Raw genomic sequence first — 72,089 nt, forward strand, 5'->3', positions numbered from 1 at the left:
CAACTTGCAAAAAGCAAGGAAAATCTTAGATCGAGCAAGTAATTTACGGATCTCTTTCTCCTTTTCAACATTTCTATATGGTAACTGCAAAACCAGGATCATTTTTCAGTGCACGCAGTAGTCCCTTCTCTCCTCATCTCAGCTGGATTTCCAGGGAAAGAAAATCCCGGCAGAAAGGCCAAAAGGGGTCATGCCATGTCTGGGAGCACACACCATAAGGTGCACCCAGCGTCTCAATGTAGGCACAGCCTAAGGTAATGTAATGGTCCTTCTGTCCTCACTTCACACACAGGGTGCCCAGGTGATTACCCTTGCAGCCAACTTCAAAAGCTAGTTCTAATTACTGTGCTCTAATTATTATGGTTCACGTCTGTGGCAGCGTGAAGAAAATTAACTCAAAGCTTAAACAAATAAAATAAAATAAATCTTGAGCTGCTTCTGTACTTATGGAGTTCTTCACAGTACACTGTAAGTCATGTCTTAATGATAAAAAGGGAAAGGGGGAATTAAACTGCTCTCTCTTCACATTTTCTTGAGCTAGCACCTAAAAGACCTGGTATCAGGCAAGATAACTACTGAGCTACGCAGAGGTTAAACCTACAATACAAATGTGTGCCTGCATTGCTCTGGGGCGTGAAGAGGTGTGAACCCTGAGCAACAGAGTAGTGTCACAGGTTGCACAGTATGAAGTATGTCTGGTGGAGCTGTATTGCCAATCAGAGCAGTCTGCCTTAATATCCAGAATCAGTGAAGCCTCCCCAGACACTGTCCTGTTATTTACATTTTACCAGATCTTTATCTTTTTTTTTTCCTTTCAGAATCTTGATTTGGTGTTCCAAAAGTTTCATTTTCCCTCAATCTAAAACACTCAGAAGAGCACAGCTGTGTTGTGCCGCATGGTCCTGTTAAGTCTGTTGATGTGCAGCAACACAGAAAACAAGTTCATTTCAAATGGTCTATTGAGTTGATAGCCTGGACCCCAGGAAAGAATGCTTAAATGTCTTCAGAGAGCCTTGAGACTTCTTTATAGGAGGAAGGGTGCCTGTTGAGAAAAACAGTATGTAAGCATGAAATGAAAACTTACATGACTGTGCAGGAGCAGAATTGCACAAGGGGAAGAAGCACAGCTTAAAAGTCCTCTTTAATCCTCGTACTGCCTTTTTTTTTTCCAAGTAAGATATAATTATTTTACCTGCAGTATATTATTTATGATGTGAATGCCTCAGGACTTTCTAAATTATTTTCAGACAAAGCCCTATTCTACCTCAAATGAAAAGGCCAATAGAAACATCCAAAAAAGAGATGAAGAATGTGAGTAAGTCTTATTTGGAGAAATAAAACTATTTTGTGGTTGTCATTCATAAATTATCTTTGCCTTCCATTCCAATTAGCCATTTTATTCTCCCATCATTATCTCCACTCCCACTGTCCAAGGATCTCAAACAATTTACCCTGACTTTTCTACTTCAGTGTTTCTGCCTCCTTTACTCCTCGGCATCGGTTAAAGACTAAAAGCTCAGAAGCACGGAGAAGAGCCTTTGTTGAAAAATCTAGGCTGCAGACTAGGCAAAACAAGCACATTTTTCCCTAGTACTTGAATATATTTCTTCACAGGAAGACAGTAAACTAGACACAGGCAAAGTGCCTTTGCAATGCTTTCTTTGCAGAGATGGCAGTAATGACTATGATGGTTTTCTTTACTTTATGTGGCCCTTCAGGTTTTTTTGTTTTTGTTTTTGTTTTTCCCAAGCAGACCAATGTGTCATTACTTAAAAGTGGAAGCAGAAAAACCCATTCAGAGGATCCCACAGAGTTTCTGTCTAGCTCTGCAGTCTAGCAAAGCTCTTCAGCACGCATTGAATTCAAGATGCGAGCTCAAGAGCTTGTTGCAATCAGGGGTCACTTCCCAGCAGCCTATAAGTTTACAGAGAAAGAGGAGCAGCAAGATTTTGGTGTTTTACTTTAAACAAAAAGGAGAGCAGGGCTCTTGTGCTGTGGAAGTGTTGCAGGTCAGGGTGTATAGTCAGGAACGGCTGAGGTGGCAAGAGTGCTGAAGTGGTGCTACGCATTATCTCAGCCTCACATTTGCACCCTCTCCTTTGCAGTAATGTCACCATTCCTTTGATCCTGCACTGAACTGATTCAGAAACCAAACCAGGCAATATCAAATAGGACTTAGCAGAAAGTAGACCAATTCACCTCCTCTTTCTTTGATTCCCTGATAAAATAAAGGGATACAGGGAATGTAAAAGCTACCAAAACAGCCTGCTGAGTTCCTGCTTCCCTCAACCCCACAACTACAAAGTCTATCTGAATGCTGCATATAAAACGCTTTTAATTTCTTGGAAAATTTGAACATTGAAAAGAAGGCCCATTTCATGCATAAGTTCTCACTCTGTTTGCTTTTCATATCTTGCAACAAAGAGAAGCTACGTTGATGTTAGGTTGTTAGAAGCAGAATTTCAAAACAGCTTTGTGTCTACAGACCACACATCTGTTGACTGTTAGGCATTATTCAGATGCAGTTTTGCTTTGAGAGAGATGTATGGCAACATCTAAAAAGATACCAATTAGCCATCCTTCAATAAAGATTTTGATGAACATGAAAATCATTAGGGCAGGCAGGCAGGCAGGCAGGTAGCTGTTCAGAGCCTGCCAGAGTGAGAGTGTGAAAAGGAGTCAGTGAATAGGCTTTTACTACAGAGGGAAAGTTTTTCTTTGCTCCTATTTTTCCCCCTTGTATTCCTGAGCCTCAGAGAAAAAAACACTAACAGCATGAAAGTTAGCAATATTGGAAATGTTGTGGAGAAAGCAATGCCGAAGGGTAGAAGTCCAGTTGATTCAAATACATTGAAAACTCCTGTTATAAATTCCTGAGCTCTTTGGGGCAATGAAACCTTTCTGTGCTCTGTGTGTGTGTACCGTGATCTGATAAGACTTCTAAATTGTAACACAATGCCAATGGAAAGAAAAGATAAGCACAGCAAAAAACAGCATGCTGTCTAGGAGGTAAAAACACAGACACTGGTGCAGGCTTTTCTTTTGAAATCAAGCTCCTGGCTGCAATTTTAACTACCTCATTCTAATGAGAAATTGTTGTAAATGGTTTTCAGTCCATTAACATGAAATATTTTGTTATCGGCACATGACAATACACTGCCTGACAAAATCAGTATGATTAGCATCATTCTGTAAACTGGGAAATCTAAGTACAAAGAAGTAACATAGTTTGATTCAAGGCCACTGGTGTATCTGATAGTACCACAGAGAACACAGTCCATGAGTCTGGAGCACCACACCAACATTTTCTGCAACATTATCTTTAATTTAAAGTATGTATGCATAGCTGTAGATATAAATGCACACATATGCTAGCGCATATTCTGGAGATATTTGGAAGTCTAATTCCATACTATTCACTCAGGCCAAGTAATCACCTTCTCTGGAAGACATTGATTAGCACAATTTATCAAAGAGAGTTCAGAATAATCTTGTCTCTAATCACTTTCACCATTGTAATCCATTAGAAAACAAATCTCTGTTGTGTCTTCTATCCTCCCTCCTTTTTTTTTTTTTCAAGAGACCCTGCTGATCTGACATATATTGATCTGAGCTTGTCTTCCAAACCGCTAATTTGTTTATAAACACCTAAATGGCTCTAGCTGAGTTTCTGCCAGGATTCTTGTAGAACCTAAAATAGGCTTTTTTTGATAAATGAACATGCATTTTATAATAATCTTAGATTATTGCTCATCATGTTTGCATAGAATACTTTAATATACTAGAGAACAACACCAGACTGTGTGCAATAGCTACTTCTTAAAATGTTTTAACTTATCTTTTCAGTGAACCCATTTAGGTAAGCTGAAGTTAACCTTCCTAAAATTGTCCCAAAGGTAAAATGTAATCCTATTTTTATTTTTTTTCCCTTTAAAAGGTACACTTCTATTATCACAGACACTGGAAATTAAACTCATATTAGCTATTATAAAGAAATAATTACTTAGTAAGTATTGAATACAAGCCACTGATTTTATTGTTGTTATGGCTGTATGGTTGTTTTTTTCCTTCAAGGTGATTACATCTGTTACAGCTACACAGGAATATACTTAAGTATTAACTGGTAGGTAGGAAGGTAGAGAGGATGAGACAGTGGGACCAACTGTTTTGTGCCAGCACTGTAAACTTCCCTATCAATTTGGAGACTAACAAATCATTTTTTTTTTCCTGTTAAATTGTCATGAATCCTCTGTTACTTCTAGAGCAAGAACTGATTAGAAACTGGCTAGCAGAACTTCTTGAAATCACTTTGTATCCTCTTTCTCTGGATGGTTGTTTATGATTTCATTAGAAATGTCAGCATAATATATCTGTGCTACTGTGGAAATCGGTCAGTAACTTCTCAGGTACTTCTCTCTTCCTGGAGAAATCACTGTTAATCTTTGCGGAAATATGAAAAGATGCACTGAAATGAAATGCTCAGAGGATGAATTTGATCCCAACATCTACAGGGGATATTGCAAAGTTAATTAATTAGAAACTATCATTTCTAAATGACATGATTGGGCTATTAGAAGCAGATTGAGGACTTTCAGCCAAATAAAATCCATAGGCTGCTGGCAGCGGAGGAACTAGAGGTGACACTCTTCCTTTTGCAGGAGATAACAAGGGTCAGTTTGGATGCTGTCCTGGCAGTAAGAGGCTGAGCCCACTTGAAGCCACTCAGTATGCACTGCTCGGCTGGCTGTTGTCCTTAGGGATCTGCTAAATCCCATTTCAGATCATTTCACTTTACCTGTCTGTACTCTCAAGACAAAAACAACCTCTTCATTTCCATTCTGAAGCAGTAACTTTTGCACACTCTCTGGCTGGCCAGCCACAATCCACTTCAATGACCTAATTACCATACAGTGGCCAATATGAAAGAATTTCCATCTAAATGCCATGCTTTGAACTCAGAAAACCCAGAAGATCTAGCTCCAGAGAGAGAGAGAGAGAGAGATGAGTGTGTTACCAGCAACCTAAATGGACCAGACTTTTAGCTCTCAGCCATGCCATCTTTGGATTTGATTGATCATCTCTTCATTTTATCTCTTTGTAACACACTGTAGTGTTACTCCCTGGCATATGTTTTGGATGCTTCAAAGGCGGAGGGGAGAGATGACAAACTTGATAACTGTATAAGTGAAATTCTTCTCTTCACAGGAGAGCAGAAAGCTAGTTAAGGATGCTCTTGAGCTCTAAGACACCAAGGTACAGAAATGTTCTCCTCTTTCATGCATAAAGTAAGATCAGCACTTCCAAGAACTGGAGAAGAACAAAGTCTCTGTACAGAACCTAGGTGAAATAGAAAAAGTTCACAGGTACCTATATCCTACAGCACTGGCTTTTGTGAAATGATATCACACAGTATAAGATGGTATATATATATATATATTTGTCATTTATGAAATTATATTTGTAAAATTATTTAAAGACTTTCTCTCTGACTGTAGTGTTGACTGATTACAAGCTAGAAAATACATCTTGTATGTCTCCCATCATAAAAAATGTGAAAATGGGAATGCATCCATTAAGCTGCTTCTCATTTGCCAGTAACTCAGAAAACCCCCAGGAACTGTAATAATCCAAGGGACATTTCAGGCTCAAGAAAACAGAGAACAAAAATGTATCACCTCCTGTGTGCATGGTAATGTATTTGGATGTGACAAACTGATGTTTTGTCAGATTTTGCTATGGCTGAAACATCTTCACAAAGCTTTGTTTGTGCTTATGGATAATCTCAGTATTTACTGAGGCTCCTTGGTGTCCAACTGTGCGCACACGTGCTTGCTGACATGCTGCCAATAATGGTTCATCTATAAAACATGCACTGACAGCAAATAGATAAAAACAACCAAAGCCAAGAACCTTGACCACAGAAGACTTCTCCTCATTACAGCTAAACTGGCTGAAGCCCCCAGTAATTTCATTCATTCATTACAAGTCTCCCTGGTGCTGGCAGACTCTAGTTTTATTCTATCAACCCTTGTTGATCCACTCAGCACAGAAGCTGGAAAGAGCTGTGGAGCAGTAGATATGTTGCACTTTTCATTTAGAGTGTTGTTTTCCTTTCATGCTTTTTCTCCAGGTTTTCTCTTAAGACAAAGTTAAAAGGCACATTTCAATCAACCAGGCTGATGCTGTCAAGCTCATGCACTGAAGTCCTGTGGGGGGAAAAAAAAATAAAAAAATACACACAGCAAAACTTTCTACTTAAAAGGAAAACAACAACAACAACAACAACAACAAAAACAATTATGTTGATCAGGAATCTATCTGGAGGATCGGAGTAAAGAGCTGGGTGGAACTAATTTTGAATTATTTATATTTGAGTCAATACATCTGACATCTTGAGCTCCAGGAGCCTTGCTGTCAATAAAAGTATACCACCAAATACTATTAAAGAAACAAGACAGCAACATTTCCTCTTTCACAGGAGGCAGAAAATACATTAAAATATGCATCAGAATTATACAATCATAGAAAATAGAACTGGAAGGGACCTCAGTTAATCATCAGGATCGTGAGGAATTTTAGGCACCTCATGCCTAAAATATTGCTGGCGGACATCTGGATAGCTTCGAGCAGTGGACATCCCACAGCTTCTTTGGACAATCTAATCATGTTCCTTAGTAGCAATAGATCTCTGATGAGAAATCACATGCTTTTTACCTGAAGCCGTAGCCTGGTCTACCCAAGAGAGTTTTACACTGCAGCTGGAAGCTACTGTCGACTGTTGGAGTTAGCCTTTGTAATCTCTCTCTTTCCTTTATATGTAATATTAGCCTAGTCACATACACCTGCTGATAGCTGTGGCTAAGCAGAGCCAAAAGAGAAAGACAATTTCTCAGATCCTTGCCTCAGCTAGGTCTAGAGGCTGCCCATTCACAAGTATGGGTGCAAAAGAGTAGAGCAGAAAACGCAGCTGAAAAAGGAGAAAATATAGCACCTAAATGATATTGCTGTGGCCTTGTATTTGCTGTAGAAGTTCTTCCAACTTTCCTGTGAGTTATATGGCAGGACTGATGACAAGTGCTTTGAAGTGGCTCAAGGGTAAATATAGTTGATCAAGTAAGATAGGCCAAGAAGCTTTCATAGCCTCTTACTCAGGAGGTTGGTTAAATGTCTGTTTTACTCTCCTTCTCAGAAGAAAAACAGTAGTCATCATGATGTGCCCTTACTACCAGGAGGACAGGGACAGGAGTAGGACTCTCCTAGGTGTACAGGGCTTCTTTTGTGCTCTGAGCATTTTTTTTTTCACATGCATTCAGAAAAAAAATAAAAATAAAAAAATTAGATTTCCTGATAGATCCTGACTTCCATTACTTATGGATTACCCCACCAAGCAACATACTACACTGATTCCTCCATTTCATCTGGTATCTGGAGCATTGTAGCTACAGTCTCCTTCTGATGTTCAGCTTCACATCATCTTGAAAAAAAAAAATCATTATTGAAATTGAAGGTCTGGCAGTCTCTGATATTTTAGTGTGATTTTTCACAAACAATGGAATTACTTTTATAGTTGATGTTTTATTGACTCTTAAAAATATATCTGCTCTGAATTTTTAGAATAAATTTACTTTCGCCTAAAACCAGTGTAAAATAATTACTGCTGAATTAATGTAACAATATGGTAGATTTTCAGAAAAAAATAATCTATTTCTATTTTAAATGTTGTAGACTTTTCAGAGAACTGATCTCTTTTCACAATGTTGGGAAAACATGCCAATTTATGTAACTGAAAATTCAGCCACAACTGATAAAATAGTTAAGAATTCTATTTCAGCTTAGTGTGCAGCAGGAAACAATCAACTCCAACCAGTTTGTTTGCTTGACTGAGTAGACAGGGGGTTTTAAAAATGACATTGGCTTCTATGAACACAGAATCACATCCAGATCCAGTGCCCTTCCAAACACAATCTCTCCTCAGCAAACACGCCCTGTGATGAAGATCCATCTCATATCAAAACTGCCAGGCAAGTCATAGCACATCCCTAGCGTCGTGATAAGGACTCTGTTTTGGTCTCTTTGTTTACAAAAAAATAAAAAAATAAAAAAAATCCATGAGAGCAGAAGTGGTTTGGTTGCGAGAGCTTTCTGCTTTGCACGCAGTAGATTTGCTGAGGGAGGGGAAGGGATTAAGCCTGCAAGCACTGCTCTGTGCAGGATGAAGGCGATGGTTTTGCTGTGCCCTTGTGCACCACCCTCACTTCTGCCCCCACCCCTTAAGGGCCAGCTGCAGCCAGTGTTATTATCCAAAGGGCTCATTGCCCAGGTCGGTGATGCTAATGTGGTATAAATAAGACGGTAATAGGCAGAATCAGCAGGCTGAGGGATGGAGAATGCCCCCCTTCCCCTGAAAGAGCATTCACAGCTCTCACCTCATCCTCAGACAGCAGGAGCCCATCTCTCCTCCTGTTTCAATCTACTTTTAAACACACTGCAGCAGTCAGGGGGAATTTGGCCTCTGTAAGGGACAGAGGTTGGGCAGAGAAGTGCCCATTCCCAAATCAATCTCTTTCTGTTGGAGGGTGCAGGATGCAGTCTGAGGCTAACTGGAAAGGCAAGGGGATGAATTTAGACAGCAGACTCACCAGGATGATATATTTATCATTTCAGGCTTTGTTTGTAAAAAAACATGCTGGCTATATCTGTAAATATTTTAAATACTTCAGTCAGTGGTAGGCGTGGGAAGGGGATCCAAACAGGGATTCTGGGCATTTTCCTGTTCCTTCTGACATGTCAGTTCAGAGCAGTTGGTAACATAGCGACAGGCTGCAGCACTTCATTATCATCACAATCTGCTACCTCTTTAATATAGCATCTGACATTTCAGTCAGACAGAGCTTCGTCCTTAAGCTGGCAGGAGCTTTATGCCTTGCACTCAAGAACATCACCGCACTGGATATATGGACCAGACAGGGCACATGCTATCCGTGTTTATGTAGATATGTCAAAGCATGGCATTCAGATGAAAGGCAAATATATATATATATATATATATACACAAATGTAAAGCTGCATACAAAACCAATCCATCCTTTACAGTCTGGCAAAATCCTTTCCTTATTATGCAATTTACAGGGAGGGATTGTGCAAGTATCTTACAAGAGAGGAGAAAGTCCAGAGCTCACCCAAACTTCTGTGGCAGGACTGAAGTGCCCACTCAGGCAGATGCATGCACTGCCTGTGCTGTGAGATACAGGGGAGGTGCTGATGCCAAAAGCTGTGCATACTGGTGCAACTACAGGGACACAGTCCGGTGACTGTCCTAATGAGGCAGGAGTTTGCTTTTGGGACTGCAGAGTGGGGAAAAAGAAGCTGTGAAATTCTGACTTAAAGGAAATTTCTTCATGCCTGAGTCTTTTCATAAGGTATGATAGAGTTTTTTGATTTCAGGCTTGTATTTTGGGAGGGTCTTGAAGAAGATAGGCTAATTCATCTTTTATTTTCTCTGTCTCTCTGCCTACTTGCCCTTATTGGGAACCAGAAATCAGAACACCTAACTAAATGGCAGAAGTGAGAAGGTATAAAAATATCTTGGGTTTATTTGAATCTCTGCATCTCAGGAACTCTAAGCATTATCAAAACTTTAATAAAATCAGATCTGGAATGTAAATAGGTAAACTAAGGCACTGCACAAGCAGGCACTGGCCATGTACAGGCTTTCCTACCTGTACTGGGTAGCAGTGTGTTTCTCAAGAAGTCCATGAAGTCTGTGTATTTTGTGGACAAGATGCTGTTTCTCATGCACAAAAAGTATTTATCTCCAGATAAATACTTTATTTTTTAGATCAAAAAAGCCTGATTTTGATGGATTTACTTTCCCACCTTAAGACCACTGACAAGCCTGATGTTCCCTGTTACAGTTGGTTGAGATTTCAGTCTGGGTTACCAGCATGACTGAGAAGAGATATCTAGCTTTTCCTGCGATGGAAGCTGATCAGCAGGAGAAGTGCCATGTTTACCCCATCTGTAGCTATGCAGAAGTAATGTGTGAAATCCTCATTGTTTGTGATGCCTTCTGTGCTATCTTGCTTGAAGCACTAGATATACTTTTGTTAACCTTTCAGCAAAATTTATATCTTCAAAGAAACAAATCTTTGATCAAAGCATAAAATCACCTTATTTGATCTAACCTGACTTAACAGATAGAATAAGAGGATGATTTTCAATGATCTCTGATTTATCTTGGCTGGAATATTTTCCTTTAACAATTTATGTACTATAGTATCCATTATCTTTCTTTTATTAAGGCTAGACTATTTGCTATAATGCTAGGTTTAAAATGCCACATAGGTTAACTCTAGAGGATCTGTGAACTGAATTGTTGACAACATTTTTCTCATTTATAATTCACTTTAATCATAGGATGATTGTGGAAATAAAAGCTTGTTGCCTTTAAGTTATACTCATACATGATGTTTATAGCAGTGAAAAGAGGAAGGTGAAATCATTTTCATATTTAAGAGAAACAAGCACATGAAACGTAATCCTGATCTCATATGTATGCAGTATTCCACAATGGTGAAACTTTTCAAAGGTATTCCAGTAATTTTGGAGTATTTGTCTTGATTTTTAAAGTCCTCTAAGATAAGTGAGAGCATAATTTTCATTGCGTGTCAGCAGGACTTGGACTCCTAAGACAAGAAGACCTATTGAAAAACAATTATTAAACTCCAGGAGCATATTTTTCTCTCTAAAACTCTCAGTTGAAAGCCAGGTCTTTTTAAGTGAAGTTTTTAAACTGCCTTAATACCAATACAAGTTTCCTTCATTCAGTCTTTTGAACTACTGAGCGAGTAGATGTGGGAAATATGTAGGATTCCATGTTATACGGAAATACCTTGAATTTACTGAAGCTTCAATTACCTGCAAAAAGAAGGTAATGAAATTGATATATTCTGTTAAAAAAGGTTTGTCACATGCAGCAAAACCAACCTCTGCACATAACTCCACTATTGCACATGACTCTGTCTATCTTCAGTCAAGCTAATACATGTAAGCAGCTTGTGCACTGCACTGCGTGCCATGCTGCAAAGCTGTGCAGCTACCCTTATGGGAATCAGACTGCTTCTTAGTCAAATCTTTGTACAAAGCAGAGCTGTTCTTTAGGCTTGTCAGCATACTGAGAACTCACACAAATATTTCCGTATAGCCCAGAGCAGTGAGCTAGGGAGTAAATACCCTCTCATTCCTCCATCCAGTCCTGTTTCTGGAGCAGAACAAAGCAAAAGTTAGGTTATGGAGATAGGATAACTGTCAGTGCTTAAGAAGCTGAGTAGCTTCAGTGCTAGGGCTGTTTTCCACAATTTTGCTTGTTTAGTGTGAAGTGAAAGGGATTCTTCACTGTTATTGCACCAGACTGTGCAATATTTTGTTGACGCTACTCTAGACTCTGCATCTCATTTTGTAACAGCTATTTCCCTGACAATAAGTGCTCGCTGAGGCAGTTTGGATCTGAAAATAGTGCTGATTCTAATGGAGAAAAAGGATGGGCTCTGAATGAAGAATTTGCTTTAATGCATTATATTGATGTCTCAGATAAAGAGATTTCTGACAGAACTTCTCTTACAGATTTGTAAAACATTGCTTCCATTTTATTAACAATGACTGAAAGAAAGACACAATTGCCTACATTCTTTTTTCTTTATTTCTTTCTTTCTTTATTTTTTTTTCCTAAGGCAGTGGTTTGTTGTTCTGAAGTCCTTATAATGAATCACAACTCTCTCTTCCTCTCCCTTACCAATTTGTTCATAAGCACTACCTTTGAAAAAGGACTTTGGAAGATTCCTTTCTATTTCAACTTCCAGGCCAGGTATAGAAAGTAAGAAGGCAAAACAAGTGTGCAGAAGATCAAAGTTTTTTTTTTTGTTTGTTTCTTTTACAAAAATAAGATCTAAAATAACAGAACAGACAAATGGTTTGTGGAGCTCTAAAACTTTACAAAAACAAGCAAAAGATTCCCATCAGGAACTGCCAAATTGTGAAAACATTATGCTGCCTCCTAAAAAAAAGAGAAAGTCTAACTCCAACTACTGATAATTTGTATTCTAAAGGGGAAAAGAAAAGGCCTGTGCAATTTGTTGTCTGAGAAAATACAGCCTGTCAGTAAAAGGAAAGGAAACTGCTATAGGTCATTTCAGGTCTATTGCTGAGTCTATCATTGATTCACAGCACACCACTGAGCAAGGAACTTGATCTCTTTGCAGTCCAGTTTATATAACTATTTAAAAGCTGTAATGAAATCTATCTCACAAGGGTTTTTTAAGCCTTGTTGTTCATAAGATACCAGGACAAAACCAATCACTAGAGGGATTTCAAAGTACAATTAGTACCGTAGGAGTACTAGAGAATTTAATGCTCAGGTGATACTGAAGCAATTAACCCTGTACTCTACTTCACACTGCCTAAATCCCCAAAGTTCAGTCTATCAAACACTGCTGAGCACTCGAAATCCATGGTAAAACATAAAAGAGATAAAGATTAAGATTAAGAGAAGATAAAAATAAAAATGATAAAGATGATAGGGATAAGGATAAAGGTAAAGATAATAAAGATAAAAGTAAAGAAAGAAAAAGTAAATTCTGTTGTTTGATTCTCCAAGCTCCATAGTGAGCAATAAGCAAAACACATATAATTCAAATTAGAAGTGATTAATCTTTTTTTTTCTTCTTTTGCTGAGATATCCCTTACTTTGTTACAGGATGTTGAGACTTGGAGCCCTGGATGTACACAATGCATTTTGGTAGTATATCCAAATTAATTTGCATGTAATAAAATATTACATTTTCCTACAATACATAACTAAAATTGTATTATATTGGAATATTGTCATCGCTGCTGATGGGTCATTGCTTTCAGTGTCAGTGGAAGGAACAACTAAACATTTGGGAAGTCAGGAATAGGTGCAACCTCTCTCTAAAGGGAGGCACTGAGCAGTCCTGCCATATGACTCCAGAGAGCATGTGCCAGAGCAGCTGTCACTAATGGGTCCAGGGAGTCCAAACTTATTCAACCCTGTCTAAATTTGCATTTGGTGGTTCAGCTGGTGTGGTGGAGGCCACTGCCAGAAGTGCAGGGAAGCATAAGGCTCAGCAGAAGGCGAACAATATAGATGAGTGGGTTCTTTGGGGGTTGGCTGCCAGGACTGACACCAGGGTACAAATGGATTATGGAAGGTTGTGTGAATATTTGTATGTGACAAAAATGAGAGCAACAAGTGTTAGCAATACTCTGAAAGAAATCCAAAAACTCTCTTTAAATTTTTTGCCTGCAAAAATAGAGTTTTATTCCTAAGCAAAAACTTATTTTCCTGCTTGTTTTCTGGGGAATTGGACTTAATGTATGTTATATTCTCAGTAATTTTATTTCAAAGTTTAAAAGCACTGTAGCTGTATCTTGATACAAGAGTTTCTTTCCTTTCCTGAGACTTATTTTAAGAATTTTTCATTGGACTGAGGTTTTGCTAGTGTTTAGATAATAGAAATTATTTAGTAATAGAGAAGCCGAGCATTTCTACTTCTCCTGCTAGATCAGGAACTTAGTGATGACTTAAGTCTTCTGGGCTATATGTAAACAGTTATACTTACATACTGGAAACTTGTAATAAGAAACAAATAAATAAATAAATAGAAGATTGTTTGACTTTCTCAAGAAATTTACCCCATGCATGAACTCTCGTATAGTGTTCTAGAATACTGAAAGAAAAATGAAGACAAAATGCCAGTCTTACAGCATGTCTTAGACTTCCTTTGTATTCCTGTAGACTCCTTTTTCCCACTTCATTGTATATTTATATATATGTGTGTGTGTGTGTGTGTGTTTTCTTTGAATGTCATAGTTAGCATTTTATGCTAAAGTTTATTCTGGAAAATAAACCTGTTTCGGTGTATGTGTGATTGTGTTCTATTAGAACATTAATTTATGTTCCAATGTTATCTAACAATTATCTGTTCTTGCTGTATTTCTTATGTTTATTCCCCTCAGATTTCTAGCTGTTCTTCTCCCAGAAGAACTAAATCTCATTTCTCTTGTATTTTATTAATTATTCTTCATTCCCTGGGTCACATGAATCACCTTTGGTACTCCTTCTTATGCATAAAGCTGTTGCAAGCACCTTTCATTATTAAAGTTCTCTTTCTTTTCTTTTCCCCCACCCCCCACCCCTTCAGGGTCAACAATGAAAAATCTGTATACAATATCATTTTACTGCCAGTACCGAAGTAATTGTTTTAAATCTTCAGAACCCCACTCTTTGTTTTGGATTTAGTGCAGTCTACAACAATGATTTTGGATGAAGAATCAATAACTATGTTTATATTTATGTTAATAAAGAGCCAATGTTAGACGAAATAATTAAACATAGAGAAGAGACAAATTTAGAATGTTTTAAACTGATCATATACTTCGCAATGTCATTGAGTAAGGTACTGCTGGGTACAGTCTCCTAGTTGAAATGACAGGGTAGGATCCATGTAGAAAGGGAAAAATGTTTTACTGTTTCCCATTCAAACACAATTCTAGGAGAGACCTTCTTTCCCTGCAAAATGAAAATGGATCCGAGGGGAATCTGATTCCAGCAGGTCTCCTTCGAAGTATCTCACTCTGTCAGCAGGTCTAGTCACCTCAGTTTGCAAAACTCTTTCAGATCTTTCTTTAAATAGCTATTGTTTGAAAATACATTTGACAGATATTGTAGAAAGAGTCAGAGCACAGCAGCATTACCAGAAGAATGGCTGGTGATCTTGTTAAGCTCCCTAACTGCGCGTTTTTGATCTTTTATGTCATGCTTAGATCCCACAATCCCCAGTGGTATGGATAAAGAGTAAAGATCATACTTTTTTTTTTTTTTTTTTCTGGGATGGAGTTTACTTTCTTTATAGCAACTCATATTATGCTATGTTTTGGATTTGTGACCAAAGCAATGTTGATGATAACAGAGCAAAGTTTTGGCTATTGCTGAGTAGTGCTTACACAGCATCAATGCCTTCTCTGTATCTTACTTTGTCCCCTGCCATGAGTAGGCTGGGGATGCACAATAAGTTGGGAAGGGAAACAGCCAGGATAACTGACCCCACCTGACCAAAGGGATATTCCATGCTATATGATGCCATGCTCAGCAGCAAAATCTGGGGAAAAGAAGGAGGGGACATTCAGGGTTATGGTGTTGGTCTGCCCAAGTAACTATTACATGTAAAGAAGCCTTGCTTTCCTGCATGATGATCGGAAGTAGTGACTGAATGATTTATTTCATTTTGCTTGTGTGCCACTTTGGGTCACTTATTAAACTGTCTTTCTCTTGACCCACACATTTTCTCACTTTCACTCTTTTTATTCTGTTCCTCATGCTGCAGCAGGGAAAGTGAGCAAGCTGTTTTGCAGTGTTTTGCTGCCTGTCAGAGTTAAGCCACAACAGGCTTCCTTGAATATTGTGGTCGAATTCTAAGCCACAGAAGCAGTTTTATAAATGACACACTTCCCTAGCTATTTTCCATGATGTACGCTAGATAAGGGTTGTTCATCAGCTAGCAGAATATTTGGCCAAGTCAGGTGTGACCTATGTTTTGCAGTGATTACAGAGCAGGCATGAGTCTCTGCAGGTCGCATTTCCAGTCTTCATCATAGATGGCTTTTATCATCTAAGTAGGCAGGTTTGTATTGAGTGTTAATCTCAGGAGGTGATCCATAAGCCTCAATAAGGTGACCATGACCTCAACCACTGTTATTTGTATTAACCTGAGAAAATGAATACATTGGGAGGTAAATGAAGGTCTTTGCTGCATGAGTTGTTTGTATTCATCTGTTCTGAAAATTATGTTAAAAGAAACAATATGACCTGGGAACGTCTGAGAGTACATACCTGAAGAGTTTTGTGTAATTTGGAGGAAAAAAAATGCATGTGGTTCTTTTCTGGCTTTGAAATAAGGAAAAAAAAAAAAAGTGAAATAAAATATTTTTTACCATCTAAAATATAAACTGCATTGATTTTTATCAATTTATGCTGCTTCCAAATACAAAGGGATTTAATTCCAAAAGCGCTTCTCTGTAATGTAGTAAGCACAGCAAATTCAAGAGACTTACAATGGTGACTTACTTCCATCAATTGCATAGTTGCGGTAACAGAATACAAAGCAAAAATGACACAGGGCATAATAGTACAGTTTAAAACCTGTTGTTCTTAATGGACTTTCAGTCTCTAAAACTATTACTAGGAATGCAGTATCAACAGTGAGTGTAAGGCACAAAAGTCTACCTTGCTGAAGTAAAAAGTAATGCCATTAGTACAAACTACTGCACAACTTTGTTGGATCAACAGAGTCCATGCTCTTGAGTAGCAATCTTCTATTCTCTTCACGGGGACATCCAACAGCAGTTGCCAGGAACTCTGCAGGGCTGTTGGGACTCATTTAAGAAACTTTTCCTTCCAGGAAGATCAAAGTGAAATAGGTGAATTAAATGAAGGGCAGAGATCTATTGCAGGATAGAATTCCTATAATGCCAGGGGACACTGAAAATGTGGCAGATATAATTCCATTTTTCATATATAACTAAGTATGAATATATATTTTATATATATATTGAAAGATGTTGAAAGATAGGATTTGTTTCTCACTTGACTTTGGCCTCTGGTCTTGGTATTTGTGGATGAACATCTATAAGAAAAATTAGAGAAATGAACCTGAAAAAGGGAAGATTAATCAATGAGAAGTAAACTGAGAGGACCATGACCAGATTAGAGAGGAGCCATGTGGTGTCCACTGTGACTGGGCAAAGGAGTGAGGAAGAACCTTCCCCCTCTGAAATTTAAGTCTGTTTCTTCTGCTGCTGCTGTGTCCAGTTGAAGTGGTAGTTTCAGTGACTCTCACCTTAGGAATTAGCAGACCTCTTGAAAACACTTTTCATGAAAAACCTGTGATAACTAGTAAAAAATGTGACTGTCAGTTTAACAGAGAGTTTTATATGCTATCTTTAAAGATTCCATTCTAATTCAGGAGTTTTATAAGGTGACATTTTAGGCAAATGTCACTCAGCAGTTCATATTTCATGCAGTATTTAATATCTCTACTCAAAGGTTAAACCTACTGGATTAAAACAGCTATATTTCTGAAGTTTTGCAGTGCTGGGAATGGTGTAGAGATGTGCTATTGTCCTTGGCAAAACTATTTTTGCTTTGAAGAAACTCTCCCATACCTCCCTAGTTTTTCTGTGAAGACATTTCATTCAGGAGGACAGAATCCCTTCACTGCATTGCCAGACAGTGGTTAACAGTTTGAGAGGAAAAACAAGTATTTGTGTTCCCTTTATTGTCCAAATAAGGGGAAAAAAATAAAAAAAACAAAACAAACAAACAAAACCCAGAAATTGGCATGTGACACACAGAATGGCAATGAAGCAGGTCAGCAAAGTCCTTGATAAGAAAATTGCAAAAGGCATAAAAATTCTAATAGGAATTTTTTTAAATGTATCAGAAAATGGAGCCTACCAGAAAGTCAGTCAGGATATGAAATTACCTAGGTGTAAGTGAAAAAAAAAATAAATATATATATATATATATAAAATAAAAAATAGTAACAAAGTTAAATTTGGTTGTTATGTCCCTGTTTTCACTGTGGAAAGGTTTAAAAAGGTTTGAGGAGACAAGTCTGAAAACATTACAAATTTAAAGATTGGCCTAAGAGGTATAGAGAACAAAGTTATACAAGTAATAACTTCTAAAATGTTTTACTAAAACATATATCTAACTTCTAGAGTTAAGCTTCGTATAAGAAAACAGAGAACATTAGGCCAATTTTTAAGAGATGTTTCAGAAAAGTACAACTCCATGAATCTTCTGGTGTAGGAAAACTGGTAGGCATTGTAATAAAACAGGAATAGTTTCCTATCTATAAATACAAAACATTACGGAAAAATCAGCATGGTTGTCATGCTTCACAGACCTGTTAGATCCTTTGGAACAGTCATAAAGCAAGGGATAAAAGGCTTCTGGCAAATATAGCATTATTGAATTTCAGTTCAATTACTGAATTTCCAAAAAGCTAGTGCAAAGTTAAATACATGGTTTACCATTGATACTTTCACCCAAGAATCTTTTTTGGAGCTTGTGCTATTCCATGTATTTATAAATGATCTGAAAGAAGGAGAAATTAGTGAGGTGATAAAATTTGCTGCTGACACAAAATTAGTCATCATAGTAAAAATTAAATATGCCTAAGGTTTTGCTGGACAATCTATCAGACTAAGTTACAGAGATATAAAATGAGAAATGAAATTCAGTGTTAAGAAATGCAAGGTGATATACATGGACAGAGAAAAAAATATTAATATAACACAATCATAAACTCAGGGGGAAAAAAAAAAGTGATCAAAGAAAATGCTTAAAAAAATTATCTGCACCATGGTACAAAATGTAAGCATTCTATATGTTGAATACTTAGTGTAGATACTCAAGAAGGATACAGTAGGTATAAAAAGGCTGCAGAGTGGGCCAGCAAATACGATCAGACATGAAGAAAGGCTAACCAAAATAAGACTTTTCAGCTTGGAAAGAAACATCCAAAAGGAGATAAGACACTCAAAACAGAAGAGCTAGGAGTTCTCTGATCACTCTCCAAAATTAAAATAAATACAAGTTCTTTTTCAAATGATGCGTTAGTAATTTGAAGCTTATTTCTAGAGAACATCATGGGAAAAAAAAATCATTATCATGTTCAAAGTTAGACAAACTCATCTAATTCCTGTAACTTTTAATTTCTCCAAGTAAGGAAAAATATCCAGGGAGAACGATTCTCTCCTTGGTCTGGTGCTATCTTTTTCCCTGTGCATCTTTCCCTGAGGCAAGATGGGAGAGAAGAGTGGAAATAGTTTTCATTTCTTTCCCAACCTGTTCCTGAATCCTTGTGAGAACAGGTTTCTGAGGAGACTGTAGAAATTCTTCAGTACCTCAGGATAGGGACAGTAATAAAGAGCAGTTGTTATCCTGTAGAGTGTCCTGTACAAGAAGTACAGAAGGAATCTCAGTCCTGTCCTGTTGCTGCATGACAATGCAAAAGGTGTCTTAATGGAAGTCTGGTAAGATCTTGTTGACAGTTGCAGACTTCTTGTTCACAACAGCAGGAGACTGAAGAAAAAATAAATGAATAAATAAAAATCTTTCCCATATTATAACACAGAGAAGAGTTTTATTTTCAGTGTTACATCAGGGACAAAATATTTCTTGGTACTCATGAGAAGTGTGTCAATGTCAAAAAGTAGGAATTGTGCAGGTATAAATTTTTATTTCTCAGTTAAAATACTCTTTATGATTTATGAAGGCAGTGTGCTTGTTAAGAAACCAAAACACCTCTTCTGAAAAATTTTCACCAAGAAAACCTTTGTTTCACAACCTAACACCTTTGGAAGCTTACAAGGATACTGAAGGCCCCCAGTAATCCACCCCAAATCTCATTTCTCTTTGTCACCTTTGTGCCCTTGACCCTATCATTCTCCAGCTACTCATAATTAAACCTGTCAATCAGGCAAATATCCTGACATGTTCCCGGAGAGAGAAAAGGTAGCAGGCACTGTGCTGAGGTGTTGGTAATGTGGGAACTCTGGGCAACAAGTTCAAGCAGTGAATTTGTGACAAGGAGAGGGGGAAAAAGATGCTGAGTTGTTAAGGGGACTGGCTAGTTGATAGGACTAGCTAGAGCTACAAACAGCCTTTTACGTTATTAGTTTGAATTGGTGTCAATAATAGCCTTACTATTGTTGGTACTAACTAAAATTGTTGTTGGGCATCTCAAGGACTGCATCAGAAAGAAAATTAAGTTTAAATATATGGGGACGGGGGTGATAAGGATGGGGTGGAGGGAAAGTCTTAAAAAAGTCCTTGCTACTTCCAGTGTCATTTTATTCTGTGCGTAAAGAGATGACAGCCTTCACGTCTTTCATTCTGGCATCTTTTCATTACTGCTAAATTTACTTTCTAAAATCAAGCAGTAGCACCAGGAACGTTGCTTTGATTAGAGCAATTTTAAGGCTGAGCTCATTCTTGGGTACCTTGCTGAATCAGTGCCCAAGTTTTCAGCTCCTATTCTTGGTCTTCAAAAGTATGTAGAAATGTACTCTTAGTTTGATAAACCAAGCAGAGCTCCCAGGGAAGTGTGTATTTCTAGACTAGAGCTTTCTCTCTTTCCATTAAAAACAACAAAACAATCAACTGTATGTTACAAATCTATCTGGATTGATTTATTTTATTATTATTTTTCCTCTAAACAGTTGAATAGATTTGAAGCCATAAGCATTATTTATTCTGACTTACCACTACATCTGACTCACTGAATTTCATCCAGTCATTTCTGTTTTGAACCTAATAGCCTGTAAATGAACTAGAACTTTTCTCCTGGGTAGACATGCAATCAAGGAAAACATTGATTTTAAATTTATAGTGTATTGTTTTCAAAATGTGTTTTCTCTGTACATCTCTATTTAAAAATCTGACAACAAAGCATCTTAAAACAGTCTTAGGATATCACGCTGTCTGTAGAAAAAAAAAATCTATAAAGTACTCATCTGACTATGAGGAGTGATGCAGAGTATTATATTGGTGAAAATGAACTCTAACTTTATATTCATTATTTTCTTGCAAATCCCTAGAATAATTTCTAAGGGAATTAAATTTACTATCTTATTCCAGATCTACTTTAAAACTCATAATTACATAATTGTGTCTTGTTTGCAAATGACATGAGAATGCTGTTATGTCAATACTTTCAGGTTCATGAAAAAAACAGTCTGAACCATATTTTTTGATATGCAAGGGAAAAATTTCTCATATGATCCAGTAGTGTTATTTTCATGGAGGAACAGAAAGATCCAAATCCGGGAATGGAAATAAAATGGAGTTCCCCATTAATTTCTAAGAACCTCCTATTTAAAAATGGTTGTGTTTTGTTACGTTTGAAATGGTTATGAACAGCAGTGCTGGAGTCATTAAAAAAAAAAAAAAAAGAACACCTTTGGGGGACCCAGTTATTCTTTATCATTGCAAAGCACATTGCACCAGTCAGGAGAACTTTGCAAAGATAATGTAAACCTTTCCTGTTACCAGGAAGCTGTCTTCTGAGAGGTTAGGCCACCCTAACTACTAAGAAACCCAGCACTCTGAAAATACATCTGGGCATCAGCTGAGTATAAGAAGATTGCCTTAATTCTAGTCACCCCTCACACACAGGTGAAATATGTTAAAAATGGGTCTGCTATTCTTCCTCTGTAGTGATATGGGCATTTCATTAGCAAGGTAATTCTCCTCAGTGATCTATGTGTGTTTCTGGAACTATAATTTATTGATTGCGTGTTCAAAGTGATCATATCACACCCTAGCATCTATCCTAAATCAAGATTTTTGCTCTGTGTTGAATGTAATCACAGTAGAGTTAAACTACCCGGTATCTTAAATCACAAAGTTCACAAAGATGCATTTGCTGTACTGTCCAGCTCAAACACATTCAGAGGCCTCACGATAGTTTGAAGATAGAATCTGAAAGGCTCCTGGGCATGGAGGGGACATGAAAGAGGAAACAGGAGAGATGCCGAGGTGAGGTGTGAGACCCATTATCAGGGGGGTGGGGATGTAACAATCAGGCCTGGAGGATCAGAGCTGTTAAAATCAAAGACGTAAGTGTATTGTTTACAGTGTGAAAGGCCAAAGGCAGGAGAACATAGTGTATTTCAAAACTGTCTAAAGGGAGACCACATGGTGTCAGCTGTTTCTGTGCACAGGCTCTAAAGAAATCTTAGGAAAGGTCTCTGTTTCATGCCAGAAATATTAAGAAGCTTGTCCTGATGGCTCAGCTCTACAGGAGAGCAATCTTTGTTAGTGTATCACCCAGAGCTGTGCAGCTGCTTGCTGCTAGTCTGCTTAGAAATGTCAGACCACATAAAGATCTGAGAAGAAAATAGCAGCAGACAGTTTTTCTCTCATCTGACTTTTCAATAAAGGTGTTATTATATTTTAATATTTCCATTTGCATTGCCTCCATTCAAAAGTGGTTAGTATGCAATTTTACCCCAAAGCATGTCTTCTCCATCATATTTTCTATTACTGTAAACTGAAGGACACATGATATGCTTTACATCTTATACCTGAAGCATCATTTTCTATTTTCTTCCACAACTCTGCTTAAGAACTTTAAAGATTCATCCAAATAATATATATATTTTTTTGTCTATCACCTCTGTCTTCTGCCATCTTTTTTGTTCTGAGCAAGAAAATAAACAAAATAAATGTTGTTAGAAAAGAGACCAAATGTTAACTAAGTTCCTGAGAGTTTAGTTCCATCTTTCTGAAGGGTTTCTGACAGTTAAACAAAATTGGAGTTTATTTCTCTCACTATTCTCACTAAGGATATAAAGTTAGAAACTATGCTTCAAATAATTCTATTTTCTTTTTAATATCCTAGATTTTCAAAAATAATCAGCAAGATGGAATAATTTGCAAATTTTCCCCACTGGTTGGCAAGATCACCTTTGTAGGTATAATTTTATTTATATTTTCACTCTTTCTCCATAGAGTATATATTTCCATGTTAGAATATTTTTACCTATCTATGAATTCTATATCATGTTTAAGAGCTTTAGATACTGATAGGAACAATGACAAACAGGTCAGAAATACAGAAGATTGCAAATGTGGTGGAAGAAAAGTTGTCAAATTTCTTTTTTTTTTTTTAATCATACTTTAGGAAAGAAGATCAAATAAAAGACTACAGTGAATTCTTTCAGTTGACAAGGTTGTTTTTTTTTTCTTCTGTTGGTTTCTATTCCCATCTAAGTGGTCAGAGGTTAGTATAAAAAACAAAAGCTGTTAGTAGTTTTCTGAATTGTGGTTATACAAATAGCTAAACCCCCTCCCTTGAAATGGAGAAAACAAGCTGCAAATTACAAATTTATTCGCAATATCATTGTTTTAACTCTTCCTGAGTCAGGCAGCTTTTGTCATGTGTCCCAGAGCTTCAGACACAGCTTAAAAGTCCAAAGAAGATATTACACACAATAAATACATGCAATAAATAACTACATTTGCCAAGCCATTTGACTAAGCATTAAAATATTTACATCCTCAACAAAATACCCTATCAGTCTTTGCTGGCCACTCATCAGCAAGGGGGCAAAAGGTCAGCCTCCACCCTTGATTTTGCTAGTTTGCTGTCTTCTGGCTCCCTGTTTTGTTCTTTTAGGAATTTATGCACCAGCATGCTGTGTTGGTATTTTTCCTCTTAAATCCTCAAGCTGCTAACTATGAATTTGCAGTTTAAGCTTCTTTATCTTGGATGGCTCTGTGCACTTCCTCACAGACCTTTCTCACAACAAAACAATTTGTTCTGACATTTAGCTCCAGGTTTTGTAGCCAGGCTGCATTGGAGCTAAGCCTCGAGCCACAGAGAGCTGAATCCCATGGAGGAGAAATACTAAACAAGGATTACAGATAACAATGTCTTTGTATTGTCTGTGTTTATGTACTTTTTAACAGAAGTGAGCATGGTGGTTCATCCTGCTCTGAGCTATTGTTTCAAGGCATCTATAGACACAAGAACATATTGCATCAATTTATACATGGTTCAGATTATCAACCAGTCTGAGTCCCTCTTCTTCATCTGGTTCAATTTTATCTTTACCTTTGGAGCACATGAGTTTTCCATTGAAACAGTGGGAGTACAAGTGATAAATATGCATGCCCTCATTTTCCTTTTGTTGGTTCAGCTTCCCACCCTGCAAGGAATTTTGGATAACTCATTGTCATGACAGTCCTCTGCAGGATTGAGGCCTGGCATGAGAAATTATATTTGTCACAATAGGTGCTTTAAAACAAAGCACAAACCTACCAGTCAGTAGGTGGTAGTTCAGGATAGTATCTGATGCCAGAACATTTCCACAAAACAACAACAACAACAACAAAAGATGAACCACAATTACTCTGTTTTGTGGAGATCATTAGACTTTTTCTCCACAATGGCTGGTTTTCTTCATCTCTTTTTAATTATATTGAAATTATTGATGAGAATTAAAATACCAGCAAAATTAGAAAAAATAGGAGGGAGGAACGTTTTACACAAGAAAACATACCAATGACTTCTAAACAGCTGAAAGGGTTTGAAGATGCTGAATACAGTAAAAGGGACCCCTGTATCATATATTACATTGGACAGTGATTTGGAACAGAGAGTGTGCTTAATCCTGTGACAGTGCAATACATTGCATGAAGTAGGAGTGCCTCATAGACAGAATTATTATCACCATTTATAATAAAAATGACCGTATCTTTGTAACAGGGTTCATTACTATATAATAACTAATCTGGATGGTAAAATTAAATTTTACAGCAATAGAAGCACAATAGTTCTCTTGACAATGGGACTACACAGCTATTAAACTGAAGCTAGTCTCTACAAGGACATTCAGAGTCCTCCAAAATGCTGCATATCCTTTGCTTGCAAATCCATTGGTCTGTAGAATTTACACAGAATTGTTATTTGTGTGTGAGAGAAATACATTTTTCTCATTCAAATGTGCTTCCACTAGAAATCCACTTTGCTTCAAAATTCCTGGGCTTTTTGAGCCATACAGCTGCAAGAGGATTCAAAAAGACTCTTAAAGGGATCACGAACTAATATTGGATTTAGTTATTAAAGACAAGAGTGTCTGAGAAGCCACTGTCTTTGGTCACTTCAGTCTCTCCTGAGAGAGCCTTGAGGGAGCTTTGTGAAGCTGTGCCAACTCTTTCTCACACTAAGTCCATAAGCCATATTCTATTGGCTGAAGCTTTTCCAATTTGTGAATGTCTTTGGCCATATTAACAGGAATTTGAGAAGAGCTTATGGAGAATTAGAAACCCTTAGTCAGAAACCAGTAGCTTAGCTGTTGGTTATTATTCTGTGCTGCTGGTTCCTCTAATGTCAATTTCAATGATTTTCATTTCTGAAAAATCATCTTAATAATACATTGGGAGCAGGAATACCATGTGGAGCTGCTTGTAGGCTTACTAAATGTAACTTATGTTCAGCTCATCTATTCTGCTAGAATTTTTTGATAATAGTTAATCTTTTTTCCCCTTCCTTCTTCTTTTTCCTTTTATTATTAAAAAAAAAAAAAAATGGTGAAGGTGAGTATTATTTTATGGCGAGAAGCACTTATCTTTCCCTCCAGGATTTAAGAATTCTTGCTACTTAGTATTTCCTGAAGTTGAAAATCGATCATAACACCACTATTGATATTCTAAGTATAGCTCAATTTCATTTGGGTTATGCCACTGAAGAGCTGGAGGATGATCAAAATAAAGCCTTTAAAATGCCAATAAGTTCAAATGAGATCACTCTTTAGTTCCTAGCCCTATTCTTTTCACCATGTTTCAAGATGACTTAAGGTTGAGTAAAGAGAAGGGAGCGTTGCTTCACCAAAACTTTCATGGCTAATGTTGCCCAAGCATAGCAGAAAAACAGTTGGCAGTGTAACTTTTTTTTTTTTTTTTTTTTTCCTCAGGACTAGAGGTCCATGTTATGGTACAAAAATCAAAGTATCTCTCAGACAACAACCATTGCAGAACTAGAGGTCCAGTCAGGGAGTAAAAAAACAGACAGAAGACAGAAATGCAAAATTTGCATGGGGTAGAACTGTTTCATGTAAAAGGTCAAGATAAAGAAACATGATGTAAATAGGCATACTTAAAGTCATATTGTTATGCTGGGATGTAATAATAGCTACTATCATTCAGGAACCTAGTGAAGAGCTAGAGAAGAACTGTTGGGTATTGCAAAATTCATATAGCAATGCTAATCTCTAATCTCTAAGGAAATTATGATTAAACTTTCTATAACTTTGCTATTTCCTTGTGTAATTGCAGCTTTTTTATCTATGTTACTCCCAGCAGCCTATCAAGAACTACATTGGAAGTGTGAGGTCTCTACACGTTTCAGCTGCAGTAACTTTATACCCTTACAGTATTTATTCCTCTAAAATTATTAGATATATCTGCCTGACCAACCCACTTTTTCTCCTACAAATGTGATTTGAGAATTCAGATGCTTTTCTTTTATAAATTGATAAGTAGAAAGAAGTAAAATATGCTGAAAATAATCCTTATTTTTTTCCTTCCAGTCTTCACATGGAACTCAGGGGCTGGAGATTCAACTTGTGTCTAAAACCTTTATTTCACAAATACTTTTGAACTTTTCCATCCATGTGCTGTTTCGTATCCTAAATGTGAAACAGAACTGAAAACAAGAAGATTAACACAGCTCAGATTTTCAGTCTAGATCCCTGTCACCAGCTGTAAGTCGGCCCATGGGAGAGGGGAAGAAAAGGCCATATGGCTTCCTTCTCCTTGTTCCAATTATAATATTCATAAAAGCTATGGACAGCCTTCAGCTGTGCACTTCCAGAAGATAATGAATTCAAAAACTGGATGGAGATGAAAAAAATAGTGCCATCCTTGCCATGGGACTGAATTGCAGTTGCTCTTGTCTTTTACAGGTAATATCTACTAAACATTTGATATGGGTAGGTTTCAGCTACTGTGTATGGAAATGCTTTGTTTCTACTACCCGGTGAGGGTTGTATTTCTTTTGGTGATGAATAGCATTAAGTGAATTAACATGCACCATAAAACCTCTGTTGGTATGGTATTTACTAGATACAGAAAACATTTACCAAGATCAGTGTAGATGACTCTCAGAAGCTTACTGATGTTTCTAGAAAGTCCTCCTACCTCACTTGCTTCTTTATGTTTTACTGGAACAGGCTCCCCAGGGAAGCAATCAAGGCACCAAGCCTGCCAGAGTTCAAGAAGCATTTGGACAACGCTCTCAGACAGATAGTCTAATTTTTGGGTGGTCCTGTGTAGAGCCAGGAGTTGGTCTCAATGTTTCTTGTGGGACCCTTCCAACTTAGGATATTCTGATTCTATGATACCAAACCAGAGCTATGATCCCAGTTAATATGGTATTCAGAAATAAATCAATAAAGGAGAATATAAACATCTTTTCATGAAAAAGGAAGTAAAAGAAATACTGATAGGACCACAGAGAAAGATTCTAGTGTTGTCTTAGGTTATATATCTGGAAATCATCAATCATTGAGCCACTACATTTCGAAGATACTCTTGGCAAAGTCAGCGCCCACTGTGGCAAGAACTCTGGCCATGAAAGAGTACTGATGAACTTTGCCACTAACATGAACAAGTATCAGATGCAATTCAAAAATCCCAGCTCATGTCATAGGTGATGAATCAACTGCATTCCTTGGAAAGATGCAAACTTTGGAAGAAACCATTTCCTTATGGCATTGAAAGACATGACAATATATATACATATATTATATATATTATTATATATATATATATAATGGATTTGGTTTTACAGCTTTTATATCCTTTTATGTCCACACTGAGAGGCTCTCCTTTCAGAAGAGGTTTCAGTTTCCTTGCCCTGACACTGACCAAAATATCAGACGCATCAGAGACTGCAAATTCCCTGAATTTCTATGTGAGCACACAAGCTTTGTGATCTATCTTCTGAGGTTCCGTAACAAAATCTCCTTCTTTGCTGTATTTGTTAGAACCCAACCTAGTTTGTAAAAACCATCCTAACCAGTCTTTTCCCTGTGAAACATAAATGCCTGTTAAATGATAGAATCACATAAATAGAGTGTTCAAATTAAATGCAATTTTTCTATTGAGTAATCAGATTGGAAAAACACTTTTGTCATTTATCTAGCTCACATTTTCATTAATGCTCCCACAGCTTTTAACAGCATGAGGTGATGAATAAAAAGCATGCTACATGAAGAAGGAGGAAGGCATAAGCTCTCTCCGAACATGTAGACTATGTACCTGTTAATAAAACCCAGTTTACAGCTTCCTTCACCACAAGAACACACTGGTGATTACTATTCAGCTTGTTGTACACCAGGACTGCCAAAAACATTTCTCCAGAGTTCCTACATATTTAGCTGGTCCCCAGTCTGTTCTGTTGTATGGAGTAATTACAATCCTGGTGCAGGCCTTTGATTTGTCAGTGCTGAAGTTCATGAGGTTCTTGATGATCTGTGTCTCCAGCCTGTGAATGTCCCTCTGAATGGTAGTCCAGCTCTCCAGCATAATCAGTCACTCCTCCTATTTGCTCAGCCGATTGTGTGAGTATTCCATGCTTTCACTCAGGTCATTAACAAAGAATTCAAACAGTATCAGTGCCGATATCAACTACCAAGGAGAGTTACCAGCACACAGTTGCCAGTTAGATTTTGAACTTCTGACCATTAGACCTTCAGGGGAGCATTCCAGCAATTTTCCATTTACCTTATACTCCATTTATCCAAAACATGTCTTCAATTTGGCAATGTGGAATACCATGTTGAGAATCTTGCTAAAGTAGAGATAAATAACATCTGCTGCTCTTTTTCTTTGTCCACAGAGCAAGTCACCTCCTCACGGAAATAAAATCAGGTTGGTCAGTTGTGATTTCCACTGCTAGATCCATCCTGGCTGTTCACAGTCACCTTCTCATCTTTCATGTTCCTAGAAATAATTTCCACAAGGATTATCCCAATGTCTTCCCCAAAATTGAGGTTAGATTCACCATTGTATAGCTCCCCAGATCCTCCTTCCTGTTTTCCTCTTGCGTGTTTTCTTCCCTCAGTGTGAGGATAGATACTTCACCTTCCTTTTTCCTTTCCACCTTCTTATAAACTAGAATCTGACTTATTCTGATCAACAGATATGTAACTTATGTTGTGAACAAGAGTTTATTCAAGTAGATAGCTGTAGATCTGTGGCCTACTGATGACAGAGAAGGCTAAACTGATAAATAGAGACTTCATTTGGGATTTGACCTCTGTGTGTAATAATTCTAGTGAACCCCACTGCAGGTTCAATTTTAGGGTTTCAACTGTCTTCCCTAGCTGTGGGATTATTTTCTACTTACACATACATTATTTTGCTGGATATTAGAAATCTTTGTTTCAGATGCAGTGAGAGTCCCTCTTCCTCACAAGCTTATAATGTCTTAAATTTCCATAGGTGTCGATATGCAAAAATCCTCTGGGTTTCAAAGCATTAGTCATCGCAGTGAGCACAGTTGGTCCTATTAAGCATGTTTGCACACACAGGTGATCATTTCATTCTGTGAAATATCTTGTTACACAAGAGATCTATTAAGAGGACTGTTATTGCTGGAAACTCAATAAGGAATAATCAGTTTTATCCCACTAATGTCAGAAAAGAGTTTATTTGTAGTGTCATTGGTAGAACATGGGAATGGCATTTAAATCTCTTAACTTATTAAGAGATTTAATCTTCCTATTTTCTCAGATGTAATTTAAATATTTTGTTATATCACATCTCATCAGGCAGTTTGTGGGATTGTCAGTCAATCTGTTAGGGATTCAAAGATCATATTCATTTTATGTATGCCTTCCTACTTTCTAGTAACTTGCTCTGCAGTGAAGAAAGTATCAACAATGCAAGATATCTTCAGATGTACCTAAAAATGATACTTCAGATCATCTTTTAGAGCTTTCAGAACGAGGCTTTTGTTAGCTGCCCTTCTACATCATATCTGTCAGTTTTCACCCAGCTAGTTCAGACTGTTCTTTGGGAAGCAGTCTCTTTTATAGTTAGTTTGAAGAACATTTGACATTCACTTATAGTCAGTTTGAAGAATATTTGATGCTCACTAACTGTGTTAGAAGATTTTGGTTCTCAGACTGTGTGGAAATTGCTGCTGATCTAGCCACAGGTGGTTATGCTGCCCCAATGCTTGCTGAACCTGTCAGAGTAGCACCTACTGCTTCTTTCCTATCCATACACAGAGGATATTCTTTCAGGCTGTGACTGTTTTGTCTTCACTCTCTGCTATGGGTAGGCTGGTCTCCAAGTTTGGCATCACTAGCTGGCCTGGGTCCTGCCAAAGCCTTAGTTGGTTAGAAACTCCACATTCCCAACAGAATTCTACAAGCCGTCTCCCAAATGAACAATGTATTTATTGAATGAACAAATTCCTTTCATTTCTATTTCAAGGGTTAAACTGCAGAGTACTGAGCTTTATCAAGAAGGTATCCCAATGCAATGACCTTTCTTTCTCTTTCTCTAAAGGATTTCATCATCCATAGGCCACTATGGAAGAAGGTGTACAGCTCAACTGTGACTGCAGATGGCTTCGTGAAAAATGTCTCTCTAATGCCACAGGAAAATGATATATGGCTTTCATTGCAGGCAATGTTACATAGCTTTGAGCTGGTTAGTGGGATTCTTTAAAATGTAATAAATGAAATGCAAATACAGAATCAAAGGTTCAGCCAAAAAGAAAAGAAAACAAACAAACAAACAAACAAAAGTTAAGAAATTATAGAAATGGCAGAACAGTATATAATAATCTGTTTCTAAGATAAATGTCAAAGCACTTGACAAAGCCTCTGTTACTATAAAGAGATGAAATATTTCTCTGTGCGGTTGCTTTATATTTAATGTCAGTGGTGATTATTGAAAATACATTGACAGTTCATATACATTTTGACCCCATAAAGTGTCAGGGTGCTCTTTTTCTATTTGATTCACCTTTGCAAATAAGGGAAAAAAGAGGAGTGAGTGTTATGTGTGGCATTTTTACAGCTCAAATTATACTACTCTGAACTGAAAAACCCAAACTACAAATTAGATTAGACCAAATAGATTTCTGTGGCTAGTGAGGCTAGGCAGCAAAAAAAGACACCTCTCACAAATCAGGCCTTCATGTAAAAAGTTCTAGTCAAAACAATAGTCTGTTGTCATTCCTCTTGCAAAAAGCACTCGTGCAAAAAATTAGATGTGATTATGTGTCTTCATGATGAGAAATAAATGATGTTTCCACCCACCTATTCCTCCTGAACCCACTGTTATTTCAGTTGTACAACTACAGACTGGATACTGTAATGACAGTATACAACCAGGAAAATGAGGTGAAAGAAAATTCATCCTTGTAATGTAACATGTGATGAAGTGAGGAGACCCACTCTTAGGTGCTGTTTCTACACCATCAACTGATACAGAAAGTGTTTCAGAAAAAAAAATAAAAATAAAAAAATAAAAATCCAACAACAACAGCAACAACAACAACAAAGGAAAACAGAGCAGTACATTCTTGAAGGTTTTCAGCAGCTAGAAATACTGAAACACTGCCTCTGGGTTTTAACAATGTAAAATTTGCTTAGTTATAAAAATTTGCTCTGAAATTTGTTTTGAAACATATTACAGAATGCAAGATTCTTGTTTGGTGTCCTGAGTCTCCTGAATCCCGAAATCAAATATAACTTAAGTTATTTTACAACCATCTTTAGGTACCTTCAAGACAATTTTTCTTGCACTAAGGTTGGCCTTCAAAGAAACAAAGATAACATTGGAGAACATCTTTAAGAGAAATTCATAAATTTAAGCCTGGATTCACCTTATTTAAGACACTAAATTGAACTGTTTGCATGTAAGATTCTCAGACAAATGCAATAGGGACAGAGGAATTTGGTCTAATTGTACTCATAAGAGTAAAACTGCAAGGAACTAATAGACTTGCTTCTCATAGAAATTAATTCATATAATGGAAGGAATCTATAGGAGTCTGAATATAAACAGAAGAAATCTATAGGAGTCTGTATATACAGGTAATCTCTGGAATAAAACAATGTACTATATATATCATAAGCTGAGAGGACAAACTGTAATGAACTATGTAAGTTTCTGTTCTGGAACGGACTGCAAAGTATTTGAGATTTTAATCAGTAGAGAGAACTTTAGTATTGAGTATCCATGCAAAACAGCCATTCATAATTGAAATGAGAAGAAAACAATTTCTTGAGAGGATAAAAACGTAAGTTGTCTTGTCAAGGCCCTTCTACCCTATAAATCAACTATTTTGAATCCAAAGAATATATATATGCAAATCACAAGTTCTCCAGACATGATACATAATACCATGTATATAGTCTAAAAAGCTGGCTTTCTCATCTTTTCATTTGCAATTGCTAAATTGCTTTGGAAAACACTGAAGAGGAAAAACTAAATTGTTCCCCTAATAACAGTTTCTCACAGATAAAACAGCCATAGACATGTTAAATGATTCTGAATGAAAACACAATTGTTTCTATTAAAAATATAAGTAGATGAGAAAGCAGTACTCTGCTGTATAGTATGGGGCATACTGTGGGAACATATGACAAATTCTATTTCACCAGTGTCACTGCTGGTATCACTCACATACTTATGTTTGTCCTTAATTTATTCTGAATTATAAGCTGAAAAAATGTTGCTATTTGTTTATTTGCTGAAGTCTGGCTGTCTTGTATTTCAAGCTCAGAGGAACTGAGAAATGAGCTGAAATGTCATTGATGCAATTCTAGTGTAGTTATTTCTGGAGCTGTTTTTGATTAGACTAATGTTCTTATTTGCTGTCTCTTTCCATTCTAGAGTATGTGCAAACTAAACCTAAACTATTGTGCCCTATGCAAACTTGTATGTCTTGTTTACTTGTATTTTAACTGAAGAGTTTCAGTAATATAAGATTCTCTGTGTGCTTCTAATTGTAACAGACCCCAAAATAATCAGTGTTCGTACAAATTTCTGGATTCAAAAGGTACCTTAAATAAGTATCCAGAAGGCTTCATCAGCCCTGAAGCAGCTTAAATTTTATAGAAAACAAATGATACCTTCAGCTGAAAATATGAATGTATTAAAAGATTGTCCAGATGTGAAATAACTACATTCATTGATTGCTGTAAGAGCACAGTTTAGTCCTTCATTCGTGTATTTATCACCCAGTTTTATCAGCAGAAAGTCAGTGTTCTATTCTACAAACAAAAACTTAGACTGCAATTGTGTTAAGTAATATGTGGATGTCATAGCAATCAATAAGAGATTAAGGTGATAACATTGGTTATTCCTGTAGTTCATAATATTTGCATACGATACACTGGCTGACTGTTGGCCAGCTACAACACAACTCTAAGATTTCCAGTAGAAAAAGATCTGGATTTAAACATACAAAATACATTAAACTCCTCATTTGTACACATGAGGTAAAGAGGGCAAATTGCCTGTGATTCCATATCAGCCTGTCAGACTTGCTGAGGCTACCATGAGGATGTGAAAGTAAAACATAGGTACTGGGATACTGATGAAGCTGTTAGGTTTGACTGTTAGCAAGGACTTCAGTACCAATCGTAGCCCTTCGTTTTAGGAACCTAAAAGGACATGAAATAGAAAAACATCAGAAAACTCTACAGGGAGAAGTATACCCTTAAAACTGAAGTTTTATCCCCAGATAACAACAGAAATAATTCCACATAAACAATATTATTAATACATATCCTAATTCAGTTTCTCACATAGGCTCTGCCTACCCTTGGTCTGTTCCACAATGGAAAAGCGAGATTGCAAGACAAGCGAGCAGATCAGAAATATGGGTGAAGAACAAAGCCAGGAAAGTCTGAATACTTTCTAACACCATCTACCTTCCATTTTAGTTAACTGAACACAGCTATGTTTTCTGACATTCACAAAGAGAGCAAAATGCCCTAGTTTTACTTGTTGCCTATATAGCACCACAGGATCACTGTCTTGGAAAACAGAATTTGTAGGGCATTACCATATGTACAGTCAACCACCAAAGCAGCTTTAGGCTCAGGCATCAGCATTTACAAGTAGAATTCAGGTCAGAGTCAGATCCCAGTTTAGTTTAGGATGGAAAAATGTCCCCACTGGGTAAAAGTGTGGGTTTTTTTGGGGTTTTTTTTTGAAACCAAGCAAAGGTGGCCCCAAAGCACAGTGTAAGTTTCTGAGCTGTGCAGATACAGAGAGCAATCACAGAGGAAGTGTTGCATCCTTCATGCTTCTCCTGCCTTTTTTAGTTCTATCGACCTTTTAAAATTACACAGGGGCTACATTTTTTTTGTTAGGCTTTGGGATTCATTACCTTCCACAATGCAGATTTAACATCTTTCTTATTTAAACTCGACTGGTATCAGTAGTACCAAAGAAAGGATTATGGATACTACATTTTGTATGATTTATAAAAATATTATTCTCATATAATTATTATTTATTCCTTGAAATGTTAGCATTCACTTTTGTCATTAGAGGGCTGTATTGTTTGTCACTTTTTCATTTGTTGCCTGTTACATATTTATATCTGTCAAGAGCTACCTATAATAATATAACCATGACACATCCAAGTGTCCTGCCTTTCACACAGCAAGTGGTATGGATCTTGTTCACTAACAATATTGGGACAGTGATAGAAAGAGAGAAGAAAATAAGATTTCCATAAAATTCCTTGGCTAACCTTAAAGGTCATTTCTGCTATTGCTAATGACTCCAGAGATGGTTGGCCTAATTTCTCAAGGGGAAGCAGATAGAGCAGAATTTTACAGAGAAATCTGAGAGGAATGTCTCAGAGAAAACATGTATCCTCACTGAACTGAAGGAGAAAATATGACACTGAATTGCATGGGTCCAAGATAGATCTTGCTTCTATCCCAATGCATTATAAGTCAACAAGAAAACCCCTACTAGGACATGAAACCTTACCTATAAATACATTAATCTGTAACTGCACAGTTTAGGATTGATTGCCACTTTTTCTGTTGTGTTTAGGGTACTGGTTGTCATTGTGGGTACAGATACAGTTTGAATGGGGAGAGGGAGGAAAAAGAGGAATTGCGAGAGTTCTTACTTTCTGTCAGTATCAGATCATACTTTCCAATTAGGATCTCCAGGGTCCAAAGAGGACTGAAATGAATTCATACAGAAAGACAGGTATTTTTTATATACATATTATTATTATTATTATTATTTTTATTTTTAATGCAAACCAGAAGTGGTCTGGCTAAGTAATTCCATCAGGTTCTTATTATGGCAGTGGTTGTGCTGTATATTCTGACCATTAGGAAACAGAAATGCTTAAACACTGTGATTGAGTTGTCACTGTCTGATAGAGGGAATCTTTTTGCACAGTGGAGTACAGAGGTATTCATTAGACATAGAAACTTCATATATATACACACAAATTAGGGTGAAGCAGATAGCACTTTCTAAAGTTACTGAGTAATGTAGTGTAAAATCCAACTTTGTACAACACTTGGTTATATCAAATGACAAAAGTATTTGACACTTGCCATTGTAGTGAGCTCACTGGGCTTTGTTAACAGACTTATCTCATGCATCCAGATTAGAAAAAGTCTCACCATTGACTGACTGTTCTTCTGAGCAGTCAGCATCAAAACTGCACTCCATTATATTGCTGGGCTTCAGGAGACATTTTCAAAGACGCAAATGACAGGCAGACATTGGCTTTCATTATCTGGAATACAAATTGTTTCAGAGGTTAGGGACATTAGGGGCTCTGATGCTACGTATCAGGATAAAATTCTGTCAAAATACCTTGTTAACTAAGGCACACACATGAAAGATTATCATAACTCTTCATGAATAAAACTATGTTCTGAATTCATCAAATCATTTAAAGACATGATTAAGTCCCTTGGTGGGACTTAATTCCCCCCGTGTAAAGCATTTTAGAAGAACATAGTAGCCATTAGAGAGGCCCAGAAGTTGGAAAAAAAAAAAACACAACTAATATTCCTTATCAAAATAAAATAATAAAATAAAATAAAATAAAATAAAATAAAATAAAATAAAATAAAATAAAATAAAATAAAATAAAATAAAATAAAATAAAATAAAATAAAACAAAACAAAATAAAATAAAATAAAATAAGAAAACAAAACAAAACAAAACAAAATAAAATAAATATAAATATAAATAAATATAAGATAAAACAGTATTTGAAAATACCAGTATGTCCCATGTAGTCAGTACAAAAGTTTGGTCCTTAAAAGTGCTGCTCTGCTGTTTTTACATTCTAGTCATCATCCCTGACACACCTGTGCCTATGAGATTTGGACAGGGCAAGTAGTTGTGTGAAGAAGTAGCACTGTATGTACATGGATCTCCAATGAAGGTTTTGAGAAAATGGAAGAAGAAAGGAAACCAAGCTATCTGTCCTTCCTTCTGCTTCAAGGTATTAGACTGTGCAATGAGAACAGCTTTCAGAAAAAGAGATACAAACTTAATTCGTCTTCCTGAGATGGGGACCACAACATGTTTAGCAAGAGCCAGGGTATTTATTCTCATGAACACTTGCCACACTAACTCATGGGGGAGGACAACATACAAACAATAAAATCAAGGAATGTCCCTTTTATTTTTTGCCTAAAGATAAATTTATTTCTTACTTTGCTTTTGAATGACAGCATATCAACATATGGATTAACTCCCTCTTGTCATCATTGGCAGGAATGTTAATGTGTCCTTTTAACACATGTTGTGTCACCATATTACAGACTGCTTTGGAGAAACTGTTCATGAACAGTTGATGGGAAAATTCTGCCAAAATTCACACACACTAATGTTGAATAGTTTGTTGTGACAGAAGGTTAAAAAAAAAGCAACACTTGCAGTTCTAAATTAACAGGTAAAAGACAAGGATATATATTTTTTAATAATGAATAATATCACCTTCAGGAAAATGAAAGAAAAATGGTAAAATATTAATAAACACCTAATAATAATTACATCTACTTTTATGTGTTTGCATTATATTATGGCCTTTAGATTTGGATTTTAGCCACAGATTGTGATGCCAATGTGTCAAGTGCTGTAGGTAGTGACGCTGTGGACATATAAACTTGTTTTTTGCTTAGATTGCCTAGAATTAAACTATATGATAAAACAGATGGACGGAGACAGATGGGAGGAGTAAAGGAAAACAATGAGGCAATGTTTGTGGGTGTGCTTGGCTTCTGGTCTCAGAACACCAAAAGCCCAGCAGTCCCTATTTTTTGTGAGCACCACACCAAAGGAGAATGTTAAATTGTGGCTTGAAAGGGAATATCAGAACTTTATGGAAGACCATAGGAAATAAAAGATGTGTGAAGGTGTCACTCAGTGCCTGAATGTATGCAGCTGAGAATTTAATATGGCTGTTACGAAAGTTGGCCTCAAAGCCCAACTGGAGGTGGGCAATGACAACTTGATACTGCAATAAGGCCTAAAGAGTTTGGAAAGTTTTTAAAAAAAAAAAATAAAAAGTTTGTTTGGTGCAATACAGAAGGAGAGTGCAATTGCAGAGTGTGAAAATCAAAGTGATGGACTAAGAAAATGACCTTAGCAGCAGCCTTCTACATGCACACAGGGATCAAAACTGCCTTTGACAGAAACAGACAACATGATGTCACAGTAACTGAAATGTAAGATGGCAAAACTTTAGGAATTAAAATGGACAACAAACCCGTATATTTGCAGTGTTCTCTAAGCTCTCACCACCACCTAAAACAGAATCTGCCACATTTAAACACAGGCTTTGCATGTCGTTGTTAAAAAGCACTCTAAATTAAATAAACCTAGATTACAAATTTAAATGGCAGATCACAAGCATCTGCAATGATGCAGAAAAGGGATGTCTCAGAGGCAAAAGATAAAGATGCCTTTGTGAGAAGAAAAAACATCCCAGGAAGCACTGTTCTGTAGTGAAAACAGTAAAGCAGAAAGATGAAAAAAGATGACAAGGACAGGTTACACAGTGAGGCCATTGGAACAAGCAAATGACTTAGGGAAAAGGCAGTCAAGAAACATCATATTTTAACAGGCAAGTTCAATAGTTTAAGATAAGAAAGGCAAATGTAAAACAAAGGCACTCAGTTTGGTCCAGCTCCTCTTGGGAGGCTGAGAGATTATTTGTGGAACATGTGAAAAGGTGGCTGCAGTAGGGGAAGTCTTGAAGACAGTGACAAGGCAATTGATGTTTGAGATGAGAAAACCCGCTAAATGGGAAAAGAGTTGTTTAATGGAAAATGAGGACAGAAAAGATGTGGTAAATATTTTGTGGCCTTTCTTCCATAAATGGTCTGAGTGCAGAAAAGAGACACAGGGGAAAAGGTACTGGGGAGTGACCAGGCCTTTACTGGTAGCACAGACTTACACTGGGGCAAAAAAGAAAAGATTTAAGTATGAAAGAGAGCTAAACCCTGACACCTATATTCACAGCAGGAGAAAATAAAGGAAGTCAGGAGGAAAAACAAGCCTATACAAGGCTAAATAAGAGTGGGAGGAGAGATAGATGAGAGCAAAAGGGTAGTAGGTATTGACATGACCTTAGGTGAGCTATATACTGAAGATGATATTTAGTAAAAAGTAGATTAAAAAAAAAAAAAGATATACCTAGTGATTGTCAGTAATAAATGGCAAGGGGTTACCAAACAGAAGACAGACAGACTCTGTCTGACAGGATAGAAGCACATTGTACATTTTTGCCTAAAGGACAAGAGAGGAACTCAGTATGTCATGGAAGTTATGAGTGCAGAACTGCTGCAAAGGTCAAAAGTTAAGTTTAGGAAAACAATGAAAAATTCATCAGGAGGACAGTATTAAGAGAAACATGCATTGGGGAATGGAATAAAAGATACTTTGGAAAAATATAATTCTGTTCTCCTCTACTGCAAACCATATACAATACATAGGAAAGGAATATTTTAAGATGAAATATCCAAGACTAATCTAGACTACACTAGCAAATGTTTGTCATGTCAGTATTTCTGGATCTTACATTCATTGCTCAAGAGTTTATATTTGGAATAAAACATGACTCAGAAGGAATTAATAGAATCAGAGGGAGATATAGAAGTGACTCAAAAAGCAGAAAACGGGACGAAAGCAGTGGGGCTCAAATTTCTTGGGCTGAGAATGTGCCTGCCTATGTGTAATGACAAAATCTTATCTGCTGTATGTAGAATGAGAGGGTAATGGGTATTTTCAGAAGTGAGATCTATCTCTTTAAATCACCCTAATTTGGCCACTATGCTGCACTGTCCAGATGTTTCAGATAAATAAATGTCCACAGTTATTTCAAATTGTTCTAAAATATTTTCCATTGGTACTTGCCTCTCTTCATGGTCACCTACCAATATTGTTCCCCATCACTTCCTCTCTTCTGGTCTTGCATAACATATTTCATATAATTTTATTGAAGCATCATAAGGAATTTGAGTTAATAAATACTGGAATCAAGAGGAAAATAGATGAGGAAGTAGGGTTAAAAGATCACAGTCTGACAATATTTTGACAATATTTTGCAAATAGATGTTTTTTTACAAGATTATTCAGTTAGCAGTCATAATGCCTAAATCACTAACTTTTGATCAGTTCCAAAAATAATGAACAGGAAAGGCTGATACTTACTTCTTAAAATATTTCTTCATCCATTTGGTTAAAATTCCAATAACATCTGTTCTCTGAACTAGGATTACAGCATTTGAAAATTCTCATTCTCAATACCAATACCAATTCTGCAGCCACACTTCACAGCCATTCACCCAGGAAGGATCTGTCCAAGAGCTTTGATTTGGCTTTTCTGTATATTCTGGTGGAATTAATTTGGTCTCTCATTTCTTATCAGGAAAAATATGGAATAATAGTTCTCACCCCTCAGAGTTACTGTAAGAAAAAAGAAATTAGTGTTTATAACTCACTTGTATTCTAAAATCATAAGGACTACACAAATAGCAAACACATTTTCTCACAAGTAATAGAATATTTTCAGTGCAGCCAGCTGCACAAAAAATAATGGGAGAATTAGACTGAAGAGAAATTTGAATTTCTTTCAATTCAAAGCTCCAAGGCCTAGAAAAAGTGCCATCAGGCCCCACAGTTAATAAAAGACATGTTCCCTCAGTAGTTTCAACCTTACCTTAAGTTTTGCTTTACTTATAGATATTATGAAAAACCCTCTCAATTTGCCTTTTAGCAGTGGCTGATAGCTAGTGAATTAGGGCTCAGATTTGTGTCTGAAGGAACCTTTAAACAGCATTAGGATCATTATATGACCATTTGGTACTGCTCTCTTCAGTAAGCTTTCCCCTCTTAATCAAGAAAACAAGAAGCACTACAACCAAAAGGAGAAAGAAATACAAATGTATATTGTTATAGCAATCTTCAAGACTGAAAGCATTGAATATTAACAGCATTTACGATCATAAGTTGCATGGCATTCTGCAAGTTTTACCTGCAGTTCTAGGGTTTAAAAACTGGAAATACAAAGTGGGATTTTTGAAGTCTGTAGTCACATGCCTCTTTGAATTTCTAAAGAACTCAGAACCCAGCAGCTGCTAATAAGATTTATGCCTACAAAGGCAACATTTGTGTATTTGCTATCTGGACGCCATCTGTTCTAGCGCCAAGCTCTCAACCACACTGGGAGTGACTTTGAAGCCCACTATAGCAGTGGGCATTCCGAATTTTTCGTAATCAGATCAATGCTTAAACAGGTCTTCAAAGTCAAAATTTGAGATGTGAGTTCCAATCTGTGTTGTGGGGCAACACAGAGAGTGAAAATGCTCAGCGAAGAAGAAATATTCATAGTCTACAGTAACTGCAGATATACAGCTGGTATACCAAACTGTGCAGTCTCAGCTCCTGAAGTCACAGACCTTGGGATGGAAGAAAGCATAGAGACGTGTCTAGGTGATAACTACTAAAAGAAATTAGGAGGAAGGAAGTTTTGGGAAAGAAAATCCTAAAGAATGAAGAGATTATTATGTCTTATATTTAACATATCTAATTAGATACTTTTCAAGCACATAAGTAATCAGAGGACAGGGAAGGAGAGAGCAAGGCCTCAAGTGTCAGAGGGAATTTACTGAATGAAAGGAATTTAAGGAGACATTGCTAGAATGCTGAAGGGCTAGACTTGCATTTGCAAGAAAAGGACAAGAGGTAGATACTATAAAAAGGGAAGACATTTTTTTCAGTCACAAGAAAAATAAAAATTGAGTGAATTCAATCATCTGGGAACACAGAAGTAATAGTGAGTAGCAAAGAAGATGGTGAACTATTATATTGTAAAATTCTTCTGAAATTTCAGAATGAAGACCATAGCACAGAATGGAGAAAGCACAGCAGAGTACAAAAACTCCGTATTATATATGCAAAACTGATTCTAAGTACACAAGAAAAACAGTTGCAAAAATAAAGTGTCTTAAGAGAAAAGCTGTGTTGTGTTTTGTTTTGTTTTGTTGTTTTGTTTTGGATGCTAAGTAATCTTTTGTTGTGTAGCACGAATTTAATTTAGAATTAACAGAAGATCTTCCTTTGCAGGTGACAGGTTATTTACCTTCATGACTGAGGTTCATATCATACTCATTTAAATTCTACAGTTTCATCCATAAAGTCTTAATCATAGAATCTTTATAAGAAGTTCTGTAAATGACTTTTTAAATACTTTTAATTAAAAATATAATTTCAAAACATTTTTTTCTGCTTACATAGATATTGCTTTAAAATGCAACCAGTTCTAATTTGAGACACAAATTCTTCTGTGTATTACATGAGAGTCAAAACACAAGTTGAATTCTACACTTCTGAATCAAGCAAGCTTTGGGTGGTAGAGTGGTCTCTTATGTAAGATGTGCAATCTTTGTTTTTCTACGCTTTACAAAGAGATAGAAGTCAAAATGTTAAATAGAAAATTCCTTTTTTTTTTAATTTTTATTTACAGAAGAGACAGAGCAGCCATCTACCATCTTATGAGAGCATCTATTTATTTGTTTTAATGCTTTTGAGCACTGCAACTATCCAAGGAATGCAAAAGGTCAATTCCATATTGATTATGTTGCATGATGGGGACAATCTGAATGTAATGTTTTTTGACTACGCTGAAAGAATGGGTTCTGTGAAGATAAATGCCCACTGTATTCATTTCATGATGCTTTCCTGCTTGCTACTTCAAGCAGTTTCTGACTGCAGAAGTGACATAGATCTCTATCCATTACTAACTGGAAAATCTAATCTAAAGCTCTGTGAACCTGGAGGCAGCACTCACTAAATTGGTATTAAAACCCATATGAGGAATTACATAATCCTTTAAGGAACATTTCATTTGCCAGTGACCTTTTCAGCATGGGGAACAAGTTGTTTGTTTGGCAATGATTTTTGCTAGAATAAACTTCAATATTTGTGTGCACCCTTTATCCTACAAGAACCCTGAACTTTTTCCACAGTTCTGTCATATTACACTGTGCCATACAACAACTTATATACCTAAAATATATTGAATATATTGTTAGCCAGATATGAAAAGTTGTTCACAGGTGTAGCTAAAGACACACTAACAGCAGTGTGCAGTGACAGTAAAATGGAACACTGGCTTCTGCAAGTATGTTTTCAATACTTTACATGTGATTCAGGAGATTTTTGCTGCTTCCTCATGACAAGTAAGTAGCTGGAGGAAATTAAGTCTGAACAAGGCTGAGCAGAGACACTGAGCTAAATTACATCTTGATCACATCCTCCACTGATAGTTCCTCATCTTTGTCATCAAAAGAGTAAAAAGCTTATTAAATTAATTGCTGGTCTTTTTTACCTGAGATGGTACAACAACCAAGAATACTGTTTTCCTTCTGAAATTGCCTGAAGGTCCTGGATTTGGGACTATCCTTGCCAGAGGTGTTAGAATGAATAGAAACCCCAGCTACACTCAGAGTTCAGATCAAGACCTTTCTTTTCACATGAACCTTTCAGCAATAACAGAAGATAAAGCAGAAAGGGGACAGAATGGATTCCAGCTATAGTTGAACACTTTTTTTTTTCCAGTCTTGGGATCTTTGCAGCTGAAATTACCAACATGTTGCAAAGCTTTTACAAAATAAGAAAGATCCAACAACCCAGACTTTTTCAGAGGCTGTAATGGAAGTCAGCAGCTGTTATATTGCTGTTATACTAACAAAGTTAGTCTCTCCAAATATATAAGAAGAATTGTTGTGCATGTTTTTAGTAGCCAAAAAGAGAACTAGTCTGGTCATTCTCTCAGACATGCTATGAGATCCTTTGGACACAAAAACTGTTATCAACCCCTCTGAACATCTCTGTAAGATTACGTTCTAAGTCTGAAAGTCCAATTTATCTTGTTAAAACCTTCTTCTGGGTAATTTTACCAAGATGTTGTCCTCAGTAGATAATTATGGAATGAAATTATTCTTGTGGCAGTTTTTGTTCTATTTTTTTTTTCTCTTGGCCTCTGAGTCAAAATAATACACCGATAAAATGATTTCAGGCTCAAAAAGGCATTGCTATCTTTGTCTAATTAATTATTTCAGTGCTTTTTCATGGAAAGCCAAAAAAAAAATATCTCATTACAGTAAGATAATATGTACTGTGAAGGAGGACAAGAAGTGAAGCAGGGGGAGGCACTTCTGAAATACTTCTTGAGAGATTCCCAGGCTACTTTGCTCCATCAGCCTTTAATTTAGATGAAAATCAGTTAAATGAATAATGCCTAGTCCACAGGTGGTGTGAACAGCTTTAAATCCATTGATTTTACTAAGGCTGTTACATACATGTTGCAAACAAATTTGTATTGCTCAAGTATTTATCAAATCTCTCATCATAGGCTTCATCTAATTTCTAAGAAAAATAATGTACTTCCAGTGTTTATATGAGAACCAATAAACTATGAAGATGAGCTTAAAAATAGCTATTGTTCTTATGCTATAAAACCACATTTTAATGTTATCAGAACTTCATTTGAATTTTCTGCATTCATTTAGTAATATTCAATTTGATTTTAAGATTCTTTTTCAAACTCCCTTCCCCACCATTTTACAATATGTTTTGTCTCATCTGAAAATTAGGTTGGGATTCACTTCAGAAAATACCTTTTTCCTTATCAAGGGATAGATCTGCCTTAATATCTCATTATGGAACAGCAGAGGAATTACACATTTAATTCCAGTGGTTTCAAATCATCCCCAGTGTTTAATTGGTTTCTGTAAAAATTCCTAAATATACATGAATAAAATGTGCCAGGCAGATGAAATAATGTCTTGACACATGGCAGCTATTAGAAGTGGGTGCTGTGATGTCTTTTGCACTAGTCCCATGCATGTAAGATATTTTTGTGGCAAAACCTCAGTAAAAACCACTATGTATGGAAGTAATTCAATATTACTGAGGAGCAGGAGGAAGATTATATACCTTGTTATCTTCTCTATTTTAGGTGAGCAAGCCAAACTTAAGCCCCTTCAGATACTTTCCTTAATGTCTTATTCCTTGATGGCTATTTCTGATAGAATTTACTTTGCCAAGAGGAAATAGGTGATCTGCCTTTGTGGAGACTACAAAAAAATCAAGCAGCTTGGTACATTTCAATGGCAGGACAGGACAGAAAGGCATAAGGAAGAAATCATTTACTATGAGGATGGTAAGGCACTGGGAAAGGCTGTCCAGAGATGTTGTGGATGCCCCACCCCTGGAGATGTTTAAGGCCAAGTTGGATGGGCAACCTGGTCTACTGGAAGGTGTCCCTGCCCATGGCAGGGTGGTTGGAACTAGATGATCTTTAATTCCCTTCCAACAATTCTGTGATTCTGTGATCCTATGAATGCCCTGGGCTGAGGGTGCCCGGCTGGCTACTCCTCTTCTCTACTCCTCTCTTCCTTTCACAAGCAGAAAAGCTCCTTCAACTGTCTGCTAAGACATTTTGAATCCTGACAAAGACCACTTACTGGGACAAAAAATCTCTCCCTGTCTTTTCACTCTGTCTGTTTGCAAGAGAGAGCTGTCTCCACAGTATCTACACAAACACAGCAAGAAGGACCACAGTGACACAGAATTGCTGGAGGCTGAGCAACACAAGGAGAAGATGCGGTGGAACAGGAGGCCATGGCATTATTGAAGCTCTGAACCTTTTGAAAGCAAGCCAATAAAATATCAGTAAATTCTATTATTACTATTAGACAATTCATTGTAACAAAGACATCTTGTTCTGGTTCGATACCAAGAATTTACATCTGGGAAACGATTCTGTGAACAGGAAATTGAAGGTTCAGAATAATGGGGGCAAAAGAACTTGGTCAATTTTTACTTTTTTTATTTATTAATTAAACAACTAATGTGGTGAATGCAGGGAATAAAAAAGAAACAAACAAGCCAGAAACAACATTTTAGCAATGCAGTAACTGAATTGGAAAATACATGAAGTAGCAAAGCTCATTTTCGTAATAGAAGAACAAAGAGCATGCAAAAATAAAAGGAAGTGAATCCCTTCTCATGGAAAACAACGCAATTTTGGCTATAACTGATCTATAAAGTTCAGTGCAGCAACAGAATGTCTGCTGTAACAATAAACTGAATAAAAGAGATCATTAAAGACGAGTCACTTAGAAAATTACTTGTCACCCTTTCTAAAGTGTTTTATATCCTGCTTGGAATTGATTATATGCAATGTCACATATTGTTGAATGCTCCTTCAAAAGACAAAAAAACATTTATGCCCATGTTTATGAAATTTTATTTTATTTCATTTTTTTCTATTGCCCTGTTACCTCCCTTCTCTTACCTGCTTTATATTTTCTTATGTTGGAAGATTTATTTTCTTCAGTGATCTCTTTTGGCTTCCTATTTCTTTCAGTAGTCCTTTCTTCCTGTTAAATAAAACAATAAGATTTACCAGGAAATGGAGTTGAGGTAGACTCAGGGTTATAATTCCATATATGTCTAACTGAAACTACAGGATGCAAGACAAAATGTTTTATGTCGACCTCTGATGCTTTCCTTAGTTGATCTCATTCAGTTCTGACTTCAGGACTTGATCTTGAAGTGAGGTAGCTCAACACATCTGGAAATTATGTTGGTTTAATAACTTCTCTCTCTAATGTAACAAGATAGTACATAGAGATAGAAAAAGAAACTGTTCACAACACTCATTCCTCTCAGATTTGAATGCTATTCTTCCTACAGGCATCATATTTTCCCCCCTTTTTATAGTTCAGTGGCTTCCCATCTCTTTTTCCCCTTCATTTTTTAAAGCAGTCATTCAATTAGCCACTTCGGTGTATATTTTCTTCTGACACAGTTTCTAATGCAAGTCTGCGGATCTCCAGACACAGATTTGTTCTTAATATTTACATCAGAGGGGAGTAAACTGTAGTTTTGGCTAAAGATGCATGAATAGAAAGGGTATAGGAGCATCTCACCGGGCTAAACAAAACTGATATTCTGTGAATTGTATTAAGCTTACTTCAAGTTTAATTATCATCTGCAATTCTCAAATAACATGTAATCAAAACTGTACCAGAACTATCTCCGAGAGGGTATGTTGATCTTGTTTGTTGACAGTTAATGCAAATATAAAATCTTCACTAGTTTTTTCCCCAGACATTTCCATTAAACTGAATGTGGTAAATTAACCTCTGCTTAAAGAATAGTATTCCTAACTGCCAGCCCTGCAAGCTTGATCTGGGACTGAAAAGACAAGTAGGTTCTTACCAAGACAGTCACGAACACCCTCAGTAGAAAAGATTATATGATTCAAAATCACTTATTCATGTTGCTGCTTACGTGTGAACCCTAAGAGAGTGCAGCTCACTCCCCTGGGGGTGTGCTGGCTCAGCAGGACTAAGCAGTAAATAATGCTAAAAGCTTATTTTAGTCTGCAAAATAGGTATGTAGGACTAAAATCACACAGGAAGGAAAATCACTGAGTAAGAAAGGAAATGGTTGCACTTTTTCTACCACGCTCACACTTCCAACTTAAGGTGATACAATGATTGCCAATTAGCCATTTCCTTTTTACACTTTAGGAAAAAACAAAACAAAGCAAAACAAATCTCAAGAATTCTGACATTGCATGTGTAAGTCCCATGCAATTCTGCCAAACCTCCTAACCCATGGTTTCACTAATTCTCATGGTTATTCAAGGGAATCTTCTGACCCATAAGTGCCCATAAGATGCTCTAAAAGTCTTGACATTTCCCAAAAGAGGAGTGATGAGTGTGTAAGGCAGGTAGGAATGGTAAAAGGAATTGTATCATCTCCCGTGGACTCAGTAGCCATCAGAATTCAAATTCTATGTTACCTTTCCACAACCCATTTTCTTCATAAATAAATGTCCCAGGGAATCCCATGTCTTGTAAAAATCCCAGCAGTACAGCATGACATCAGTTCTGTTCCTGGAAGGACAGTGATAGTAGGGGAAAAAGAAAAAAAAAAAAAAGAAAAAAAAAAAAGAAAGGAAATCTCATTGAACAAGTTCCTGAGAAACTAGAAATCTCATTGTGTGCAAAGACTAACCATAAAAGTTGTTCCACCACTGAGAAATTTTTTTCAAGGCCTGAGCCTTTTCAGTCTCCTCTTGTTAGTTTCCTCAAGAGAACGAGGAACCGTGTCTGTCTTTGGGTCATTAGCCACATAATATTTAAGGTATGCTGCTGTATCTATTGGAAGCTTCTCTTTGCCTCATAAGGAACTTGTAGCAATAAGTTATTCCAGGTGTCAGTCATTTTCCTGTTTAAATATACAGTTATGATGGCCATCCAAAGCAGGTTATCATATAGAAATCTTATCATCCTTTAGGCTTTTAGGAATTAAGGACACATAAGCAATGTTCTGTCATAAATGTTTGTCTTTCTGGTTGCTTCTCTGAGGTGCCCTCACTTCAGAGAATCATTTGTCCACACTCTGTATACACATACACTCTGTGCGTCCTTGGCACCTGTATTCAAATGTGGGCTCTGGCTCCCAGCACCAATCTGTTCATGACACCTCTTCAACACTGCTTGTAGAAGGCAAAATTTCTGCAGAAGCCAGCCTCTCTTTAAGCACAAATATTTCTGCTAGGGCTGCCATTTGCCTTGTTCTGGACTAAAGCCAAAATCTGAGGTAACACGTTGTGTGGTCAATACAGGATTTTTAGCTTGAATAACAGCTTGAACTTAGAAATAAGGTATTAGTATGGATGCATCCTGAAGTGGTGGACTCAGGCACTTATATGGAGAGATTTATAAGTTTAATAAACAGTGGAATAAATTCCATTTACTGCATCGTGAGCAACTTAGAAAAAAATATGTTTGAGAGCCATGATTCATATAACTTTATGGCTTAAATTGTGACACAATTAAATGTATAATGCAACTCTGCAAAAAGTTTAGAGGGAAAATTTCCAAATCCTGATAAGCCAATTTCATAAAATGAGTTTTGAAACAAAAGTTGTCCTAGTCATCAATACTTTCATTATCTCGTGTTCAGGATTAAATGCTTGGCTGCAGAAAAATACTGAGCACAATGTAATTTGTTTCCTGTTCTCAACCAAAACTTAAATGCAGTTGATTCGGCAGCATATCACTAAGATCTCGTGAAAGGCCTGGTAATACACTACAGTCTTACATTTACTTCTGTTATTAGGTAAATTTTGTCCAAACTGTTAGCTGATCCATTTTTCAGTGTTATCTATTTCTCAGACTGCTGACTACCAGTTTCTGCCAGATGTTCTTGGGGTCAAAGCAGAAACATGAGCTGCAAGTGCAGCAGGTAGTTGGGGCAAGCACAGTATAGGATTTATTGTATAGTCTTCTTCAAAAACAGTCTGACACTACATAGTGGAAAACTTGATGGGCTAAGAACTGTACAGTTCATGAAGGACAAAGTATTTACGTTATGAACTTGAAACTCATCACTAACACGTGCCTTAAATAAAGCTGCTGTAAGGATTTGTGAAATTTACAGTTCTTTGTGCTATATGAGATTTCCATGGTCTATGCTAACAAAATCCCAAAGTCTTATCCTCCATGACAAGTAAAGTGAGACCACAGTCACAATTCTCAGGAACTTGACACCTCATCGACCTTCTGGATGGTCTCAGTATGGCAACTTCTAAACTCTGTACTAGAATTTATAATCTCAGGGGATTTTATAGTGTTATTGAGTCATAGGCTATTGATCTGGGGAGAGAAATCAGAAAGAAACTATGCAAAGAAATGGAAAACAGACAAGAATTTAAACTGTTGATACATTTAAATTACTTATCTATGAGCCAGTTATATTTACTACTATTCAGATCAGTGATTTCCATTACTATTGGCCAGACACAATAGGGTTAATATACAAAAGCTTAGTTTCATCAGCTGCAAGAGACTTAATTAACCAGCTACAACTGAGCTCAAAACTTCAGTATAAATAGGCTTATTTGGCAAGAGAAGGGGTTTGGGGGTGAAAAGGTTCCTGGTGAGAAGCATGTCAAGAAGATTTTTAGCTATATTTTAGGTATATGACTGGAAATTCTGAAGAGAAGAAATAAAAGGTACGTAGACTGTACACAGCAGAGAGACTGATATCCTGAACTCAAGCACATGGGAGAGAATAAAAAAAGTGCAGTATATTGGAGGAATACATAGACAGATGTACAGGAAGAAAAAGAAGCAGATGTCGTTACTGCCATGTGGGATTTGGGGAACCTATGAGAGGAGAAGTGACATGGAGCTTGATCATGAAAGGTCTTGCAGACTTCTGCAAGAGGGAGAGGGATGTGGAGGGATTGCAAGAGCTCTGCTCTACAGTAAATTCAACCAGAAGAAATGTCATGACCTAATCTAAACTGAAACTGTGGGGAAGTACACAGTTTTGGGGGGTAAGCTACTGTAAAATAGAAATTGGTTAGGCTGTCTAGTCTACTCTCAAGTCTGGAAAGATAGATGAAATCGTAGCTGGGGAAGTCAATGTCTGAGATACTCTACACTGCTAGCTGCTCTGAAATTCTTGTGAGCAACTTTGAGAGAGCTGTTTTCCTGTTGAATATGTACTTACTGAGGGTTGTGAGCAATCTCAAATGGTGAACACAAGATTCCTGAGTGATGCTTGCTTTTTAGATTCCTATTGTCATTAATACAACTAACATCAGAAATGTGTGAGGTTGCAAAATAACAAATCCCAGTAAAATAAAAGCCCAAGAAAGCCAGAAGACTTTACAATTACATTAATATTACTCTATTGTTCATAAGATGCTTTTTACAAGAAAGATCAACAACACATAAAGAAAACAATTCCAAAGACCACGAGGAAAGTGTATTATGTTCTGAAAGAGAATCCCTTAAAAAAAAAGTGTCTAGAAAGAATGATAGAATGGCTTGGGTTGGAAGAGAGCTTAGAGATCATCTAGTTCCAACCCCCTGCCATGGGCAGAATATTCTTATTCTGAAAATGTTTTGTTTTCAAGGCACCAGAATTATACTGACAAAGATAAAGGAAAAAAGTCAATGAATCTTATTTTATCAGAAATACATGTTTCTATTCATGTAAGACCATTAAAGTTTCAAGGGGAGGACTTTGGCACACTCTTCTCTCATGTTGCTTTGAATTTCTGACTATTACAGTAGTCTTGATTCACAAACTATTTGTTTACTGAATGAATGTAAACAATTTGAGAATTTTAGGTTTCTTTACTGTCAAGCTATAGCCTGTGGCAATTTTTAAAGGTGCATTTATTTACTAGATTGGTGGAAAACCACACTTAAGAGATATTAAAAATAACCGGTAGACCAAAGCTTCACTAGCATGGCTTATGTCTTGGAACGTTGCTAGATTTTCATATCTTTTGAGTTAAAATTATTTTTATTCCAGTACTTACTAGCACTGGCTTTTTAGTGTTATAGTTCAGGAGGGGAAAAACATCGAACTGTTCAGAATTATTGTCCTTACAGTAGAAACTAAATGTCAAGATCTGTCTGTGATCAAAGTAAATGAATTTCTATTGTATTCTTGCTCTTTGTGGTTTGCTAAGTGAATTCAGGGCTTATAAAAGGTAACAGATAGACTTCCCTGTGAACAGGGGTCTTTTATTGATCTTCTGAACAAATGTGACTGTGTGAGATGCCAGACACTGCCTTGTTAATGTACCGCTTTTCTGACTGGAGAAAGCACTGAGAGGGATCAAACAGCTCAGTCACAGTTCCCAGTTTATCTGTCCAGGCCCTTGGTAGTCCCAGAGTCATGGTAGGTACTGACGAATTTCTGTCATGGACAGAGCTTTAATTTAGCCACAGGTCGTTGACCTGGCCCAAGACCTGAACCACTCAACAGAAGTGGAAAAACAGGCATGTGTGTATATATTTGTGTATGTATATATGATCAATGTTTCCAGGCATTCATTTTCCCTTAGTCCCACTTTTAATAATAAGGAATGATGCACTTGTAAAGCATCCACCTTAATAAAATAAGCACCACATTTTTCAGGTTAAAATGAGCCTGTAATGACTCTAAATTAACAAAAATAATTTGTAGATGAAAATTCTAACATGAAGATTCGGAGAATAAATGTAGTTGAACTTAAAACAGATTTACTTGATTTATTTCAGCTTTATTTGAAAAATACTTTTCCTAATGAGTGTTGTAGAGTTTTTTACCTGTGTAATAAAGCTGCATAGAGATCAAATTTTATTCAGTTTTAAATAGAAGGTGACATTAGTGAACTTTTATACTTCTTTAAGCTTTTGGGAGCCTTCACCACTCAAACTACTAGGAATTTTAGAGAATCTTTAGAATTATGATTTTTCTGGATTTCTCCCACTGAGAGTTACCAGGGCAAAACACAAGGTTACTTGCTGAAACAAGACTTAATCTCACTACTTTCCCCATAATCTACTAGGGGGAAAGCACTTAGCCTGAGATATGCGCTAAATTAAAAAGAAATGTGTTTCATTAAGGAATTGGTAGAGTTCCTCAACTTCAAGAAAAAGTCAGCTTACTGGTGTTGTGACCAAAACATTTTTGTGAGCTGTACCAAGAAAAAATGTACTTGTAATGCAACACAGTTATTAAGAAAACTAATTTAGAAGATGCAACATTTACAACTAATTTTTATAAATCAAGATTAGGAAGAGTGCTCATTTTATGTATGTTGCTGCAATGGCACTTCCAAATTAGTCTTCTGCGCACTGTAGTTCCTTGAAAGCCCTGTCCTGCTCTAACCAGGCACTTCTGTTCCTATCATTGCAACTTTCTCAAGGAGTCTTGCAACTACAGAATAACATTACAGGTAAAACCATATTGAAATTAGTTTCTATGCACAAGGTTCATCCAACTAAATTGTGGACCTTTTCTCCTTCTCTCTCCTCTCCTATTTAGAGAAGGAGTGACTTTCACTGAAACACAACGTATACAAGACAGCTTGATGTTGAATGTCCATACAGCAGAAAGTAATAAATGAAAAAGGGAGGCTCTGGTACTCCTGCAGAAGACAAAGATTTCCACTTTTCTCCTTGATTTAAGAAGAGTCATTTACTTACAAGCTACTGTTACACCAAACTAAAAACCCATAGGAGCTGATTAGTTGTGATGAATTAACGTTAGACACTAATGGTTTCTACCTGTCTGGATGGATTCAAAAGCATCAGTCCCTAAGCTTATCAGAAATGTTGTCTGCAAGGTTCTAGCCTTCCTGGTATTTCCATGATGCTAATTGCTGTCATTAGCAAGTTCCCTCCTCACTAGAGACGATTCTAAAGGACAAGGTTGTACAATTGGTTTTCTAGGTGAAAAGTGTGCCATCTGCTTTGCTTTTATAGCTCCTAGAGTCAGACAGATTCACCGGTTCTGCTTTAAAAAAAGTGCTGGGGATGGGGGAGGAGGGTTCTTTATCAGATGTTACCCAATATTTCGAGATGAAAAGCCAGACAAATTGGCAGTGATTCGAAAATTTATGCATCCTTACTATTTTTCTGGTCACATTTCAAAGGGATGTCTTTAATAATAGCTACGTGCATCAAAAAAAAAAAAGTCAGATTAATAGTGTCAGCCTCATGTTACAGCAAGGACAGATTGGTGCATTTGGGGACCATTTCAGCTTGCAGGGGTATAAAACTAAACTGGGGTGATTAGAAGTAAAAATGTCAGCAGTGGTAGGGCTCTCTCACCCTTAACTTCCAAACCCCACTGAGCAGTGAGGCAAGTAGAGAATGTCTCTAAAAGCTGTATTCCTAGCAGGTAAATTAGGCAGCAAGTGTGCATTCAGATTCATATTTCACAGCTGTTGAATTGTCATTTATGGAATTCACATCTAAGCCTTGTGGCCTAGACCTGAAATCAATTTCTCCTGAAGTTCAAAGCTGCTTCAAGTGCCTGGGCCCCAAGGGCTCTGCCAGGCCCAACCAGCCCTGCCCATCTCCCCCATTTGCCCATGGCCCAGGATGCCATTTCAGCCCACTGGGCAGTCAGATCCTGCTGCAGTAGGGCTGGTCTTCAGCTCCTTACAGCCCTGTGTAGCCATGGGCCCCACTGAGCTGTCCCTGTCCTCGTGGCCCTGCCCGGCCATCCTGAGGCCTTCTCTGACCTGAGGTACATGGTCCAATGCAATATGTCTATTATCTACTGTTGCTGGTAATAAACTTCATCCCTTCTTACTGAAGATGGTGGAAGAACAGAGTTGTCCTGCACGCTTTTTTTTGCTAGAGCAGAACACCATAGAGATGTGAAGACACTGATTTGAGAAAGGTCTGAATTGGTGCAGTTCTGTTGAAATTTTATAATATTTAGTACATCTTTTCCAAACAACAAAAACATTAGAGACTGGAGATGGGATGCCAGTTGTATAAATATATATGGATGGACAGCTGGGGACTTTACAAAAGGAATAACTGTGCTTCCTTTTTTAAAGGAGAAAAAGGTGCATTTCTTACTTGCTATAAACAGTAGCATGACTCTTTCCCACAAAGTTCACACCTTTTAGAAGTGTTGTGTGTAATCTTTAACTCTATTAAATGTGAATTAGTTTTAAAGGAACTAATTATTAAATGGTTACCCTAGCAACACAGAGGGTTACCATAGTAGCCTCTTCTATGCAAATTGAAATATAGCCAGTCTAAGGCTTCAGAGAACTGGGGATTTTAAAGCCAAAGAAGAAAACAAGCTTCCTCCTTCATTTTATGAGCCACTATCATTACATAAAATTCAAGGGAGGTCAAAGAGATTCTAGGTGTTGTCTTATTCCAGCTGTAATAGGTCTTATTTCCTTTTCCCTTCACTGAAACTTTGAGGAAATAAATTTAGAAAAGGCTAAACTGCATGATATCAGTGTAATTCATGATCTTGTCATATTTGTTTTGACAGATAATGGGGGGAGAGGGCGGGGGATTCAGGTATCTGGGAAGTAAGAAGCATTCCTGAGCTAGTTTTCTTTTCACGGGGTGATGTAAAAATGATGGTATGTGTCTCTCTATCCCAGCATTATCCATCATACTAGGCCAGAAAATAAAATGTTCTCTTATTTCTTTGCATTATGATAGAACTTTATCATCAGTAAATTATTTAGATAGTTTGACAGCATTCCTATAGAATTCCAGTAGTCTCACTGATTCAGGAACACAAGGAGTATTTTTCACAGTATCACTGTAGGGTCAGTAAGTAATTTCATCACTAACAAGAGGTGACTAAACCCCAAAGGTAAAACAGTGTACCCAATGGGTCAGAAACACCTCTTAACTCTGAGTGTTGCTGGTTCTGTCATGGTATTTTATTCATTTGTTTCTCTATTTTCCTTCAACCAGAGTCAGTAACAGTGCATGAAAATCTGTGCTGCTAATCACGTTGTAAAGACTTTTAAAACTGTTTACAGACTAAGCTTTTTATTCTCATGATAATGTCAGTGCATTAAATCAGATTTTAAAACAGTTCTGCAACATTTAATGCTTTCCATAAAGCCACAGTATCCCAACTCAGAGGAATATGCAAGAATGAGTGTTTGCAAACTGAAATGGGTTTCTAGTTCATCAGGTTGTGGAGAAAAAGCTTAAAATCCTTCTGAATCCTAGTAATTGCAAAGTGCTCAACCCATCTTCTCCCACCAAGTGCCCCTGAGAATATTAAATCAATCCCCAAAGCAACTGAAATAACACTAGTAAACTCCAGATAGCTTCATGTCTTCCTAAAGACAGTGTCATGCTTCCAGAAAGCCTATGTGATTTTATAACAGTCACTATGGAAAACTGAATCACAGAATGGTTAAGGTTGGAAGAGGCCTTTGAGTTTCATCTGGTCCAATCCCCCTGCTCAAGCAGGGACACTTAAAGCAGGTTTCCCAGGACCATGCCCAGTTGCCTTTTGAAGGTCTCCAAGGAGGGAGATTCTACTGTTCCAGTACTCTGTCACCCGCACAGTAAAGAAGTGCTTCTCGGTGTTTAGACAAAAACCTCTGTGTTCCAGTTTGTGCCCATTACCTCTTGTCCTGGCACTGGGCACCACTGAAAATAGCATGGCTCTGTCTTCTTTGCACCTTTTATTTACATATTTATAGACATTGATAAGACTCCTGAACCTCCTCTTCTCCAGGCTGAACAGTCCCAGCTCTCTCAGCTTCTCCTCATAGGAGAGGTGCTCCAGTCCCTTGATCAACTTGGTGGCTCTCTGCTGGACTCTTTACAGTATGTCCATGTCTCTTTCGTTCTGGGGGGTCCAGAACTGGTTCCAGTACTCCAGGTGTGGCCTCACCAGTACTGAGTAGAGGGGAATGATCAACTCTCTTGGCCTGCTGGTGATACTTGGCCTAATGCATCCAAGAATGCCATCAGTTTTCTTAGCAGCAAGGGCACATAGGCTGCATGGCACTCTGGTGAGTAAGCCACTTCCCCCAGTTTTGTGTCAAGTGTGAATTCACTGAGGGTGCACTCTACTTTATTGTCCAGATTGTTAATGAAGATGTTATACAAGACCAAACCAAATATTGGCCCCTGGAGTACTCCACTCATTACTGGTCTCAAACTAGACTTTGCACTGCTGACCAGTACCCTCTGGGTCTAGCTGTTCAGCCAGTTTTTGATCCACATCACTATCTGCTCATCCAGCCCAAACTTCAATAGCTTCTCTATGAGGATCTTATGGGAGGCAGTGTTGAAAGCCTTACTGAAGACCACAAAGCTGATATTCACTGCCCCACTGCTCCCCCCAGCCCCTTACCCATCAGGCTGGTGAGTTCATTGTAGAAGCATATCAGGTTGGCCAGGCACAATTCCCATTGCTGAATGCATGCTGACTACTCGTAATTATTTTCTTTTTCATGTGCCTAGAAATGGTTTACAGCATCACCTTCCCTGGGATCAAGGTGAGGTTTTCTGGCCTGTTATTCCTGGGTCTGCCTTCTTGCCCGGGTCTGCCTTTTTGCCCTTTTTGAAGATAGGAGTGACATTTGTTTTCCTCCAGTCTTCAAGTACTTCTCTCAGTTGCAATGGTTTAGAAAAGATTATAGTGGCCTTGCAATCACATCTGCAGCTCCCTCAGCACTTGTGCGTGCATCCCATCAGAGCCCAAGAAATTGTGAATGCCCAGTTTGCTCAAGTATTCCCTGACCTGATCCTTTTCTACCAACGGTACATCATTCTTGCTCTAGCCATTCGGCCTAGCCTCTGGGACCTGGGATTCCTGAAGGCCAGCCTTTCTGATAAAGACTGAGGCAAAGAGGGCATTCAGTACCTCAGCATCTTCACTGCTGCAGGTAACTAGGTCTCCTGTTTCCTTCAGGAGAGGGTCCACATTTCCCCTAGTCTTCCTTTTGTCATTGAGGTACTTGTAGAAGCCCTTCATGTTGCCCTTGATGTCAGTGGTCAGATTCAAATCTATCAGGGCTTTAGCTGTCCTAAATTGATCCCTGGCTGGCTGGACAACATCTCTGTATTCCTCCCAGGTTACCCATTCTCGCTTTCACCCTCTTTAGGCTTCCTTTTTGTGGTTGAGTTTGGCCCGAAGCTCCTTGTTCACACATTGAAGCCTCCTGACTTTTTTGCCTGACTTCCTCTTTGTTGGGAGGCATCTCTCCTGAGCTTGGAGAAGGTGATTCTTGGATATTAACCAGCTTTTTTGGTCCCCTCTTCCCTCCCTGGCTTTATCTACCAAGGGCTTTATTCTACCACGAAGATCCTTGAAAAGGCCAGTTGGCTTTCCTAAAGTCCAGGACTGAGACCTTGCTGTATGCCCTCTTCTCTGCCCTAAGGATCTTGAACTCCACCAATTCATGGTCACTGCAGCTAAGGTTACCTTTGACCTTCACATTTTCCAGAAACTTCTCCTTGTTAGTGAGAATGAGGTCCAATATAGCACCTTTCCTCATTGGCTCTTCTATCACTTGGAGAAGAAACTTATCATCAACACACTCCAAGAATCTCCTGGATTGTTTATGCCTTGTTGTGTTGTCCCTCCACAAGACAGCGGGGTAGTCGGAGTCCCCCATGAGGATCAGGATTTGTGAACGTAAGGTTCCTCCTATCTGTCTATAGAGAGCCTCATCCACTTGTTCTTCCTAGTCAGGTGGCCTGTAGCAGATCCCCCCACTATAATGCCACCTAGGAATTCTTATTTTCACTCTGATATCACAAATCACAGTATTATTTAAAATGAATCTAATTTTTCATATAAGTTTTCACATAAAAGTCACTTCTGAGCAAGGGTTTTTTATTGGCCTATCTCCAACAGAATACTAAAACTGACCACAGAGTACCAAGCTTTATGACTCTTATCATCAAGATTTCCATTCAAACGATGTTTTTCAGAGTCTTCAGCTATGTATCCATCCTCTCTCTATTTCCCCATGTAGTTTTATGGCAGTTGGTGTGGTAGCTGGTGAGGTCTCCACAGATGGGAGGACCAGGCAGCTCCCTCCCTGTGAAACGCCTGCTCTATTTCCAAGGGCTGCCCTGACTGGTGCCCACAAGGAGCAGTTTGTGCTTCCTCAGTGTCTTGTCTGAGTGCTTAATGTCTTTAAGGGAACTGAGCTGGTGCTTCAACACAAACGATCTTGCAAGTTCCTATAACTTTGTGGTCAAACAATATTCACACCTGCAAGTGTCTTTTTAACTCCCCTTTTTTTTGGGTGCTACTTGCCTCAGTCAAAACCAGATGACTCTTACAATGGATTTCCATGAGAAAAGGGCTGCTAGCAGGACAGTCATGAAGAAAATTTCGTCTTTACACAGTGTTGCTACACTAATAAATCTAAGATTATACTAAATAGAAAAGGATAGCAATTATGAAGGGGTGACTCTGTCTAAATCTGCTGGAATTGGAAGCTAAGCAAAAAGTACCCAATCATAATTAATAGAAAGGTTTGCCCTTTAATATTTTATACTGCATTTTAAGCTGAGTAATTGAAAATGTAGCAATTATTCCTCTGACTTTTGTTTCCTGAAAAGAACAGAAACAAGCTTTAAAACTTGTGTTTTCTAAGAAAGGCTTACATGTATCCATGTAATTAGTTCTTGGAAGATATGCAAAAGTTGTATAGATGACTTTTGCACAAGATATGCTAGTTATTAATAAGTCTAGTTTGCATTATAAGGAATTACCATGGGTTAAGATGGAAGTTAAATGTTAAGCATGTATGTCATCAATATATACTTCAAACAGAACTAGTATACTGAATATGATGTAAAGTGTATTTATTCCTTGGGGGACCTGTAAATTCTCAAGAAACCTCAATATGCAGTTAGAACATGAATATACGATAGAAAGATGAGATGAGCTAAATTTTTATTTCAAATACATTCTTGCTATCTTTTTTAGATTTTTCTAACAAGCTTTTGATTTTTTTTATAGTAATGTGTTTTATGAAAACAAAGCATCAGAGAAATTCCATCTGGAGGGGAAAAAAAGTCTGCCCTGATACTGTTCTAGACTTGAGTTACCTTCAGCAGCTGCTTATATAACAGTGTCCATGTCCTCTGGGTGGTGGGGGGGTGGGAATATATATTTCTTCACCAGACCTAAGCAGAACAAGTGTGATTCTGAGCTGTATATTTTAAAGTCCCTAGCACTGGGGTGGAATGGTGAAAATGATTTTCAGTCATTTCTATGCTCTGCCACCTCTGGGTTGCTCTAGTAACCAGAATTTGTCTGATGCCCCCCCCCCCCCCCCCCCCCCAGTAAAATAAAATAAAATCAGGCCTATATGACTTGGCTGCATTATCCATGAGCTTACCACAATGTCATTTGAACAATGATTGTATCATAAGCTCTGCTGCACATTTCCTGCTCTGGCACAATACCTGGAGCAGAGCTTGGGAGGGACTCCTGTGAGCTTATCTCCCATACGGCCTGTGCTGTAGAGGTGACAGTCCTGAATAAATAACGGTTTCTGTGAGCCTCTGTGTGCTGCTTTAGCCTTTTTATGTATGCAAATAGGACCAGGATGCAGCTGAGGACCTTACTTAATAAATCAGCCTGGAAGATTGACACAGTTTCTAAGTAGTGTAGCATGCACTTGAAATCGTTCATATGCTCAAATGCCAGGCACTCAGACATGCTGATGTGCATCTGAAAAACCAAATTGTCCAAAATCTCTTTTCTGTCTGCAAGTCTGACCTAGAAATTCACATGAAGAGTGAAAGTGCTGTCACAGAGATGGTTAGATATTATATTTCAAATAAAAATTGAGAAGAGCTGCTCAGTAGAAATCTTTGCTCTTAGTTTCTGGAGGAATATGAAAATTTTCCTTGCAGAGATCAAATGTATGTTCCCTGCTGCTAATGACTGCTCTCCACTTTGAGAAAACTGACACTTATCTGCAAGTGTTGAAACCATGAGTCAAATATCCCAAGTCAGAAGGACTGATTTAAAATATAAAACTGAAAAGACAACTCAGATGATGCCTTTTCTCATTTTATTCTCCTTATGGACACTTCATAATTTATGTATTCAATATTTTCTCAGCATTCAGGAGAGATAAAAACATTTTTTTAAGACCTAGATGGTCAGTGTAATACCTCAGGTTCATTTTTAAATCAACTAAGGTAAATTTTAAGAAAAAAAAAAACAACTGAGATTTAGTCTGACAGTGGATATGAAAATGAAAGTGCTTTTTAACAGTTGAATTTAACAAAAGAAACTTTAAGGAATCAGAAATAATTACAAAATTCTTCTGAATTTGATATATTTAAGGTAGCAATTTTTTTTTTTTTAAGAAATATCAAAAGTATTTACATGAAGTATTAATTTGAATATTTACTTTCCAATCTTTTAAATTTTTGGTTTGGAAATGCTTCGCTAACTCAGATACTAACTTCTTGAAATACCAACTTTCATTTAGAAAAAATCTTTCTTTCGTTCACCTTTTCATCAGTTCTGTCAATGGTAAATTTGAAAAATCAGATAATATTGAGTTCTTCCATATAGGCCATTATAACAGACATTCTTTCAATGATTCCTACTCTGATTCATCTTGAAAAGCAAATCTATGTGGTTTCTGGTAGTACCCATTCAGGATAACACTTAAAAATAAAAGCACGTGAAAAATATAACAAAGAAAGATTTTTTCTACTCCTCAAAGTAAGTCATTTTGCAGTCAGTTGACATGTTAAAGCTGCCACAGTTGTTTGTGCGGTACTGCATAACATTCGTAAATGCACAATGCTAGAAAGTATTATTTAGAATACCATGCTGCTGTTGGAGATCAGGTTGTGATTTCAATTATACACTCAGTAAATAGTGCTATTTACTAGGATGTAATTGATATAAAAACCTGGACCACAAAATTCAGTGTTTGACTTATCTGATTCACTGAATAATAATAATCATTCTTTCATATAGCTCATATTCCTCTAAGTGTCTTACAGAACCTTACAAATTGTCTTACAAATTAATTAGTTTCAAGTGTAAAAATGAAAAATAATGTGTGCATCAATTAATTGTGATATTTTGTGAGAAATTATCTCTTAAGTAGCTAAGGAATTAATGGTGTTTAAGTAGAGGAGAGATTATCAACTGTAAATTAATGATCATGATGAATTCTTAAAAGAGAACAGTAGTTTCCTGTGTCAAGATCCTTTTAAACTGAACAACATTTTAGATAGTCTTACAGTTTTTAATACTTTGTTTTCACATATCTATTTTTAGTATTCTTTTTTTTTTATTATTCCTATGTTTACCATTATGTTGTAATGATTTATGTCTTATATTGATTTTTCAACGTTTAAAATTCATGCAAAATGCAACTTAAGCCTCAAAACAACTGTTATGGAGGTAAGATGAAAATGTCATTAAAATCCATCTAGAATTCTACCAATGCTTAATTTGTTTGTTTTCTGTCAGTCCTGAAGAATTTCCCTGAAGCAGGGGAACTGAAAACAGTTTCATGTTTTGGTGATAACTCAAGGAGAAAAAAAAATAATTTGGGGATAGGGTAACTGTTTTGTTTTGGATCTTAGAGTTCTTAAAGATATTAAGTATTTTAGAATAAATCTGAAGGAGAAAAAACTGCAAGTCAGTCATTTCCACATAGAAAATCATTTTAAAAAATGGGGATTTGTCTGTTTTGTTTTAAAACTTTTTTTTTTTTAATTGTAATGACCCCTTGGATCACAAAGCTTTCCTCACTCTAATTTATTAATGATTGTCTTTTTTAAAGTCTCTAGGCAACATTCCACATTTCAGAATGTGTGTTCATATGCAAATACATTTAAGTATGGATTATTTGTGAGGATGTCAGCTAATGTCATATATTTCACATTAACATCCACATTACTCTCTACATTTCAATTTAGCGTAGTGCACTGTATCCCACAAAAAGGTCTTTACAGCCTTCCCCTCCTCAACACACAAGATTTCCAAAGGTACCAGTTAGGCCATAGCTTCAGGCTCCCCCCTCTTTGACCCATCCTTTGTCTCTGGGGCCACCTCAGGTCAGCCCAGGGCCACCAGCTCCTCCCTGAGCTCTCCTATGGAGTGGTGGTCTCCATCCCCACCTCCTGGTTGGCTCCTGGTCCTGTCTCATCCCTCACTGTGCTTGGGGATGTTGATGGGCCTCTCGGTGAAAGCCTAGCTGGTAGAGGTCACCCTTGACTCATCCCCTCCTGGGATGTCCCCACACACTGCTCTTTGACACCTCATATTCCTTGATATTTTTCAGAAAAATTAGAGACTTGACAAGGACATGACCTTGATCAGTTTTAGCTAGCTTTCTGTTTAATTGCTCAACCAGATGTTTGAAAGCAGTCAAACCAGACCTCCTGAGGACTGCCCAGAAAGCCTATTATTATCTCTCTGCTGTTTACCAATTGTACTCTCTTGACGTTGGTGACAGCTGAAATTAGCTAGGCAGAAATGATGGAAACATATTCTTAGAGACAACGCAAAAAGTTGGTTAAAGATAATTCCAGACTGTTACTCCAAAGTAGAGTTAGCAGTAGACACACCAGAATAATACATGTAACCTTCCTTTTTTTTTTCTTTTTTTTTTCTTCTTTTTTTTTTTCTGTCCTCATTTCGGGTTTCTGATTTTTCCACAGAACTAAATGATAGTTTTCATGGTAATTTCAGGAAATACATATCTGGGCTCTTATTATTTAAACTCCTTATGATATCAGGAGAGGTGGTTTGCATAAAATATAAAGATCATTGAGGGCTCTGAAAAAATTCAGATGATTTGATATCTTTTGGATCATTTCCATTATGTAAAGTTCTCTCTAGAGGTGACATTGCAGATGAGGCAGTCTAGTTTAGCATATATTGTTGATTTTTCCCCATGATCTTTTTACTGAACAAAAAACAAATTAAAAAAAAAAAAAAAAAAGAAGAAAAAATGGAGGGGGTAGAGAAAGGGGGAGAGATATTTATTCTCTGGTTTATTCTTTTTGTTTGGTTGGGTTTTGCACATTTTATATTCAATTATGCACATCAGTGATTTCTCTGAATTTTATATTTTATCTCCTTTTTCTAAAGGATTTCACTCAAAATCATTGCTATTGTAATTTCACTATAGTTCAGCTAAAAATAAATAAACAAATAAAAGAAAGAACATAAATTTAAATATCAAAGCTCATTAGACTAGGTCAAGAAATAGTACTATTTGGTGTAGAAAAACCTTTAGAGTCAATCTTTCTGCTAACTAACAGAACTTTCCCCAAAACAAGATATGAAATTAGAAATGCCCTTTTTATTTGACCTGCTCTTTAACAAAGCATGTTTGTTTCACATGTAATGGAGCTGCACATTGCAGGAGTGACTTAGTTTTTTTTTGTAGAAGTAATTGTGTGAGTAATCCAACAAGATACTTCCACTTTCTTCTAAAGGCCTCTATATAGTCAAAAAAAAAAAAAAAAGCAGAAGATAAGTTAATGACCCTCTGATAAACAAAACTCAAATGCAGTTTGAGAGACTGCAAAAATACTTTAATTATTGCAATAAGTGACTTTTTTTTTTTTTTTCATCCAAATCAGAGAGAGCCTAGATCAACAAAGCAGAGAGGTTTGAAAAGGCTGGGATGCTAAGACAGCATCAGGAAACACTTTTTAGTTTCCAGTGCTACAGACGTTATACCTTCTGTTGCAGAGTCAAGATTGCAGCTCCAGAAAGCAGACAATATGATTTTTGCTCTTTCTGAAGAAACTGCAACATAACAGAAGCTGGAAGGTAGTTATGACAGTTTCTGTAAAAACAGCAGTGTCTTAAATCAAAGTGCCTTTGCACAATGGGATACTGATGCTTATGGACACCGATGGATCATTGTAGACACGAAAACAATTACGAAAATCATTGAAGTCTGTCAGAGTGCTAAATTGGAGGAAGAACTAAGAATGTTATGTAGCACAAAGAGTCATACATATGCTCCCAAGCAACACACTCTATGATAGGTCATGTTAAACCATTTGAACAACAGGTTTCACTGAGCGTAAAAGGCAACTCCTGCTTTTTTTCCAAAATCTGCGCTCCAGCATTCTGGTGCTGTTGTAATTTCTGGGCATAGTTATTCACAGGGTGTTTCTATTGTGTTTCAAGAAATAGGACTGTTTAAGGCCAGATAACGTCAGTATACCCGATTTGCCACTTCTTTTCCTCACCTTAGAGAAACAATAGCATGAGATCCTATATTTTAACCAAATACTTAAGAAGTCAACGTAATTTTAAGAAGTTAAAAAATATATACTTCAACATACATAGTGGTGTATGTTTAAAGACTAAAACCTAAGAGGCTTTTATTTAGGCTTAAAAGACTACAAGAACTGTAAATGTCCTTTTCACATTACCTATGTTTCTGCTTCAAGAAGTAACATATGATGTATCAAACAAAATCTCCAGAATATTACTGTCACTCAGGCTGTCAGATTTGTCTGACTACATGTTTGTATTGTTTAAAATATTTTTGACTTTCCTGAGACAGAAATTCTTTTCAGGAATTTGGAAAGAAATACAAACAGACTTAATAAGCTGAATCAGATAGTACCTTTTCTGAAAAATAAACACATATGCAATGTTTACTTATGTTGCAGTACAGTGTTTCTTTCTTGAATCTGCCATTTTATGCCCAGATGCAGTGATGAAGGACACTCCTTTACCTCTCCCTCTCCGAGGGAAATCAAAAGTTTTGGTTCCTAAAATAAAGGTGGTATTTAGCAGGATTTTTCCTCAAACTTCTTTTATCTATAAGCTGTTCTATGAAGCAATTATTAACAAGAAGAAAGTAGAGGTGACTAGTTTTAAGTATAGGAGCAGCTCTATAACACAAGGGAGGCTCCAGCTAGGAGGACAAAGAACTGACTGAGGAATCAGAGGTACTGAGGAAGAACCAGAAGCAGAATTATCTTTTCTCTCTTCTTTCAGCATCTTGGTTACTAGAACAGAAGAATAGTCACAAAAGGGTTTGGAGTGAAGCTGGGAGATATAAAACTATGATTTTTAAATTGCTGTGTTCCTCTAATGAACTCCCATTAAACATCAGAGCACAGGGTTGGCTATGAAATTCCCTAGTTAAGCATGGTAGCCAGCTTGCAAGAGGATCAATAAAGACAGAGATCTTTAAAGAAAGGCAAACACGGAAAATAGTATACTGCACTACCACTTTATTTTACTTTGAAGTAAATAGAAAGAGGAAGACAAAAAGGAAATGGAAGTCCCTTGTATATAAGTGAGTAGATGGTTATTAAAAGATTGTTTAGAAAGAAGATCTACATTTTGTTTGATCTAAATTGCTTCAACATTTTGGCATATTTATTACCCAAGAAAGACAGGATATTTCAGATTTAAAGTCATCACTGTAAATTTTTGTCATTTGTACAACAGCTAATAGGACAGATCAAAAGAGCTATGACATTTATATTAGGTGAGCAAACACAGGTTTGTTAGGCTGTTCTTATTAGGATGAAAGATGATAGTGAAAACTGTTGGACTAAAGGGAACAGAAAGAGAAGAAGCAAAAGAAGCACAAGGAGATCCCTCAATGATATAAATTGTCACAACTGATTCATTTAACACCATCTGTGGATCTACAACAGCAAACTCAGACGTGTGTATGTGCTAATAATCTTTTATTTTGTTAGTCAAGTTATTTTGCAAGTGGTGTAAATTTGCTGATTACCATGGAAGTTGAGAAATTATTGATATTTCTCAATATATTATTTTGTCACATAATGGGTGAAATGCAAAAGCTGTGTTCAGATGAACTACAGCTAAAATATGTCTCTCTTATACCACATTTTTTCCTGTTACATTTTAATTACAACAATGCTCGATCTTAGGTAGAAAAGCACTTAACACATTAACTATTGTGGGATGAAGCCAGTTCTGTGATGCATGGGATGGTATAAACACAAAGTGACAATGAGTGATAGAAGATTGTACATCAGCAGGGAAATGTCTGGAAATCCTTTGACCATTACTTTCCATAATTTATAATTCATGTAATATTAAAAGCTTTAGACTTTCTGGGTAATGCTTTTTATGACTGGATTCCCTTGAAACACCTCCTCTCCTCTCCTCCTCCCTTCTTCCCAACAAGTTGCAAGGATAGTGTATGAATTCTGCCCAACTTAGACATCTAATTTCAAGTTTCTCTCTGGAATGCTTAAATTTCAGACTCTCTGAATTACTGTGGTGGTTTAACTCTGGTGGGCAGCTGAGCTCCATCAAAATACAATGCACAGGGCTCAAGGGTTAAGATAAGGACGGGAAGATCAGTCAACAATTACCGTGACGGGCAAAACAGACTCAGAGTAGGGAGATAGTAAGATTTATTACGTATTACTAACTAGCTACAGAAGTGAGAAACAGAGGAAAGAAACCAAAAATGCCTTCCCCCCACCAACCCTCTTCTAACTTCTTCCCCCAGGAGGCGCAGGGGAATGGGGGTTGTGGTCAGTCTACAGCACTTTGTCTCCACCCTCTTCCACCTCCTCCCCCCAGGAGAGGCGCAGGGGAACAGGGAAATGGGGGTTTTGGTGAGTCTATAGCACTTCGTCTCCAACTTCACGGTCATTCTCTGCCCCTGCTCCAATGTGGGGTCCCTTCCCAGCCTTCCGGAACTGATCCGACGTGGGCTGCCCACAGGCAGCAGCTATTCAAGAACTGCTCCAGATATGGGTCCATACCATGGGGTCCATCCCTCAGGAGCAAATTGCTCCAACCTGGGTCCCCCACGGGCAGCAGCTCCTGCCAGGTTACCTGCTCCTGCGTGTCTCCTTTCCACAGGCCACAGGTCCAGCCCAGAATCTTCTTCACCAGGGGTCCTCCACAGGCCGCAGCCTCTGTCAGTGCAGGTCCACCTGCTCCACCGTGGTCTTCTGCACGGGCTGCTGGGTGGAACCCTGATTCACTGTGGTACTCCATGGGCTGCAGGGGGACAGCCTGCTTCACCATGGTCATCACCACAGGCTGCAGGGGACTTCTGCTCCGGTGCCTGGAGCACCTCTCCCCCTGCTTCTTCACTGATCATGGTGCCAGCAAGGCTGTTTTTCCCTCCTCTGTCTCTCCCAGCTGCTATTCCCCAGCAGTTTTTTTTGTTTGTTTGTTTCTTTTTTTAAAATATCTTAAATATGCTTTCACAGAGGTGCAAACAATATCGCTTATTGGCCCAGCTCTGGCCAGCAGCAGGGCCCGTATCTAACATAGGGCAGCATCTGGATTCTTCTCACAGAAGCCACCCCTATGGCCCTCTGCTACCAAAACCTTGCCATGTAAACCTGCTACAATTACCCTCTGGAGGGTAATTACACTGCAGAGGAGGGTTATTGATACACCTCAAGGAGATAAGACTCCTTACTGAGATACCTAACTTAGATGTCTACATTAAAGCAATATGATTATCTGCCTTGAAGTACTAGAAGGATTAGCCTGGTAACCTTTAACTGGCACCAGAAAGTTATTAATCATAATTAAAATGGATTCTCAGAATTGAATATTCTTTCTGCTAGAAGCTGCTGTATTTCTTCCAGTTAATTTCATTGTGAGTGCATGGTAAATGTCCAGTTTTAAGCATTTAAAGCTACAAACTTTTATCAGTCTGGCAAGTTTTGTTATTTGCATAAAATAGGTCAGGACCATTGTACACTTTAGTTCCACATACATAGAATAAAGATCTCATCTACTACGCTTTTTCAAAAGAAAGAATGAAAGAAGAAAGAAGGAAAGAAAGAGAGAAAAGGAAGAAGGAAGGAAGGAAGGAAGGAAGGAAGGAAGGAAGGAAGGAAGGAAGGAAGGAAGGATCAATCTAAACTGGGTTACTTCCTCCATTTTATAAACACCTAAGTGTTTAGTTGCAAACTTTCATTAGATTATACTACCACTGGATGACACATTAGAATGAGGTTAAGACAAACAAAAAGACCTTTCTCAAGTATTAAGTACCTCTAAGACAAGCAAGAGTAGCAGCTTTCCTTTCAAACAACTGGCAAACTAAAGCAGAAAATTGGATTTCAAAATCAGACATTGTAGTGAACCAAACGTAGTGTGTTGGTCACATTTAGAGGGAGTATCACTGCCCGTCATTTAGAGAAAATAAAAACAAAGATATCTAGAACATCATTATTCTGTGCCTAAATTTTCAGTAGGATATCTCTGTAAATATCTCTCAGGTGTTGAGTGGAAATTTTTCGCACTGGTTTGGCAGTGCCAGAACTCAGAAACTGCTAGAAATTCTGTCATAGGACAGTGGTTCTTTACTCCTGTTTTCACTTCAGCTTATCTTCCTTGTCTCTTCCTGATGATTTCTTTTTGGTCTGGTATGACGAAGATTTCTAAACAGCCTGGCAATGAAAAATAAGAGTTTGTGTTCTCTGCAACACTTGATCACACTTTTATATGACTGACCTACCCTGTCTCTCCTTAACCAGTTTTTGTAAGTGTTAAATGTCAGGGCATTTTTTAATCAGATATTTTTAGTTGTCATTGAAAAAAAAAAAACGTCAAATATATCACTGTGCTGACAAGGGAGAAAGAGCCAATAACAGTGTTAATACAAGCCTGCCCCATCACAATTTGACATCTTGTTCTTTGTGACAAGAAGCCATTGGTCTATTAGATTATACAAACTTGATGACCTTATTTATAACAACATATTTTACATATATTCTTTACTGACATTAACAGGCTAAGAAAGTTAACGGTTGAAAACAACTAGGTGAAATATGAGAAATGTGAGAAAGTAGTTTCAAGTTAATTTTACTCCCTAAATAGCTACTTCCCACGATTACGAAAAAGAGCAGTGGCTCATGCTGTCACCATCTCCTTCCTGAAACATCAGATCCCTGCTGACTTTTATTCACTTACTCTAATATCCTGAATCAGGAAGGTAAAAACTCTAATTTCTGTGGCCTGAGGGAAGAATATCAAGTCATCAGACAGTATATCCACAGGAAGGCTGCATATGAGCCATAGGAAAAAAGAGTCTCTAAAGATTAACCAATTAATGGTTAATCTTTACATCTAAGATACCTCTAAGTGGAGTCTATGTCTCATGTGACACATTAAGGCAAAATGTTTCTCACAATAAGGAAAGGCAGCATTCAGTATGCCTTTAACTAAAGTGCTATGAACAGTGCTTTCACAATAGAGGTGAGTTTACAATAGTGTAACCCAGGGAAGGTTTTGAGAGCTAAACTGTTGAGAGCTCCAGAGGTGAACAGAAGATCCCTCTGGTCTGGAACACTGTTGCTACTGTTAAAATATAAACTATTTAAAGTAGGTTCTGGATGTTTTCTAAATTGCATTGAATTACTAAAAAGCCTTTTTCTTTAGCCTCCTGCAGCACTGAGCAAAATGATTTGGCTACATTTTCCTTACATTAAAGTACGCTTTGTGTCATAGCATGGGTGTTTTCCCCTGTGCCTTAATAGATTGTTTAGCTCTCACACCTCCACCAAAACCCTTCCCCCCCCCCGGTTTGTCACTGTGTTGTTCTGTCCTCAACTGGGTGGGAGTGGGAGAACACAGGGGCAACTCTGGGCTCAAATCCTTGGAGGTTAACATGTGAGAAAGATTTCTGTGACTGTCATTTTCACAAGAGATTTACAGGGTATGTGACTAAAACTCATGTTACAAGGAATAGCCCCTTCTCCAACAAATAAGGAAGACATAATGTCAGTTGACAGCAAAATTTACTCTTTGGAACTTGGTTAATTGATGGAAACATACTTTCTTAAAGATAGACAGACAGATATCTCTACCCTTTTGCAGCAGCACAACATTTTATTCATCCTTTACAGGGAAGGCTTCCAGACTCATTGGCTTTCTAGTTTCTCTCTGATCTCTCACTGACTGTAAAAGCTTCTAAGCATGCCCCCTTCCTATTCACCTGGCCAGTCTCCAAATTAGGGCATATGTACCCTTTAAGTTATACAGAGGAAGAAAAATCCGGCTACCAATGGTAGCAAAATTCTGATGTAGTTCTACATAGGATTTGGAAGAAACCTCTCTTTACTGTGTGATTATATTCCACAGACCATATGTTTCAGTGACAGTAAGCTAATGAAATATATTCAATATATATTACAGTTTATATCCAATTCTCTTACCACATCCTGCAGTACACTACATCTACTTTTGTTAATGTATTCCTTGCTTCACTCAACACCCTGATTTTACTAAGAAAAACTCATCAATTATATTACAGTGGAAGGCTTTTTGCTGTTGTGAAACTACTTCTGTGGAAAACAGAATAATCCATGGTTTCTATGTAAATACTTTGGCCTTAAACATAATACGCCAGGCAACCTCAGATTACTCTTAGTGCATTGTATGACTGCTCAGTTTAGCCTTGTTCTGTCCCAAAGAGGTCTCTCTGGCCCATCATACATTAAATGAACTCATTATTAAGGCTTCTGCCTATTTAAAATCTTTCTTCCTTTGTTCTTTGTCTGCTTTTCTGCCCACTTTTTTCTACAGCTATGAGTTATTTGGAACAGAAATCATCCTTGTAGAATGGTTTAGGATGTACTAAAGGCAACTAAAGACAGACATAATTAACAATGTTAGCATTTTTGTTTTGCCAGGCACACCAAGATTTTTTTTACGTTTGTTAAGCATTTTAATAATGAAGTACTTTTCTTTCAAATGCAAATTGTTTAAAAAATGACTCTTCTTTAATGACTCTTCATTATTATTTTTAATTTATTATTTATTTCCCAACTGTCATGGAATGTCATGTGATGTTCTTCTCCACAATAAAATAAATCACAGTTTGTTCAAAGCCAGCAGTGCTTTGGGGAAACTCCAAGATGAAGAGAACAAATAATACACTGGCACAAAAGTTTAAGGTCAATGAGCAGCAGTCCCATTTCTACATCATTGCTATACTAACTGTCCCATCTGTAGTTACTGTATTGGGAATAGAGCCACTGAATTTGGGAAACATCATTCCTTTTAAGCTGCCTCAGAAAGTTCATGAAATTTTTCCAGCCACTGAGACATTTAATAGCTGAGCTGTGGAGGCAATGAATACAAAAGCACTATTGAGGGAGTTTTTGGCATTGTCCAAATACCTGCTGCCATGCTACTGGAAAAGTAAAATGTCATTTCATAAGTGCTTTCGTGATGATCAGTTTAAGGAATACAATGATTGATTAAACTCTAATCTTAAAATTGTGGAATTCTTGTTGACACTTGAAGGAAGGAAACGCATAATGGAAAAAAGATAAATGGTGACTTTTGATTGTCTAATTATACTCAAAACAACATGTACTTGGATCACTGAGAAAAAAAAAGCAAAAAAAAAAAAAAAAAAGAAGTTGAAAGAACATAATCTGGAAGAAGGGAGCTCAAAAAGTGTTAACATTAACTGCCATTATTAATAATGGTTGAATATTAGACTCCCCCAGACTTGTCATGGCAATGGCTTCATGATAAGGACATCCCTTATTCCTAAACTATATTCCCTATAGCTAGGCAAAGAGACATTCAGATGATAGTAGACAGGAAGGATCATAAACGTTTTGCTTTTTTACTCCAGAAATTTCTTGTAAATGACAAAGCCTCTGACATGCTTCAATTCGCAGACTGTCCTTTCTCATGGATCACTCTTGATGACTCCTGAACCGGAACCATCTTTTCCATAAATGGATATGACCTAAGAAGAATCAGCAAAGCATTTTAGAGAACCCCTTCATGAAAAATACCACATTTTTGTTTCCTTGTGAGTAGATAAATTCAAAACACACCAGAATTTGATTTTTAAATTGATAATGCTAATGTTAGTATTTGCTTTTTCTCAAGGTAAGAGTTGGACTAACAGTCTTTTCACACCTCCTTTTAGGAAGGTCATCCTAACCCAAGCTCTGTCCCACTTAATATACTGTCTGTAGACTGAAACCAAAATGAGCTGTAGACTGATCAGAATCCTAGCCCCTGAGGACTTTTTCTGTTGATTAGAAAGCAAAATCCCGGGATATCAGGCTTCTCTGCTGGAAATCTAATATGCAAAAGCTTTGTTCGCTATATGTGGATTTTACTGCTCTGGTTTTCTTTAACAACAGAACATTTCACTAACGATTGTAGAAAGTATCATATAGAAGGCCTGTGGGCTTTGTTAAGGAAAAACTGTAGCAAGTTTTCTGTTTGTTTTGTTTTTAATATATTTATATAATTTACACTTATTACATGGCAGACTGTTCAAAAGAAATGCCTCTTGGCAATCATTTCTCTTGGTCAAATCATAGCTAAAGTAAAACCATTGAAAGTGCTTGATGTGTCAGTATCTGATGTGTAGTCCTTTGGGTATGCTACTTCTTTCAGAGCACTTCGCTGGGCAGCTGTCTAAAAAATGTAAGCATTGCATGGGTTAAAACCATACCCCCAAAAATCACACTAAATAAGACTGAAAGAGATGTATATCTTCCTGTCATGAGCTACACGAACACACTAACATCAACTTGTGCTCTTGGTTTTGTTTTGTTTTGTTTTTGTTTGTTTTGTTTTGTTTGTTTTTGTTTTTTT

The 72,089-nt window shown here is 37.3% G+C and overlaps 2 long non-coding RNA genes across 3 annotated transcripts; both read left to right on the top strand.

Moving 5' to 3' along the window:
• Nucleotides 1-9,204: 9,204 nt before the first annotated feature.
• LOC308176865 lies at nt 9,205-24,928 on the top strand. Of its 2 annotated transcripts, none has more exons than XR_013938700.1 (3): nt 9,205-9,419; nt 22,488-22,560; nt 22,770-24,928. It is a non-coding gene; the product is annotated as an uncharacterized lncRNA (long non-coding RNA). The 2 variants fall into 2 exon arrangements; XR_013938701.1 differs by having other exon boundaries at nt 22,488-22,556.
• A 1,691-nt stretch (nt 24,929-26,619) lies between these two features.
• On the top strand, nt 26,620-35,855 carry LOC308176862. Its single transcript, XR_013938699.1, has 2 exons — nt 26,620-28,644; nt 30,170-35,855. It is a non-coding gene; the product is annotated as an uncharacterized lncRNA (long non-coding RNA).
• Nucleotides 35,856-72,089: the final 36,234 nt, after the last annotated feature.

Source organism: Anser brachyrhynchus (genome assembly GCF_964034855.1).
Source record: "Anser brachyrhynchus genome assembly, chromosome: 1".
Lineage (NCBI taxonomy): Eukaryota > Metazoa > Chordata > Aves > Anseriformes > Anatidae > Anser > Anser brachyrhynchus.